This window comes from Eurosta solidaginis, chromosome 1, assembly GCF_040869045.1.
Source record: "Eurosta solidaginis isolate ZX-2024a chromosome 1, ASM4086904v1, whole genome shotgun sequence".
Classification (NCBI taxonomy): Eukaryota; Metazoa; Arthropoda; class Insecta; order Diptera; family Tephritidae; genus Eurosta; species Eurosta solidaginis.
This window is the reverse complement of record NC_090319.1, coordinates 72,212,459-72,284,547: the sequence shown is the minus strand read 5'-3', so window position 1 is coordinate 72,284,547 and position 72,089 is coordinate 72,212,459. Positions and strand designations below refer to the sequence as shown.

The following is a 72,089-nucleotide window of genomic DNA, read 5'->3' as shown; positions in this document are numbered from 1 at the left end:
GTAATGTACATTATTGTTTGTAAAGTATATATATATATATATATATATTCACTAACTCATGTAGCACCGATGCTTAGCATGCAAATAAATTATTTGCAATATAAGTTGTCAACAATGAAAATAAAATATAAAATTAAACCAAATAAATATTTATTGCACGTTTGCTTTTAAGGCAATGTACGTACAAGGACTGCTTGATATATCAATCGTGATGTCAATGGGGGAAGTGCTCCCTCCATAACTTAAGAACACGCTGTATATTAGTTATAAGGTCACCTTTATCATTCCTGAACGAATCTGAAAACGTTCCTTGTGTTTGTAGTTGTACTACCGCCTCCACCACCTAGTTCCATAGTTTGATTGAAACTTTGCACACGTATCAAGACTCGATGACAATGCATTAATGTGATGGTGTGGTGACATAAGATCAACGGCCATAATGTTAATTGGCCTTATTACCACTTTGAATGGCCATAAGTTTGATTGAAACTTTGCACACGTATCAAGGCTCGATGACAAGGCAATAATGTGATGGTGGGGAGACATAAGGTTAACGGGCATAAGGTCAATTGAACTTATGAACACCCCAAATGGCCATAGATTTGAATCCTTGCACATAATGCGAAAAACGCATTCCTTTATTAATGATAGCAGTGGATGCATGGCACATCTACGAAAGAGCATACTGGAGCTCTTTTTAACACGCCTTTACTACCTTGGCCTGTATCCATCTATGTATCTATGTATCCATGTATGTATGTAACGGAATCTGGAGTGGAGCCGAGAGCCCCGGTAATGCAGAGCTCCGAACTCCGTTGCACCTTTTGAAGCATTTTAAGATAGGTACTTTTAGCTAGTGCAGGCCACCAGACCAAGGCACCATAAAGAAGAATCGGTGCACAATGGCTGTGTGCATCCAGTAGGTTACCTTAGGGGAGAATCCCCAAGAGGTGCCAATTGCCCTCTTGCAGGTGAACAGCTCTGCTGCTGCCTTCTTGGATCGCTCCACTATATGATCACTTCATAATAGCTTCCTATCCAGAATGACTCCCAAATACTTGAATTGATCGCTAAGCGCTAAGAACGTACCCCCAATTCTTGGCGGTGTAAGATTTGATACTTTGTACCTCCTCGTGAAGAGGACAAGCTCGGTTTTATCCGGGTTGACTTCCAAACCTGTGGCTGTGGCCCAGTGCGAAATTTTGGATAGTGCCTCTTCCATTAGGTTGCAAAGAGTTTGCGGAAATTTCCCCCGCATGGTGACGCAGATGTCATCTGCATACGCGATCACTTCTGCCTTCATGAGGCGTAGTAGTTGGTTGACGGTAACCACCCAAAGTAGCAGAGAGAAAACGCCGCCCTGCGGAGTGCCTCTTCCGACCGGTCTGCGGATCACGCATCCACCTAGCTAAGTTTTAATCTGCCTACGCGTAACCAGATTGTATATAAACTCCACCAGGCACGCGTCAACCCCCAGATCGGCCAGCGCCGAGGTGATGGCCTCAGGGAGAACGTTGTTGAAGGCAATCGCTATATCTAGAAATGCCATCAGTGTGTATTCCTTGAGGTCAAGTGATCTTTCGATAACGGATACCAGTGAGTGCAAGGCCGTGTCATTTGACCTACCCTTAGTATAGGCATGTTGAGCTTGCGAAAGAAGCGATGGCTCAATCCTCCTCCTGATGTAGTCCTCTAGGAGTCTTTCGAGTGCTTTTAGCAGAAAAGAAGATAAGCTTATAGGCCTATAATCATTTGGTTTAAAGTGGGAGGTTTTCCGGCCCCGGCGATTTGAAGGTCTGTAAAGCCCAATCAATCCTTTTATCATCTGTGATTTCGCTTATTAGCTGATCATTAGGTGACCCTCCGCTAACAATATTTGAAGACACGCCCGCGCTTGCTGGCCTGGACTAGTACGATGTCTCCCGTACCTGATGACAGGTGCAGTACTAGTTCAGCTGATGCTGCTTTACAATGATGCAGGTTAATTTGGAGGACTCTGATCATAAAATGTTTGCGCTCTCCTCCGTGAGCGTCGCATCCGAGTCGCCATCCCCAGAAGCTGACCCTCAGAGTACAACCTCCTGAGAGCCAAGCTTCCAGCCGAGCAACAGGACTATCTACATCGTGGCCCGTTAAGATTCCTCCACGTTGACCACCTACCAGTTCTTGGTCGGGAGACCCGGGTTGAACTCCTGGAGCAGATCCAGGATGTCAGCTGGGTCCGTTGGCGCCACTGGAACCCAGGCTCTAGCCCTTGGTCGTGAGCGGATATCACGCGCCTCCACTACCTTGATGCGCGCGCCCGGATATACCACCCCTATCAGCGTGGCGGCGGCCCTATAGAGGTTTACCGACCTGGCGTCGTCACAGGCAATTAGCTTGACATTGCCCTGGAACTACCCTGCATCGGTTTAAAATGGCGGTGAACCAGGGTTGTCTTTCTTAACCTTAACGGCCACCGTAGCGAGTGCCGCCTCGATCCGCTTCCACTATTGTTTCGGGATCCTGCCATCTTCGCTGCTCTCGTCTATAATGTCAATGATCTGCCGACCCTTGGAAATTTCGACGAAAGGCCGCGTCCAGCCTCCCTGCGTCTTGGCCCTTTTCGGTGCCGCGGGGTTGGATTCATCTATGGACCGCTGGCGTTTCGAGGTTTCATCACTCTAGACTAAAACTTTTAAAATTACTTGAACTAAAAAATTATAAATAAATAATAGTTCAAAGAAACTAAAAAAACACGCTTTTATAGCTAACCGAACTAAAAAGTAGAAAATAGTTTTCAATTAAAAAGAGTTTATATAACACTAGTAGAAGGCCAAACAATCATTTATAGTTAATCACCTCAAAATAAAATTATAATAAAATTTAAGTTATTAACAGAATAATTTAATTCAGAGTAAAAAGCGTTTTGAGGTGATTAACTATAAATGATTGTTTGGCCTTCTACTAGTGTTACATAAACTCTTTTTAATTGAAAACTATTTTCTACTTTTTAGTTCGGTTAGCTATAAAAGCGTGTTTTTTTTTTAGTTTTTTTAAACTATTATTTATTATGCTCAAACCTGGTACAACAGAGGACCATATTTCGTGCCGCGGAGAAGTTAGTCAGCCTCAACTCATTGGAGATTTTACATAGTACTAGAAAAATGTTCCGACTGTACGTTCAAAGATCCCTTCCTTTCCCAGTCTGAGGTCATTTTAATATCATAGTAAGGGCTGTCATTGTATGTAGTGTATGTACCTAGTTTCTCATAAAAGGAGTTATTATCCCTGTCGTATGCATATGGCGACGGGACACTCATTCACAGTCGTGAACGACATAACTTGGGACAAGGTCTATTTTCCAACACACAACTAATACCTCGGCTCCGAATTGCGTGTTTGTTTATAAGGTCACTGTATTAGATGTTGCCCTATTGGCGGTAATACCGGACTTTGCCTTGACAAGGACATCAACGAATCTACCCAGACGGGCATTGGACAGTAAGTGTCTCTCTCACATTAACAAGCATCCGCTACAGCGTGCTGCTTTTTGATTAATGCACCTTCCACCGAATTGAGTACCTGGGATTTTGGGCGTCTTTTACGACATCCTGCCGAGGGTATATTTCAAACCCCTTAACCCACAACGAATACTATGATTTTGACATTTAACCCAAGCATGGCATTGTCGATATGCGTACACCTTGTATTGTTTCAACATGATTCCAACGAAGGTGTAAGGTACAAATTTCTTACATGATATACATACATGAGATGGCCAAATACATATATCACACTACCCTCGTACTAGTGGCTTGTTGGGAAAAAATATCCGAACAGAAAAAAAATCTACAAAAATGAAGATAACATATTTCGTTATGGATATTGCTGTTAGTTGATCATATTTTATTGATCATTTTTGCCCTGTGAGCGCCAATAAAATCCATCACGAAGGCGCTACAACTAACGGTATGATGCGTATATTTTCAGGTACGAAGAATATATAAATAAACGCGAATTTATACGAATAGAAAAGTTTGTAGGAAACGCCCCACCAAAAAATGTGTAAGAATTAACAGACGGGCTCATTTTGCTTGCTCTTTTCTGCTATTACGGGTTTGCCTAAGATCAGGTTGTATGTTCCAGCGGAAAAGTGTTTTATAATAAGCTTTAAGTGCGTCTTACTTAATATCATCTATCATGAGTGTAATGCACATAAGCTTGTTTCCAAGGATAGAAATAAACCTATACAGGAGTAGTTTGAGGAATTTCGCATGGCGGAGTCATACAAGGTGGCGGCAGTTCGGCATACATAGATGCAAACAATCACATAAATTCCATGTAGTTTGCTCTTGTAATTCGATGGCTTAATTCAAAATTCTACTACGCCAAGAGTTGAAATGTCAAAGCGGAAAAAATCAGCTGGTTTCCGGCCAACTGTATGGTTTCGCCATGGAATTTCGCTTTTCCTCTCTTCTAGCCCCAGGATGTTAGTATTTCTTTAGAACAAATATGCCTTATATAAGATTTTAATTTTTTTGGCGGGAGATCGTCGAATAGACTTATGCATCTGTACCTGCTTGTGTTGTACAACAAGGCATGAGCTTCATTTATTTAAAAGCAATTGGCCAAAAAAAAGCAAAGTACAAAATGGTCAAAATGAATTTCAAATCAGAATTTGCGATACGACCGGTCACAGAGAGCAGAGCAGGGAATTGAGCTTCTTTGAACTGAACTTAGTTACAGGTACTGTAAGCTGATAGGATCATCAATTGTAGATGTGTGGCTGTATAGCAGCCACTTGCACCTTCTTCGAAAACTCCACTGCAAATCAGTAACGCTCCTCAAAAACTTGACAAGCGCGAATACCGGCTTGTAAAAAAAGCGCTTCAATATAGAAAAAAAGGAAAATTTAATGCAATAAAACAAAAACGAAAGCAGAAACCTGTTGCAGCCAGCACTGGTATTGTTGGCTGCTAACTTCGTATTTGCAGGCAATTATTGCTGGTTTTAGCTAACAGTGGGAAACTTCTTTTAAGGCCAATTATGTCTGCCTTTGTGTGGTGATGTGCTAGATATATACTAACACATACATATTAACAGAATATCTTTTACGCATGAGTATGGATGAATGCATGTAAATTTATTAGGGTGGAGCATTGTTTTACTTATAACATTCAAAAAGTAAAAGGACTCAAAAAATTACTTGGTAAGAAAAGAAAAAGAATTAAATGAAAGAAAAGGAAATGAGAGGAAATGAAATGAAAGGAAAGAAACGGAAATGAAAAGAAAGAAAACAAGAAAGTGAGGGCAGAGAGAAATGGAAAAGGATTAGGAAAACAAAGTCGATGCCTGAACCGTATTCGAACGGCGTATGACCAATTTTTTATCGAAGTATTAACGTTTTGTTATCGATCAGCTATCGGTTTGTAATAGGTGTGTTATCGACGTAGTAGATATAGAAGAGTTTTCGATTTGTTATTCAATTGCGAACCGACAAATTTTCTATCGCTAACAAAAGTTATCGGTGTGCTATATCAATTTATTATCGAAACATTTTAGACTATTTATCGAAAAGTTATCGACAAGTTACCAAAAATTTATCGATTAGTTATCCAAAAAGTTATCGATACATTACTGTAAACTTAAGAATATACCATCGCAAAGTTAATGTTGATTTATCGAAAAATTTGCAAAATGGTATCGACTTGTATCGGTTTGTTATCAAAAGCTTATCAATTTGATATCGGAAAGTTATCGATTTTTAATCTCGCAGATTTCATTCTCGATTTATTATTAAACAATTTTCGATTATTAACCGACAAAATAATAAAACAATCAAAAAAAATTGTCGACTTGTTTTAGAAAAATTATCGATTTCTGATGAAAAAATTTTCCATTTGATATCGAAAGTAACCGATTTTTATTCCGAGGTTATTCAATTTGTGTAATTAAAAAGTTGTATATTTATTATCGAAAAATATCGATTTTTTAGCGAAAAACGATCGATAATTTCTCGAAGATCTATAGATTTTTTATGGAAAAACTATCGGGTTCTTATCAAAAAGCCATCGATATCTTATCGAAAAATTATCGATTTTTGTTCCGAATGTTACTCCTTTGTTATCGGCGTGCTATCGATCTGTTATTGACGCCTCGTCGGTTTGTTGTGAAATGAATACCGATTAAACTTCACTATAAAATCGGTGACATATTTGTAACGCGTCTATAAGAGAGCGATAAAAGACCAATTAGAAGCCGATGGCTCGACGATATTAAGCCGATAGCAAACCGAAAACTCGTCGTTAGCAATTCGCCGTCGATAAAAAGCCGATAATAAAACAAGCACTTCTCGGCACCGGTTATACAAAATAGAAGCCTACGAAGCTCTTCTAAGAAAGGACGATATTTCTGGTGAATTTGTATATGTTGAGGTTTAACTTCAACTGCTGGGCATTCCCCAATTAGCTTAAAAAAACTAGTTTTCTAGACAACTGTAGGTTTACAAATCGAATCTAAGAACTTCGTTTAGAGTCCAAATCTTCAATAAGCGATGTTGAAAAAATTATATCATACAATTTGATCCACCCTTATGTCTATGTAATTTCATGCACGTGAATATCAGTTAACAATCAGTTTTCAAATCATTACTGCCTTCATTTGTTGTAGGTGAATTACCTAATGTCTCTTCAGCGCATCCAAGGTATCATTTTTCAATGCAAATTTATTGAATATTTATTTGTTTTTTCTAAGTTTGATTTTTAGGCACTTTAATTTATTAGCAGAGATTTCTTTGGGAAAAATGTAGATAAAGGAATTTTTATTTCAAACTATGGAAGATGCGCAAGGACAGAGTTGCCATATCTACATACGCATATATTAATCGTTCGTCAGGAAGTTGTTTAGGTTAGTTTGAAAAGGCGTGCATAGGCACATTCGCCATATTACATACTTTCTAGGTAATCCTTAACAAACTACTTGCTTTCGTTTAAGGGCCTAAGTGGGAGCGAAAGATCCACTTCCCCTACCCCCGCCATACTTTCATAAAACCCGCTTTCAAAAATGGATTTTCAGTACTCCACCGCAGATTTGTTTAGTTTAATGATGATGGTTGTTCCATTCTTATCCAAACATATCCATAAATACTTGAAACCACACAATAGATCCTCTTGATCCACAAGTACGTTATGTTCATAGTGTAGTAGATAAACATGTGTTGGTCAGACGTACATGCCCGCTTTGTGTGTATCCATTCCGGAACTTTATGTATCCATCTCATCAGCAAATGCATTCCCATTGATAATGATATGACCCTAATCCCAGCAGAGAGCCTAGAACCCCTAATGTTCCTCTCTCGAAGAATTCGTTATGTTCTGTACCTTTAAGTCAACGATTGCCTTAGTACCTTTCATGGTATGGCACGTATTTTGAAACCCATTTAATTGTCCTCGGCCATTTCATCTAGTATCGTAAAGTGTTCATGGTCGGCTGATTTCGACATATCGGATTCTCCACGACTAAATACTACAAATTCAGAGATATTCCCAAGCAATCAAGCCTTTGCACATTCCCAAATTTCTCTTGATTACTCCATTTATCCATCCCCTCCTATAAGGCTTAATATCGACTTTATCATAACACATTTAAGGAAATTTAATTCTTCCATATGTTGTGAGGCTTGTTTCCTTCGAAAAGAAGCTACAAACCTGCGGGCTGCCACTTTTTCCTGGTAAATAAAATAGCATCTAATATAATAATTTAAAATAAAATAAAATAATATAAAATAAAATAAAATTAAATATAATAAAATAAAGCAAAATAAAATAAAATAAAACAAAATAAGATAACATAAAATAAAATATAACTAAATTAAATAAAACAAAAGAAGGTAAATTGAATAAAATAAATTAAAATAAAATAGAACAAAATAAAGTACAACAAAACTTAATTGAAGAAAAAAGGTTAAATTAAATTAGAAAAATTGTATATAATAAAATATAACAAAATAAAATTAAGTTAAAAAATTAAATCAAATTAAAAAATTATATAATATATAACATATAAAAGTAAATTAAAACGTTTAATCAAATTTAAAAAAAGAACAATAATAAAGCACAATAAGACAAAATAAAATGATATTAAACACAAAAACAAAAAATTTAATATAATAAAATAAAGTAAAGTAAAATAAAATAAAATAAAATGAAATAAAACAAAATAAGATACAATAAAATAAAATCAAACAAGTAAGAACCTCTAAGTTCGGGTGTAACCCAACATTACATACTCAGCTGAGAGCTTTGGAGACAAAATAAGGGAAAATCCCCATATAGGAAAATGAAAGGGAGTGGGCCATAGTGGGGATATCGTCGTTAGTTCTATAGGTGGACGCCTTTTCCAGATACCGCCATAAAGGTGGACCAGGGGTGACTCTAGAATGTGTTTGTACGATATGGGTATCAAATGTAAGGTGCTAATGAGTGTTTTAAAAGGGAGTGGGTCTTAGTTCTATAGGTGGACGCCATTTAAAGATATCGCCATAAAGGTGGAACAGGGGTGATTCTAGAATGTGCTTGTACAATATGGGTATAAAATGAAAGGTGTTAATGAGTATTTTAAAAGGGAGTGGGTCTTAGTTCTATAGGTGGACGCCTTTTCGAGATAACACCATAAAGGTGGACCAGGGGTGACTCTATAAGGTGTTTGTACGATATGGGTATCAAAATAAAGGTATTAATCAGGGTTTTAAAGGGAGTGGCCCTTAATTTTATATGTGAATGCGCTTTCGAGATATTGACCAAAATGTGGACCAGGATGACCCAGAACATCATCAGTCGAGTACCACTAATTTATTTATATGTAATACCACGAACAGTATTCCTGCCAAGATTCCAAGGACTTTTGATTTCGCTCTGCATAACTTTTTCATTTTCTTCCACTTAATATCACAATTAACAAAGTTTTTTCTAAATTTATTTTCATCCCTTTTTTTCGTCTTTGGTATAGAATTATGGCATTTTTTCATTTTTCGTAATTTTCGATATCGAAAAAGTGGGCGTGGCCTTTGCGGATTTCGACCATTTTTTATACCAAGATAAAGTGAGCTCAGATAAGTACACGAAATAAGTTTAGTAAAGATTTATCGAGTGGAAGGACAGACGGCCGACTGTGTATAAAAACTGGGCGTGGCTTCAACCGATTTCGCCAAAAACAGTTATCGCCATAGAATATATGCTCCTACCAAATTTCACAAGGATTGGTAAATTTTTGGTCGACTTATGGCATTAAAAGTATTCTAGACAAATGAAATGAAAAAGGGAGGAGCCACGCCCATTTTTAAATTTTCCTTTATTTTTGAATTTTGTTTCACCATATCATTACTGGAGTTGAATGTTGACATAATTTACTTATATACTGTAAATATATTAAATTTTTTGTTAAAATTTTACTTAAAAAAATTTTTTTTTTTATGTGGGCGTGTTCTTCATCCAATTTTGCAAATTTTTATTTAGCACATATATAGTAATAGTGGTAACGTTCCTGCCAAATTTCATCATGATATCTTCAGCGACTGCCAAATTACAGCTTGCAACACTTTTAAATTACCTTCTTTTAAAAGTGGGCGGTTCCACGCCCATTGTCCAAAATTTTACTAATTTTCTATTCTGCGTCATAAGGTCTACCCACCTACCAAGCTCCATCGCTTTATCCGTATTGGGTAATGAATTATCGCATTTTTTCTGTTTTTCGAAATTTTCGATATCGAAAAAGTGGGCGTGGTTCATTTTAAATAGCGACCTGAGATGAGTGCCCAGGAAACCTCATACCAAATTTCATCAAGATACCTCAAAATTTACTCAAGTTATCGTGTTAACGGACAGACGGACGGACATGCCTCAATCAAATTTTTTTTCGATACTGATGATTTTGACATATGGGGAAATCCGCCAAACTTTGGTTTTTTTGGAGAAAATTTTTTTTGAAACATGGTATCACGCAAATATCTTTTTGTTAAGAAGATTGAAGGGTAAATTGGAGCTATAGTGCATCGCCGTTACTCGTCTTACATAATGCCTCACAAAGATATAGTCTAAAGATCAAGCAAAATATATATAAATTGAGGTCGCAATGTTAAATACACATTTATTTCAACACTTCTGTACCGATTATATAGAAATTATAACAAAATATGGAGATATATGCTGCCGTTAGCTATTTAAAATTTTTTTGATACACGAGACCCGGTTTTGTAGATATCGGTAAAAATATAAAACCGAATAACCGCCAAATATTTTTTACTGCAATGTTTGCAACACATTTATTTTAACACCTTGCTACCGATTCTTTTGAAACTTTAAAAACATATAGATATGTGAACGAAGTATGTTTAGGTAAAAGTTTTAATACCGGAAATCCGGTTTGGGAGATATTGATAAAAATATAAACCCGGAAAACCTTAAATTTTTTTACTTATTTAAACACTTCTTAACCGATTGTGTTAAAGTTTTATCAAGATGTACATGCCTTTATGGGGTATATTTAGGTAAAATTTTGTTGATACCCGAAACCCGCTTTTAGAGATATCGGCAAAAATATGAAACCGGGAAACCGTCAAATATTTCATACCCCTTTGTTAATTTTTTCTTTTTTAATTTAGTATACCGACAAATGCCTCATCTTGGAATATTCGCTAAAGGAAAGTTTAGACAAAAATTTTATTTTTTTTTTTTAATTTTTGTACCAAATTTGTGTTTATTTTCATTTACCTTTAAATAAAAACTGGTTTAAAAAAATAGAAAAAAAAAATTGTCTGCACTTTTTGACGATTGCCATTTTTTGTCGGAAATTTCGTATATTTGCCCCATGTACAAATATCAATAACTTTCCTTGCGTGAATATTCCAAGATGAGGCAATTGATGGTATACTTCTGTTGTGTAGAGAAAAAATTAACAAACGGGTATGAGGTGATAAAAGTAAAATTGTAGCTGTGCCCACAAAAAACATGCTCCTGAAAAAAATTTACGCAACCAAGTGCTTCCACTTTTCTGCCTCTACCTTTAAAACTGAAATAGGCACATCGAATTTGAGGCCCCACATATTTTTAGTCGCTGATAGGCTACTATCCCGCATAATCCAAATTTCAATACTCAGTTGCCTCAAAAAGCTATAAGCAAAAAACTGTCAATATTGAAAATGGCAAAAAAAAGTATCATTACTTTGATTGATGCTAGTTTTGAGTATTGGAGGGGCACATTAATTTTGCCCATACTATTAGAATCTTCGTCTCAAAAACAACATTCAGTTTGAATTCCATAGCGTTTCAGCGATGCCTCAAAATTTTATCGAAAAAATTCAAAAAAAAAATGAAGGGTATCGCTTTAAAAAGTGTAAAAATCGACGTTTTTTAAGTTTCGAAGTTCTGCAAAATCTTACTATCAACTTCCTTGATTTTTAAAATCATCAGATCGGATAGTCAAAAGGTCAAACTTAATGCACTTGTACTTTTTTCTAGCTTTAAGTTTTTTGCCCGAGTGTAAAACCCGAGTATCCAAAAAAGTAAAAGTTTTTGGGATTCGCCCATATGTAAGTCTATATCTATACCTGTACAACCAACTGTTATCCAATTAAAGTTATTATACTCTGTGTGCAAAGCACGCTGAGTATAATAAATACAAATAAAATAGAATAAAATAAAATATAACAAAATTTAATTGAGCAAAAACGATTAAATTAAATTTAAAAAAATTTAGTAATATAACAAAGTAAAATTAAGTTAAAAAAATTAAATTAAATTAAAAAATCAATTAAATCAAGTTAAAAAAACTATATTAAATATAACAAATAAAACTAAATAATAATTTTAATCAGATTAAAAAAATAATAATAATTAGATAAAATAAAATAAAATTAATAAAATAAAATGAGATTAAACACACAAAGAATTTAAATTAAATAAAACAAAAAGAGTTAAAATAAAATAAAATAAAAAATAAAATAAAATAATGTAAAACAGAATTAAATAAATAAAGTAAAACAAAAAAATAAAAAAAAAAAAACAAAAAAATAAAATAAAATAAAAATTTAAATAAAATAAAACAAAATAAAAATAAAATCAAATAAAATAAAACTAAATTAAATAAAACAAAATAAGACAAAATTAAATTGAAAAAAATAAATTAAAATAAAATAGAACAATATAAAATATAACAAAACTTAGTTGAACAAAAACGATTAAATTAAACTAGAAAAATTTGATATAATAAAATATAACAATATAAAATTAAGTTAAAAAAATTTAATAAAGTTAAAAAAATCGTATCCAATCAAATTAAATTTTTTTATTAAATATAACAAATAAAACTAAATTAAAAAGTTTAATCAAATTAAAAAAAACAATAATAAAGCAAAATAAGATAAAATAAAATGATACTAACACAAAAAAAATATAAACAAAATAAACTAAAGTAAAAAAAGTTAAGGTAAAATGAAATAAAGTAAAGTAAAATAAAAAAATAAAATAAAAAGAAAATAAATAAAATGAAATGTAATAAAATAAAACAAAATAAAATAAAATAAAATGAAATAAAAAAATTATATAAAACAAAAAAAGATACAATAAAATATAATAAAATAAATACAAATAAAATAGAATAAATTGAAATATAACAAAACTTAATTGAACAAAAAAGATTAGATTAATTAAATAATATAAAATATAAGAAAATAAGATTAAGTTAAAAAATTAAATTAAATTAAAAAAATCAATTAAATCAATTTAAAAAAACTATATTAAATACAATAAATAAAACTAAATAATAATTTTAATCAAATTAAAAAAAATTTTTGTTGTTATATCGGCCTACTGATTTTAAGATCGCGGGTTCGAATCGAGCTCAAGGCCTAACAATAATTTTTTATCATTATTATTGTTATGATAAATTTTTTCTTAATTGAAAAAATTTTTAAATTAGAATAGAAGAAAGAAAAAATTTTAGACAACTGCCAAAGCTCGTTGTATAGATCCATTTCGGGAACTGCTAAATTCCTTCATCGGCAACGTTTAGGCGCCGCTGCTATAACCATTCAGCCATCACAGCGGTTTTTTGTTTGTCTTCATTAATCCTACTTCTATTCTGTTTCGTGCCAATTGATATTCACAACACTGCGACATCTGTTGCAGAATGGCTGTGAAAATTGGACTTGTTAATAAATTAAAATCCCAGAGCACGGGGAAAAAGTGTCAATAAAAATATGACACTATGGCAGCATTGCCAACAAACAAGTCCAATTTTCACAGCCATTCTGCAACAGATGTCGCAGTGTTGTGAATATCAATTGGCACGAAACAGAATAGAAGTAGGATTAATGAAGACAAACAAAAAACCGCTGTGATGGCTGAATGGTTATAGCAGCGGCGCCTAAACGTTGCCGATGAAGGAATTTAGCAGTTCCCGAAATGGATCTATACAACGAGTTTTGGCAGTTGTCTAAAATTTTTTCTTTCTTCTATTCTAATTTAAAAATTTTTTCAATTAAGAAAAAATTTATCATAACAATAATAATGATAAAAAATTATTGTTAGGCCTTGAGCTCGATTCGAACCCGCGATCTTAAAATCAGTAGGCCGATATAACAACAAAAATTGTTAATACATCCCAGAGCACGGGGAAAAAGTGTCAATAAAAATATTACACTATGGCAGCATTGTCAACAAACAAGTCCAATTTTCACAGCCATTCTGCAACAGATGTCGCAGTGTTGTGAATATCAATTGGCACGAAACAGAATAGAAGTAGGATTAATGAAGACAAACAAAAAACCGCTGTGATGGCTGAATGGTTATAGCAGCGGCGCCTAAACGTTGCCGATGAAGGAATTTAGCAGTTCCCGAAATGGATCTATACAACGAGTTTTGGCAGTTGTCTAAAATTTTTTCTTTCTTCTATTCTAATTTAAAAATTTTTTCAATTAAGAAAAAATTTATCATAACAATAATAATGATAAAAAATTATTGTTAGGCCTTGAGCTCGATTCGAACCCGCGATATTAAAAAAAATTATAATAATAAAGCAAAATAAGATAAAATAAAATGAGTTTAAACACACAAAAAATTTAAATATAATAAAATAAAACAAAAAGAGTTAAAAGTAAAATAAAATAAAATAAAACAAAAATAGTTAAAGAATAAAAAAATCATAAAATAAAGTAAAACAAAATTAAATAAATAAAGTAAAATAAAATAACATAAAATAAAATAAAATAAAATAAAATAAAATAAAATAAAATAAAACAAAACAAAATAAGATAAAATAAAATAAAATATAATAACACGAAATTTAATTAAAAAAATTAAATACAACAAAAAAAATTGAATAAAAAAATTAAATTAAATTAAATTGAAATTATATATAAAAAAAGATCTAAAATATCTCCATACGAACTTTAGACCCATATATTTAGATTTTAGGAGTTATTTGTATATCGCATGGCAGCACTACCTCATGTAGTAGGTGTGTTTCTACATTCACAAACATATGAGGCAACATCATTTTCGCGTACAACCAGAAGTTGCAACGCGTAAAAGATGAAGTCCGAAAATAATCACCGCAAGCTAAATATGCATGTTGTGATCTCATGCTGTTTTAGCTAGCCCCCAGTGGATGAGTGGCCATCTTAACGACAAATATAGGCAAATAGATTATGTGGTATGCAACATGAATGTGGCATGAAAATGAACTAACACATGTCTGTGTAGCAATCTTAAATTAATGCAACCAAACACGTACATATATATCCACTTAAAATATAAAGTTTCTTTGAATGCAACATTTTTGGTATGTGATATCTAACTCCTAAGGGAGCTGCGGTAGATGTCATATCTGGTGGATATGTGAAACAATTTTTATGACGCAAGTAAAATCAACTAATCAGGTTTGTTGTTCTAGAATAAATTTGCTTAGTGATTTAATCAAACAGAAATTTTTGATCTCAAGCTAAAATTACTCTGTAACAAGTAAGAACGGGACTGTCTTCGGCTGTGCCGAAGACTTCATACCTTTCATGAATGGGGCTGAACAATAATCTTATCCCGTTCGTAATCTCCGAATAATCGGATGTATAAGATAAGAAATATATAGTGAACAGATCTACATACCTAAACGATTTTTAAGATAAATATAAAATAAAAAACAGGTAGGTACTTTGTGTGAGGATGCAAAGTTTCAGGCTTTTTGTGGTCTGCGTGTAAAAACTATGACTACGAATCACGTATTTCAAAAATATATGACGTAGACGTAACTATTTGATGAATTTTGAAGCTTCTAGCCGTAAAAAAGGGGCAAAAATGACAGTTTATATGAAGTATATAATATATATACCACCGATCTCTATGATTTTTTCAGACATCAATATATGCTATACTCGTAAGCACTGGTGAAATTTGAAGCTTCTAGCTGTTAAAATGGGGCCGAAATCAAAAAATATATATATACTATATATATATACTAAATATACCATCATATATATATTATATATATCACCGATCTCTATGATTTTTTGACGCAACAATATATACTATATACGTAAGCAATCGGTGAAATTTGAAGCTTCTAGCTGATAAAATGGGGCTAAAATTGCGAAAAGATATATATATATATATACTATATATACCACCATATATATACTATATATACCACCGATCTTTATGATTTTTTCAGACAACAATATATGCTATATACGTAAGCATTCGTTGAAACTTGAAGCCTCTAGCTCTTAAAATAGGGCAGTAATTACGAAAAGTTTCTTATCTGAACATTCGGTTGTGGGGGATATATACTATGTATAAGACCGATCTCATAAATTTTTGCAGGCAACAATATGTGCAATATACGAAAGTATATGGTGAAGTTTGAAGCTGCACTCTGTTAAATTGACTAAGATATGACAAAAATCCTCTTTTTCTGAAAAATCGGTTGTATGGAGGATATATGCTATAGTGGTCCGATCCGGTCGGTTCCGACAAATGTCTAATCGGACACCCAAATACACCCGCTCACCAAGTTTTATTAAGATATCGTAAAAATTGAGGGACTAGTTTGCATACAAACAGACAGACGGACATGGCTAAATCAACTCAGCTCTTCATCCTGATTATTTCGGTATACTTAATGGGGGGTCTATCTATTTTCCTTTAAGGACTTACAATTTGGGTTTCGTGACGAAATTAATGTACCATTTCATTTTCATGAAAGGTATAAAAATGGCAGATTTTCAATCAATCTGATTTTTCTTTTAACATAACTGATTTCATTGGTCATTGCAACAGCGAAGAACTGCCGATATTATACAAATACAACAGCTAATTTAAAAGAGAAACTCTTAAGCTTACGACGCTCTTACTTTGTTCTCATATATTTATATATATAAATATGGCATGAAGCTCACTAAATTCTTTTCTGCAGACCTAATCGGACTATAGGAAGTGCAAAAGGCTTCTTGTCGAGTTGATTTTGAACTTTTTTCCAAACAATTGAAAATGTTGTATTATTGTAAAATAATAAACATTGCATATCATATCCCTCACTGTCTCAACATCTATACAAAATTTTCCAAAATACCCCATCATCAATGTTTATGCAATCAACGCTTATATTAATAAGTTTCACTAACACTTATCATTAGTTTAACACTTAAATCTAGTTAAAAAATTAATATTCGTGCTCAAAAATAGCCAGCCGTGTTATTACGTATATTTTGAGATCCCGTATTGGTGGCCAAAACATCAACCGACTGCGTGCGTTTCTCTGAAAAACTGAAACTGTACCAACGGTCATTTTTTCCAAAGTTTTCACCATCCTCCAGGGATGTTGGTAATGTTCTAAAAATGAGAAAAACACAATTCAGTTTTAGCGATACTTTTTGTAAGGTTTTTTTTCGTAACATTAACGTTTACAAAAAACAAGTAAGGAAGGTTAAGTTCGGGTGTAACCGAACATTACATACTCAGTTGAGAGCTATGGTGACAACATAAGGGAAAATAACCATGTAGGAAAATGAACTGAGGTAAACCCGGGAATGGGTTTGTATGACATGTGTATCAAATGAAAGGCATTAAAGAGTATTTTATGAAGGATTGGGCCATAGTTCTATAGGTGGACGCCATTTAGTGATATCGCCATAAAGGTGGATCAGGGTTGACCCTAGAATTTGTTTGTACAATATGGGTATCAAAAGAAAGGTGTTAATGAGTATATTAAAAGGGAGTGATGCTTAGTTCCACAGGTGGACGCCGTTTCGAGATATCGCCATAAAGGTGGACCAGGTGTGACCCTAGAATGCGTTTGTACAATATGGGTATCAAACGAAAGATGTTAATGAGAGTTTTAAAAGGGAGTGGTGTGAAGGCGTTTTCCAGATATCGACCAAAATGTGGGCCAGGGTGACCCAGAACATCATCTGTTGGATACCGCTACTTTATTTATATTTGTAATACCTGCCAAGATTTTAAGGGTTTTTTATTTCGCCCTGCAGAACTTTTTCATTTTCTTCTACTTAATATGGTAGGTTTCACAACCATTTTAAAAAGTTTTTTCTAAAGTTATATTTCGCGTCAATAAACCAATGCAATTACCATGTTTCATCCCTTTTTTCGTATTTGGTATAGAATTATGGCATTTTTTTCATTTTACGTAATTTTCGATATCGAAAAAGTGGGCGTGGTCATTGTCGGATTTCGTTCATTTTTCATACCAAGATAAAGTGAGTTCAAGTAAGTACGTGAACTAAGTTCATTAAAGATACGTCGATTTTTGCTTAAGTAATCGTGTTAACGGCCATGCGGAAGGACAGACGAACGACTGTGTATAAAAACTGGGCGTGGCATCAACCTATTTCGCCCCTTTTCACAGAAAACAGTAAACATCATAAAATCTATGCCCCTGCCAAATTTCAAAAGGATTGGTTAATTGTTGTTCTACTTATGGCATTAAAAGTATCCTAAACAAATTAAATGAAAAAGGGCGGAGCCACGCCCATTTTGAAATTTTCTTTTATTTTTGTATTTTGTTGCACCATATCATTACTGGAGTTGAATGTTGACATAATTTACTTATATACTGTAAAGATATTAATTTTTTTGTTAAAATTTTACTTTAAAAAAAATTTTTTTTAAAAGTAGGCGTGGTCCTTCTCCGATTTTGCTAATTTTTATTAGACATACATACAGTAATAGGAGAAACGTCCCTGCCAAACTTCATCATGATATCTTATCGACTGACAAATTACAGCTTGCAAAAGATTTAAATTGCCTTCTTTTAAAAGTGGGCGGTGCCACGCCCATTGTCCAAAATTTTACTAATTTTCTATTCTGCGTCATAAATTCAACTCATCTGCCGAGTTTCGTCGCTTTATCTGTCTTTCGTAATGAATTATCGCACTTTTTCGGTTTTTCGAAATTTTTGATATCGAAAAAGTGGGCGTGGTTATAGTCCGATATCGTTCATTTTAAATAGCGATCTGAGATGAGTACTCAGGAACCTACATACTAAATTTCATCAAGATACCTCAAAATTTACTCAAGTTATCGTGTTAAGGGACGGACGGACGGACGGACATGGCTTAATCGAATTTTTTTTCGATCCTGATTATTATACTCAGTTGAGCAGAGCTCACAGAGTATATTAAGTTTGATTGGATAACGGTTGGTTGTACATATATAAAGGAATCGAGATAGATATAGACTTCCATATATCAAAATAATCAGGATCGAAAAAAAATTTGATTGAGCCATGGTATGTAGATTCCTGGGCACTCATCTCAGATCGCTATTTAAAATGAACGATATCGGACTATAACCACGCCCACTTTTTCGATATCGAAAATTTCGAAAAACCGAAAAAATGCGATAATTCATTGCCAAAGGCGGTTACAGCGATGAAACTTGGCAGATGGGTTGACGTTATGACACAGAATAGAAAATTAGTAAGATTTTGGACAATGGGCGTGGCACCGCCCACTTTTACAAGAAGGCAATTTAAAAGTTTTGCTGTAATTTGGCAGTCGTTGAAGATATCATGATGAAATTTGGCAGGAACGCTACTACTATTACTATATATGTGCTAAATAAAAATTAGCAAAATTGGATGAAGAACACGCCCACTTTTTAAAAAAATTTTTTTTTTAATTCAAATTTTAGCAAAAAATTTAATATCTTTACTGCATATAAGTAAATTAAGTCAAAATTCAACTCCTGTAATAATATGATGCAACAAAATACAAAAATAAAAGAAAATTTCAAAATGGGCGTGGCTCCGCCCAGTTTCATTTAGTTTGTCTAGAATACTTTTAATGCCATAAGTCGAACAAAAATTTACCAATCCTTTTCAAATTTGGTAGGGACATAGATTCTATGACGGTAACTGTTCTCTGTGAAAATGGGCGAAATCGGTGGAAGCCACGCCCAGTTTTTATACACAGTCCACCGTCTGTCCTTCCGCTCGGCCGTTAACACAATAACTTGAGCAAACAACGATATATCTTTACTAAACTTAGCCCACCTACTTATCTGAACTCACTTTATCTTGGTATAAAAAATAGCCGAAATCCGACCATAACCACGCCCACTTTATCGATATCGAAAATTACGAAAAATGAAAAAAATGCCATAATTCTATACCAAATACGAAAAAAGGGATGAAACATGGTAACTGGATTGGTTTATTGACGCAAAATATAACTTTGGAAAAAACTTTGTAAAATGGGTGTGACACCTACCATATTAAGTAGAAGAAAATGAAAAAGTTCTACAAGGCGAAATCAACAGCCCTTGGAATCTTGGCAGGAATACTGTTAGTGGTATTGCATATATAAATAAATTAGCAGTACCCGACAGATGATTTTCTGGATCACCTGGTCCACATTTGGTCGATATCGCGAGAACACCTTCACATATACATCTAAGGGCCACTCGCTTTTAAAACCCTCATTAATACCTTTAATTTGATATCCATATCGTACAAACACATTCTAGAGTCACCCCTGGCCCACCCTAATGGCGATATCTCGAAAAGGCGTCCACCTATAGACCTAATGCCCACTCCCTCTTAAAATGCTCAGTAACACCTTTCGTTTGATACCCATATCGTACAAACATTCTAGAGTCACCTCTGGCCCACCCTAATGGCGATATCTCGAAAAGGCGTCCACCTATAGACCTAATGTCCACTCCCTCTTAAAATGCTCAGTAACACCTTTCGTTTGATACCCATATCGTACAAACAATCTAGAGTCACCCCTGGCCCACCCTATTGGCGATGTCTCGAAAAGGCCTCCACCTATAGACCTAATGCCCACTCCCTCTTAAAATGCTCAGTAACACATTTCGTTTGATACCCATATCGTACAAACATTTTAGAGTCACCCCTGGCCCACCCTAATGGCGATATCTCGAAAAGGCGTCCACCTATAGACCTAATGCCCACTCCCTCTTAAAATGCTCAGTAACACCTTTCGTTTGATACCCATATCGTACAAACATTCTAGAGTCACCCTTGGTCCACCTTTATGGCGATATCTCGAAAAGGCGTCCACCTATAGAACTAAGGATTACTCCCTTTTAAAATACTCATTACCACCTTTCATTTAATACCCATATCGTACAAACACATTCTAGAGTTACCCTGGCCCACCCTAATGGCGATATCTCTAAAAGGCGTCCACCTATAGACCTAATGCCCACTCCCTCTTAAAATGCTCAGTAACACCTTTCGTTTGATACCCATATCGTACAAACATTCTAGAGTCACCCTTGGTCCACCTTTATGGCGATATCTCGAAAAGGCGTCCACATATAGAACTAAGGATTACTCCCTTTTAAAATACTCATTACCACCTTTAATTTGATACCCATATCGTACAAACACATTCTAGAGTCACCCCTGGCCCACCCTAATGGCGATATCTCGAAAAGGCGTCCACCTATAGACCTAATGCCCACTCACTCTTAAAATGCTCAGTAACACCTTTCGTTTGATACCCATATCGTACAAACATTATAGAGTCACCCCTGGCCCACACTAATGGCGATATCTCGAAAAGACGTCTACCAATAGACCTAATGCCCACTCCCTCTTAAAATGCTCAGTAACACCTTTCGTTTGATACCCATATCGTACAAACATTCTAGAGTCACCCTTGGTCCACCTTTATGGCGATATCTCAAAAAGGCGTCCACCTATAGAACTAAGGATTACTCCCTTTTAAAATACTCATTACCATCTTTCATTTGATACCCATATCATACAAACACATTCTAGAGTCACCCCTGGCCCACCCTAATGGCGACATTTCGAAAAGGCGTCCACCTATAGACCTATTGCCCACTCCCTCTTAAAATGCTCAGTAACACTTTTCGTTTGATACCCATATCGTACAAACAAATTCTAGAGTCAGCCCTGGTCCACCTTTATGGCGATATCCCTAAATGGCGTCCATCCATAGAACTATGGCCTACTCTCTCTTAAAATACTCTTTAATACCTTCCATTTGATACACATGTCATACAACCACATTCCAGGGTTCCCTAGGTTCATTTTCCTACATGGTGATTTTCCTTATTTTGTCTCCATAGCTCTCAACTGAGTATGTAATGTTCGGTTGCACCCGAACTTAGCCTTCCCTACTTGTTTTAATATATGGAAGTCTATATCTATCTCGATTCCTTTATATATGTACAACCAACCGTTATCCAATCAAACTTAATATACTCTGTGAGCTCTGCTCAACTGAGTATAAATAGAAACTGTCTGCATAAAAAAAGCGACAAATAGTTCCCTCGCCTTATTCTTAGAGGATACCAAATATAGTTCTGGAAGTTACAAGTGGAACGTTCATAGATAAACATTTTCTTTTCTTATTGGATGAAATTGAGGACCAGAAGTAGGGACACGACTATCGGCAACTTTTTGCACTCTATACCGTTATTTTATACTCGATTGTGTCGTAACGATACTAGAAAACCCTGCTTGTTTTGAGCAAACTTATCTGTGTGGCTTTTAAAAACTTTATATCTCTGTTCTACTCCGTTCTTTTCTCCCCTTTCTTTTCTCTCTTTGTATTCATCTCTCTCTAGCTCCCTCTCCTTCATCCTCTCCCGCTCCTAATTTTCACCTAGCTCTATCTTTTTCTCAGTCTTTCAGTTCTACAGGTCTGCAAAAGGAGGTTATTTTTATTCCGTACGACATGAGATTATAAAAAGTAGCACAACGAGGGGAGATAATTATAACCAGTGCCGTCCCTTAATGTGCTAGTTGGGGGCTACCTCGAAACTGGTGCAGTATGCTACAGAGAACATGGTCGGACTTTTTCCCACCAACTGGTCCCGCGACGACCCTTAGATGTTATCTAGCACGCCATTCCCTGTGGCTGCACTTCACATAACTCCGAAAAATTAAATTCAAAAATATTTCATAAACTTAAGAGTCCACTAAACTCCGTACTCACGGATAGCGCCTCTTCCAGCTCTCTCGAAGTCGGCAACAGAAATCAGATGTAACCATATTACTTATTCACCCTATCTAAATTTATTCGGCTTCAAGAAGTGAAAGCGATTTTGAACTACTTTAATAGAGCGCACCCATCGTCCCTTCTTCAAACTAAGTGCTTCATAAAACTGACACCTGTAGGAAACGCCAATGTAGCCCAAAGGATTTGCTTTTGGTCTTCCTAACGGGAGGCTGTATTATACATATATAATACTGCCTAACAAGCGCGGACGCAATGCTTTATCCTGCATGGCCGATAAGTCCATTTAAGGGTTCTCATCGGAGCAGTATTCTGTAGTTCTCGGAGGGCTATATTGCGATATATTTACTCTTATAGAGAAGCTCACTTTAACGGCAGGAAGGAGCGGGTTAGGGGGTTTAAAATATACTCACGGCAGTTATGTTAGAAGCGACTAAAATACCCAAATGATTCAGGGGGTTGTGTAGAGCAACTTTCAAGAGGCTGCCAGCGCAATTTATAGCCTCTCCACTAGGGAGTGAAGGCAGAATAGCCTAGAAGGTTCAATGTGGTCGTATTAAATGGTTTCCAAGATGGTTGGGCTTGTACATTATTAGTGATTGTTACCGGAAAGTAGCGGACCTATATCCGGCAAAGGACCGTCAACATCGATAGCCCTCCCCAAAACCTTCGGGGAGTGTCTTTATCGGCACAACAAGCGAAGTGAAAACAGGCAAGCTAATGTTACGTAAGCTATTGCTACTTAAACATTCACCGTAGCATCCCGATATCCAAGTGCGCCTAGACCGAAGTGCTTTCGCCTTATAATGGCAAAAGTTGGACAGTCAAACATCAAGTTCCACCTCGTTATCCGGCATCCAACAGCAGCAGGATAGGTTTCCAGTATACTAGGACATACACACTAAAATTGGATATTAGTATTGGACAAATCTTCGTGAACCCAATAACTTCGCTTGGAAGCTTTCGCTACCTCGTAAAGGGTGATGTTTATGCAGTATTTCATTGTCTGAATCGAGGCCCATGTGCGCAGGAGCAGACTACAAGTGAGCAGTGGCACTCCAAATTCCCAATAAGCTTAGAGATCCGCACGATATTGGAACGCGATACAGTACGCCAGTGAAAATCATGGCTTCTTGGAATGTGGTACTCAACATCACTAATTGGCGCCTAACCGTCTAAGTGATCTTGACGGTTGAGTAAAAGTCAAACCAGCTATTATTCCTATTTTGCTAAAACTGCCGCCAACAAGGGGCACCATGGGAGTTAAAGCCTTTCTGCTCCTGTACCTCCCAACCCAATGGAGGCCACAATGGAGGCTGAGCTGGAGCGTCTTTTTATGTCACTATCTCCCGTTTAGAATTGTATTTCCTAGGGGATACATTTTACGACTTTCTGACTAAAGTTTTCTTTCTTGCTTATCTTAACCTTAAGGTCAAAGGGCATTATTTGAATTTCAGCGGCACCCGAACGCTTTCTCTAAGAATTGATGAAGAATTTACTGATATTACTGATATGAGCAACCCTTTGGCATATAAGAGTACTGTACTAGGAAAAAGTCGTCTCATTATGAATCCAATAGATCTAGTATGAGCGCCATTCCTGTCTCCTAAAAATTTTAAGCACTTACCTATTTAGCGTCTCGGGCAACAGCAAACACAATCCGGCACCTAAAAGCGAAAGTATACCCAGAATAAGCTCTGGCATTGGTTGAAAAAATGAGCGCGTATATAATATGTAGGAACTAAAGAAGGTAAAAGCATAACCCATGACATGCACCACTGCTACACCTTGACCGCGTACGCATGTGGGTATTAGCTCTGTGGCATACTGTGCACCCGAATTGTAAGCAACCGTTACACCAAAACGTCCAATAATCGACAAAACCACAACCAATATAACGTCTGAAAAGAAAAAAAAGTTTTATTTTTGCATAAAATTCGTTTTTACCTGTCTACTTACCCGTCTCTGCACCGCTACGCTCCGTACAAAAGAGTATCGCTCCAGTGACCGATATAAAAACGCCACTTAACAACAATGACATGGATGCCATCGCTTTACGTCCGATACGATCTTGCAAGACGATCAATAAAATGCAGGCTGGCAATATGGCCGTTGCGCTCAATGTGAACATGACAAATGGCGATATACCGAGACCTTGAACATTACGAGACACTGCATCATAGCATAAAGTGATGACCATGCTGCAATAGAAAAAACACAAAAACACAGACACATAAATTGTATTGAATGTAGATTAATTAAATTATCTTCAAATAAGACATATTTAAATGTTATTAAATATATACATTAGGGTGGCCCTTATAAATCAAATAATCGATTTTTTCCAGTCTCGCCCCATGAGATAGTAATACTTTGGTCAAAAATTACACATATAATTTTTTGTTCCATTTCGAGACGTTAAGGGGTGGCACACAAGGGTCCAAAATTAAGATTTTAATGTATTTAGTCTTCGTAAGGGCCACTGGGCTTGGATCCCTGTACAATAGGCTTCAGCCGTTCCCTTATTTTGTTATACTGATTTATGATATGGGGTATTGAAAATCATGCAATTAATTTTTTGAGATTCCATAGAGCAGCCTTAACTTTGGTTACTGTCTGACACCCTTAGTCCACTTACACCAAACCAAAATTAATATTTGAACTAGCTTTTGCCGTCTGAAAGGGTGAGACTAGAGAAAATCGATTCTTTGATTTGTAAGGACCACCCTTATGTATGTACATAGGTAAAATCAAACTTACGATTTAAAAAACAAGATGAGCGTATTGCGACGTAAACGTGGTGTTGCAAATAGTCCAAAAAGATTTGGTCCCGATTTTGTATGCAATTGGCTACGTTTGCATTCATCGATGAACTCCGTATAGGCAGATTCTTCAACTACACGTCGATTGATCAGCGCTACACGTTTTAGACATTTAACAGCTTTGTCGTATTTTTGCTTTGATATCAGCCATTGTACGCTTTCGGGTACAATGAAGTAGAATAACGGTACAACAGCAAATGGTATTGCGGTGGCAAGTAGGAAGCCTCTCCATGTTTGTAACAGTACAGCAATCCATGGTGCAGCCATTGAGCCAAGACAGTAGAAAAAGCCAATGCAGATGCTTAGACCAACGGTGCGAAGTGAAGGACGTAGATACTCCATAACTGTGAATTGAAATTTATAAAATTAATAAATTGAAGTTTAGTCATAACCGTGGAAGGTCTTCATCTTCAAGTGATAAGACGTGTAAACGTTAGTTTTTCTTGAAAAGTAAAACAACTTGGAACGATTGCAAAAGTTGGGAAAATAACAAACTTTGGTAGGACCCGTTTGACTGTCAGAGATAGCATAACCTATTTTTCCTTCATCTCGTGTACGCATTTCAAACCAGTCGATTTCATCATTATCATTAATTGGCTCTTACCTACCTAGGCGATTTTGCCCGTTTCGAAACAAGTCATGCTAGATATTCCTGTTTCGCCATAAATGGCGCCAGTTGGGAACAATAAGGGAGATTAAGTCTTCCTACACCTGCTTCTCCCAACTCAGTGGAGGTTCTCGCTTTTTCTGATTCCAAAATGCGTTTTCGATTGAAATACGTAGCGTCTTCGTCCATTCGCATAACACGACCTAGCTATCGAAGCTTGTGACTTGTATTCACTGCACTATCTCACATCTGCATAAAGTTCATACAGCTTATAATTATACCTCCTTCGATGCTCGCCGTCAGCATCATGGACAGGACTATAAATATTTCGGAGAATTTTTCTCTCGAAGACGCCAAGGGACATCTCATATTCTCTCGGGAGCGTCAATGATTCTGAGCTATACATCAGAATGGATATGATGAGCGACTTGTTGAGTGTGATTTTTGTTCCTCGAGAGACAGCTATCACGAGCTCTTGAAAAGCAGAATTACTTGCTGAATCAGCGATCCAGTAACCTGTATTTCGACAAAAAGCAAACTACGACTGGATATCTATCACTGCCGGTGGGAATATACCCAGGTAGTATATACGGTGGTCTGGCCTCGAAGATATGGTGGCGGTGAACGCACCAATGTGGTGAGTAGTGGAAGGTAGGATGTAGGTTAATTCACCTCCAATCCCCGGACACATCAAAATGTAGTAGGAGACCGAGGTCAACTATCGTACTACTAATAAAAAGTGGAAGGACTGTGCAAGATAATTCCATCTCCCAACACACATTTAGGTTAGAGAACGATTAGAAAACGATTCGAATTCTAATGACTTTCTCTAGGGTAGGAGGTTAGAGAACGATTTGAGAAACTGTCGAGAACTATAGCATTCTCGACAAAAAGGGGACTTAGTTCTCGATATCGAGATAAAGGTTAGATTTCTAATCGAATTCTAATGTATTTCTCTAATATTATTCAAATATGCTCGAATTTACGTTAGTTCTTTAACTGATTTCGAGTCGATTTCTAGTGTAGTTTTCTAACATTTTTCTCTATTAGATAATTACACTAGTTTCTAATGTGCAAAACGAAAAATTCTCTAACGTTAGATTCTGTGTTTGCTGGGCTGTTTACATAAAATGTTTGTGGAAAAGACTTCTTTTACCATAGGCCGCGCTTTCGATACCCGATCACATTCAATTTGAAAAGTTTGCGGACTAGCGGTAAGGCAGTATCACTTGCATATGCCTGCGCCTCTCATTCGCTTTCTGACCGCTGCTACCTACGCACCCACGCAGTGGTAAGTCTACGAATATTGCGATGCTACTGAAGCGGCCTTGAATGCGACATTAAAGAGATCATCATCATTGATAATACTCCCCAGGACCTATAGGGAATCTTTGGGAAGAAATGTAGCATAGACTGCTTAGTACATTAATAACTCCATGATGGGAGCCCATATAAAATAGAGTTTGCGTAATGCCTTCGAAGAAGTATACGAATCATTTCGCTGGGCACAGGCGGGGGAGATAAAAGTCAGCATTTGTTTAGTCATTCGATTGTGAATTGCGCATAAAGCTCGTACAGCTCATCCTTAGGTTAGGTTCGGTGGTAGCTGCCCTGATAAGGGAAGCCAAGTGAGGCGCGACCAAGTGAGATCCAAGTGAGTCGCGACCGAAGTACTTTAGCCAGCTCAACCTTAAACTTCCTTCCACACTGTTGGCATCACTATAACCACTATTTATCTTCCAAGCTAAATTTCCTCTCGAAACGGCCCAAAATTCCGAATCATACAAATAAGAACCCATTGAAGTAGAACGTAGAGTGACCGATAATAAAGATTTGTCAAATCAGTCTTAATAATGCCTGTCACAATCTCACTTACCCAAAATATACATCATAACAAAGTTACTATCAGTTGCCATGCCGGAAAGAAAGCGAAACAGCGAAAAGAGCGATAGCGTTGTGCCAAATATTGTTAGGGTATTACCAATCATTGCCACAACATTTGCAACAATCAAAATTGGAAGACGGCCTAGAAGAAAAATGTATATTTTAAATAGAATAGTACATGCTACATAAATTAGGAAATCGCACTCTGTCTTACCCAAGCTATCTGCTAGAAACCCGAATAGCAAACTACCCACAACGGAACCAACAAAAAACATCGACTGTCCCAATGTCGCTTGCCAAGCGCGATCACAGATCCAATTTAGCTCACTTGTAAAACTTTGATAACCCATATACAATTCGTAGTCGTATTGCTGGCAGGTTTCCGTATTCGAGACATTCTGCATAGCTACATTATCAGCGACAGAAAACCGATGCGGTTGACAAGAAGAGCCAACTTGCTGGCTAGCCACCTCATAAGCATCCGTAGGATTCGCAAAACCATCGACACACCTACAAGGTTGGATAAAGGGGATTAATATAAAAACCAAATTATTAATGCACTTTTAGGTTTGTTGTGTGTCCGTGCAACTTACCAATACTTGGGGACAAAACTAATGATAGTTTGTGAGTAATAGTGCAATGCCGATAGCATATTAATAATGCAAAACAACAACAACATGATCGCCTGCAAACGATGACAATCGCCGCATTTTTCTAAAATTTTATCGAGTTCCAACATTCTTAACCGAGGCTGAGAATTAAGCTGCAGATTAGGCTGCTATTATTATCACTTGTTAGTGGTGGCCGGGGTGAGAGAGGAGGCTGTAGGTATGCATAAATCAAGAATCAATCAATTTTAAGTATCACAATTTATTGCAAGCTTTCACACTCCAAGTACTGTCTCTGTGATAATAGCCTCTTGTAGGTGTTTTTCTTGTAATCGTTGATATGATGGATCTGTTCACTTATCAATTGGCGAATTAAAAGAAATCTCGAGAACTGATTATTTTCAATAGCTTTCCATGAATGGTGACAATAAAATTTTTGTTTTGAGTTTTTTTTTTTTTTTTTTTGGTTATGAGGTTTTGTATCACGAGTTCAAGGAACTCTTAATCTCACATGACGTTGTTACTGAATTCATGTCCGCCTTAAAAATTAGCTAAAATTTAAAAATAGTAAATAATAATAAGCTCTGTGCAAAAATTAATATACCGTTGAAACATTTTTATTAGATTTATATAAGATTGATATTTAGACAAAGTTTACATACGAGACAATGCTCAGGAGCCGCCCCTAGCAATTATCAGCGAAATCACCACTGAAGTAACTTAATTCCCACTATCACAAGCGGAGAAGCTCAGATACCAACGCTAGAAGGTAAGTTAATTTTTTGCTAGGGGAGGAGTTTTTGGCCTTTATTTTGTATCTAGAGATCTGGTCTCCCGGGTAACGGGTTACAATATGCTCTCTGAGCAGAGAGTTCTCTCTTGATGACCCACGTCCAAAGAAAAACTCATCTAGAAGTCCAAAACGTGTTGACATGGATCAGTATAGTTGTAAGCTGAATGAACTTCTGGCTGGAGTACCTACCGCGTAAATTGGTAAATGAAACTGCCGAAGCTGCCGTAGTGGATAAGTTAACTCTGACTTTTAATAAAGCTTTTTTTACTCCTAACCTTTGAAAACTCATGTGGGTAGGGGTAAACCTCCGTGATGGACGGAGACGTTTAGTAACCTCAAAGCTTTCCATAAGCGACTGGGAGCCCTACAAGGTGTGGTTGGGTATTTTTCAACATGAGATTAGGAGAGCCGAACAGGACTCTGATGAATACGTAAACGCAAGTTTCCTAATAAACTCGAACAACTTAGACCAAGGGACAAAGTGAAAGGGATCGGGTCTCCTGCTTTCTGTGTTGATCCAGAAATAAATTCTACAGACTGTCAGATTACTGCAGTGTCTCTACGGTGGAAGTTCCCTGCAGTCAAACCACATAGTCTTATGCTGAAGTTCTTAAACGTATGTCACTGTTTACAAAATACTACCCGCTTTTCTATATTTATTTTAAATTCAGCTTTGCATATGCCAATTAACTCAAATCTTTTATTTATTTTATATTTTTAGCCTTTTAATTATTTATACTAATATAAACATATGTTTCATAAAGGAAGCAGACCTAATTAATTTTAAACATTTATATACTCATCGTAATTTGCACACAGAGTATATTAACTTTGATTGAATAACGGTTTGTTGTACAGGTATAAAGGAATCGAGATAGATATAGACTTCCATATATCAAAGTCATCAGTATCGAAAAACAACTTGATCCGTTCGTCTGTCCGTCCGTCCGTCTGCCCGTTAACACGATAACTTGAGTAAATATTGAGATATTGGCACCAAATTTGGTACACGAGGTTATATGGACCCAGAATAGATTGGTATTGAAAATGAGTGAAATCGGCTGATAACCACGCCCAATTTTTATATATATAACATTTTGGAAAACACAAAAAGCCTGATTATTTAGTAAATAATACACCTAGAATATTAAAATATGACATGTGACTGATATTGAGACTCTTGATAAAAATTTAGAAAAATTTTTTAAAATGGGCGTGGCACCGCCCACTTGTGATAACATCAATTTTGCAAATATTATTAATCATAAATCAAAAATCGTTAAACCTATCGTAACAAAATTCGCCAGAGGGGTTGCCTTTACTATTAGGAATGCTATAAAGAAAAATTAACGAGATTGGTTAAGGACCACGCCCACTTTTATATAAACGATTTTTAAAAGGGACGAATAAAATAAGCTATATCTTTGCAAAAAATAGCTTTATATCAATGGTATTTTATTACCCAAGTGGATTTATAACAATAAATAGGAAAAACTTCAAATTTTAAAAAAGGGGCGTGGCACCGCCCCTTTTATGACTAACCAATTTTCTATGTTTCGGGAGTCATAACTCGAAGAAAAATTAACGGATAGTAATAAAATTGGGTACACTAAGTTTCCTCATAGCAGGAAATATTTCTAGAAAAAATAGACGAGATCGGTTAAAGACCACGCCCACTTTTATATCAAAGATTTTTAAAAGGGTCGTAGGCGAAAGTAATAAGCTATATCTTAGCGAAAAAGATCTTTGTATCAGGGCTGTGAACTGCATCCGGATTTTTCAACTATCCGGATAAACCGGATATTCGAATAAGCGGATAGCTAAGCATAAAATCCGAATATCCAGACTCAAAAATGGGAAATCCGGATATCCGCTATTCGGCTTGTCCGGATACTGGAATATAAAAGTTGAATATCTGCATATCAGAATTGAACGAAGCAAACATCGAAAAATTTTTCACAAAATATGTTTGTAGATTATTAAATTAACGTCAAAAATTAAAAAGCTACAATTTTACAAACAAGTAAAAATAAGAACAGTGCCATTTATTTATACGAATTTATTGTTATTAATGTTAAATAAACATATATGGTACATCAATTCTTTCCTTTCACTGGATATGCAAAAATGCGGTTATTAACCGGATCTTCATAAATCCGGATAACCGGATAGTTTCACAAACGAATATTGACCGGATATCCGCGCCGTCCGGATTTTATCCGTGTCAACGGAAATCAGTATGGATATCCGGATAATCGAATATGCGGATAGTCCCAGCCCTACTTTGTATCAATAGAATTTTACTTTCTAAATTGAATTATAACATTAAATTTGAAAACACTAAAATTTTTGAAAATGGGCTTGGCACCGACCGCCGCTTTTATGACTAAGCAATTTTCTCGAAGAAAAATTAATATATCGTAATGAAATTGTATACACATGTTTTCCCTATAGCAGAAAATATTTCTAGCAAAAATGGACGGGATCGATTAAAGACCACTGCAACTTAGATATAAAACAAATTTAAAAGGGTCGTAGACTAGAATAATAAGCTATAACTTAGCAAAAAAATGTTTTGAATAAATGATATTTCACTCATCAAGTTTTAATGTAAGAGGAAATGGGGAGACATTTTTTTTAAACGGGCGGTGCCACGTGTTATGTAGGAAATTAATTTATCTGAAATGAAATGTACAATTGAAGCTCACGCTGAGTATATAATGTTCGGTTACACCCTAACTTAGACACCTTTACTTGTCAGACTCAGTTGAGCAGAGCTCACAGAGTATATTAACTTTGATTGCATAACGGTTGGTTGTTCAGGTACAAAGGAATCGAGATAGATATAGACTTCCATATATCAGAATCATCAGTATCGAAAAAAAATTCGATTGAGCCATGTCCGTCCGTCCGTCCGTCTGTCCGTTAACACGATAACTTGAGTAAATTTTGAGGTATCTTGATGAAATTTGGTATGTAGGTTCCTGCGCACACATCTTAGATCGCTATTTAAAATGAACGATATCGGACAATAACCACGCCCACTTTTTCGATATCGAAAATTTCGAAAAATCGAAAAAGTGCGATAATTCATTACCAAATACGCATTAAGCGATGAAACTTGGTAGGTGAGTTGAGCTTATGACGGAGAATTGAAAACTAGTAAAATTTTGGACAATGGGCGTGGCACCGCCCACTTTTAAATGAAGGTAATTTAGAAGTTTTGCAAGCTGTAATTTGGCAGTCGTTGAAGATATCATGATGAAATTTGACAGGAACGTTACTCTTATTACTTTATGTCTGTTTAATAAAAATTTGCAAAATCGGAGAACGACCACGCCCACTTTTTAAAAAATTTTTTTTTTAAATTCAAATTTAAAAAAAAAGTTAATAACTTTACAGCATATAAGTATATTATGCCAACATTCAACTCCAGTAAGGATATTATGCAACAAAATACAAAAATAAAGGAAAATTTCAAAATGGGCGTGGCTCCGTTTTTTCATTTAATTTGTCTAGGATGCTTTTAAAGCCATAAGTCGAACAAAAATTAACCAATCCTTGTGAAATTTGGTAGAGGCTTAGCTCCTAGGACGGTAACTGTTTTCTGTGAAAAAGGGCGAAATCGGTTAAAGTCACGCCCAGTTTTTATACACAGGCGACCGTCTGTCCTTCCGCTCGGCCGTTAACACGATAACTTGCGCAAACATCTATATATCTTTACTAAACTCAGTTCACGTACTTATCTGAACTCACTTTGTATTGATGTAAAAAATGGCCGAAATCCGACTATGACCACGCCCACTTTTTCGATATCGAACATTACGAAAAATGAAAAAAATGCCATAATTATATACCAAATACGAAAAAAGGAATGAAACATGGTAATTGTATTGGTCTATTGACGCAAAATATAATTTTAGAAAAAAACTTGCTAAAATGGGTGTGACACCTACCATATTAAGTAGAAGAAAATGAAAAAGCTTTGCAGGGCGAAATCAAAAGCCCTTGGAATCTTGGAAGGAATACTGTACGTGGTATTACATATATAAATAAATTAGCGGTACCCGACAGATGATGTTCTGGATCACCCTGGTCCACATTTTGGTAGATATCTCGAAAATGCCTTCACATATACAACTAAGGGCCACTGCCTTTTAAAACCCTCATTAATACCTTTAATTTGATACCGATATCGTACAAACACATTCTAGAGCCACCCCTGGTCCACGTTTATGGCGATATCTCGAAAAGGCTTCCACATATAGAACTAAGGCCCACTCCTTTTTAAAATACTCATTAACACCTTTCATTTGATACCCATACCGTACAAACAAATTCTAGAGTCACCCCTGGTCCACCTTCATGTCGATATCTCGAAAAGGCGTCCACCTATAGAACTAAGGCCCACGCCTTTTTAAAATACTCATTAACACCTTTCATTTGATACCCATATCGTACAAAAAAATTCTAGAGTCACCCCTGGCCCACCCTTATGGCGATATCTCGAAAAGGCATCCACCTATAGAACTAAGGCCCACGCCCTTTTAAAATACTCATTAACACCTTTCATTTGATACCCATACCGTACAAACAAATTCTAGAGTCACCCCTGGTCCACCTTTATGGCGATATCTCGAAAAGGCGTCCACCTATAGAACTAAGGCCCCCACCCTTTTAAAATACTCATTAACACCTTTCATTTGATACCCATATCGTACACATAAATTCTAGAGTCACCCCTGGCCCACCTTTATGGCGATATCTCGAAAGGGCATCCACCTATAGAACTAAGGCCCACTCCCTTTTAAAATACTCATTAACACCTTTCATTTGATACCCATATCGTACAAATAAGTTCTAGAGTCACCCCTGGTCTACCTTTATGGAGATATCTCGAAAAGGCGTCCACCTATAGAACTAAGGCCCACGCCCTTTTAAAATACTCATTAACACCTTTCATTTGATACCCATATCGTACAAACAAATTCTAGAGTCACCCCTGGTCCACCTTTATGGCGATATCTCAAAAAGGCGTCCACCTATAGAACTAAGGCCCACACCCTTTTAAAATCCTCATTAGCACCTTTCATTTGATACCCATATTGTACAAACGCATTCTAAAGTCAACCCAGGTCCACTTTTATAACGAAATGCGTCCACCTATAGAACTTAGGCCCACTCCCTTTTTAAATACTCATTAACACCTTTCATTTGATACCCATACATTACAAACAAATTCTAGAGTCACCCCTGGTCCACGTTTATGGCGATATCTCCAAAAGGCGTCCACATATAGAACTAAGGCCCACGCCCTCTTAAAATACTCATTAACACCTTTCATTTGATACTCATATCGTACAAACAAATTCTAGAGTCACCCCTGGTCCATCTTTATGGCGATATCTCGAAAACGCGTACATCTATAGAACTTAGGCCCACACTCTTTTAAAATACTCATTAATACCTTTTATTTGATACCCTTATCGTACAAAATAAATTCTAGAGTCACCCCTGGTCCACCTTTATGGCGATATCTCGAAAAGACGTGCACCTATAGAACTTAGGCCCACTCCCTTTTAAAATTATCATTAACACATTTCATTTGATACTCATATCGTACAAACAAAGTCTCGTGTCAGGCCTGGTCCACCTTTATGGCGATGTCCCTAAATGGCGTCCATCTATAGATCTATGGCCCACTTCCTCTTAAAATACTCTTTAATACCTTCCATTTGATACACATGTCATACAAACACATTCCAGGGTTACCCTAGGTTCCTTTTACAACATGGTGATTTCCCTTACTTTGTCTCCACAGCTCTCAAATGAGTATGTAATGTTCGGTTACACCCGAACTTAGCCTTCCTTACTTGTTTTTTATTTCATTTTTACACATAATTAACATTTCGAAGGTCATGCGTACTTTGTTATTCGTATATTTTTGTTCATTCATATTATTTATATTTAATATGATTTAATAAAACTTGAACACGTTTTCCTGACACGCGTTACTGTTACAATACTGTGACAACAAAGAAAAAAAAAATATATATATACAAAGAAATATCACGCAAACCCTTTGATGAAAATTCATATAATATTCGATATAAAAGCGAAGAGCTTTTGTTTAAAAATAGAGAAAAAATAGAACACATAAGTAGATAACCTGATAAGCATGCCTACGCGAATAGTTAGCCTAAATATTTGGAAGTTCAGTTAATATTTTACTTCTTAGGCCCGGTTTTTCAGTACATGTTCAACTCAGTTTGTCAGTTAAACTACGCTTAATCCTATGCTGCAGTTTTTCAGTCTACTTTAACTGAAGCTGAGCTTAAGCGGCCGATCTTGGAGGGTTAAACTCTAGTTAACTTATCAGTTGTTTGCGTTCATTCGAAATGGCGTCGAATATACCCAGCAAGCATTTGGGCTTTAGTACCATTAGAGCTTACGTTGATAACTAGACATACTTCTAAAATCTTAAGAGTTGTTTCGGAGCAGTGGCTCAACTCGAGAATAATGGTGTACTCAGCAAAATAGGGATTTTTGTTATAAAACAAAAAATGCTATTACTTAAGTTGAAAAAATTAAATTCCCAACTTGTGGTTCTCTAACTGGACTCGAATGTAAAATGCCATACCACAGTATTTTCACGAAAATAAAATATATATAAATTATTTTTGATCAATTACGCTTCATTACTGCTATGAACCAGGTGGGTATTTCTCTCAATAAACAGCTGTTGGTTTTTTAGTTACCACTTTGGAGATTTTGTTTCAATTCCAATGTGTTGAATATTCATTTAAGAATTGCACATATCTCAAAATCTCTCAAAGATTGGAAAATAGTTTAAGAATGACGTCTTAAGGAAGGTTTCGACGTTGGAGATTCGAGAACTATACATTTTACAAAATTTCTCAAAGGTTGGATAGTGATTGGAGAATGAAGTTGAATATCAACTAGAGAACTATCTGGTTTAAGAATAATTAAGTAATGCTGTTGGATATCACCTCCGTAACTAGAGATATTTCGGTGGAGACATTTTTTTTTCCATGTTTGTTGGGTAAACAAAATCCAGTTGTTGCCATATCTACAAATGATATAGATAATAAATAACCAATGTTGCCGCAAAAAAGGCCGACTTCAAAGGCGGCCTTACACTGTGACTGTAAAACTGCTCAGTAGTTTAACTGGAGTTTCAATTTGACTAGAGTTTAAGCAAACTTAGTTTAAGCTTGGCTTAACCAACTACTGCAAACCGGGCCTTAGGGTCGTTTTCACTATCTTCAGTTAGTCACTTATCTATAATTATTGAAAATTCCGTTTTTTCCATGCTAACGGAAGCTCCGCTTCTTAGTTAATGGCCGTTTTCACCATCTCAAATTAAGTTAGATTATAGCTGGAGGATAGCAATCTATCAGATAGCTTTATTTGACATTTTAGTTTTCATCAGCTCAGGGTGACCAGCTCTGTTAAATCGATAATTGTGAATATTTTTTTTGAATTGCAAGATTTGTATCAGCATCATCATTAAGTAGTTGGTCAAAAGTCGCCTGCACAAACCGCACCCATTGACAAATTACACGGTTGATGTCCTATAGCGTTATCTTGTTATTATTTCCCTTGTTCTCTTGGCATCTTGACCAAATTTTAAATAGTGATGAGTGAAAGCGTAATGTACAATTTTAAATTTTTTTAACAAAATAAAGAGTTTTATTGCTACACAATAAGAACTAATGAATATTTATTTACTAAATGACTTTATTAAGGGCTATTTCAGTGATTTTCTGATTCATAGTTTTTTCGGAACCTAAAATAGGCGGTGATGTATTGTTATTCATATTTAATATTTAGGTACAGGAGGCAGAGGTAGAGATCGAATATTGAAATAAGCCGACCAAGAGGGGCTAGCGAGAATGGGTTTGGCCCTTTCAAAAAGTGTCTGACCCATCGCGCGTTGGTCAAAATACTTTCTCGCTTACGGTGGTAAAATTGAAAGGAGCGGAAGTCAAAGGCGAGCAAGTTGTGATCCAGCTACAACAAGAGCAAGTCAGGGAAACTATGACAACAAGGCTCAAGCTGGCACTCCAACATTACGTGACCTTATTAAAAAGTGCGCGGCAAGCCTTCAAAGTTCGCACAGCTCAGGAGGGAATATAGTATCAACAAATTAGAGTGCGGAGATCGATCGATGATTTGGTTGAATTCTTTAAATGACGTAATATTATTCAGGGCGAAGTTAAGCGCTCGGCCTCTACAATCATGGTATCATATATCGAATCGCCCTTGAAGGTGAGGGAATTAAAGAAGACAATAATTGCCAATGAAAGGGCTGAGAATGGAAGCCCTCAACCCCCCGGGAAAGGAACCGCTGAAAGACTTAAAAATTAAGGAAAAGAAAGTAGTTAAACCCACTGCCCTTTGCTGTTCTTGTTGTAGCGATAAATAAATACCCAGAAGGTTTTGGGAGCCCGAAAAATAGAAAAAGCAGCAGATTGTGTTAATTAGTAAATGCAAAGAGTAATCCAATTCACCATCAGCATACCGTACGTTATGCATGCTCGACACAGTCGGAAAAAGTTTTTAAAAGCTCCTATAATGACGTATCGCAGGCGCTGTAGAACAAGCTGGAGGGCTTTCGCCCCGTTCAAACAACTTCAGGCCCGAAAAATGCACTTTAGGTGCAACTAAAGACGTCCTTACAAGCTTAGAAATATCACAGCGAAGTAAGCTAAATCCAATCAAGCTGTCACCCTTGCAGCCTATGATGTACGGAACGGTTCCAACAGCGCGAGATTGGCAGAAATGGTAAAAGCTTTAGAGCAGCGATACCAAAGTACCTCAGTGATCGCTACCTTAGATATCAACCCTCAGAGGCTCCGCGTACCATGATAACCGCATACAAAGGAGTGCAGGGATCAATTTTTGGCCTTGACCTATGGAACGATGAAAGTTTGAGTCTTGAAATACTTGACAATTCACGACTTTGCTGCAGTTATTACTGCCGAAGCATAGAGGTAGCACGCATATATATCCGCCTAGTAATTATCCGCGCTAAGTAGTGGCTAGACTAGCATGAACTCCAGTTGGCAGCAGAAAAAAGAGAGTTGTTACTCCTAACAAAAAATCACATACTGTTAAGAGTAAGTTTTGACACTTTCTGCGGAAATTTAACGACAAAGAAGGTGGTCAGGCATTTGGGAGTAAGATTAGTCTCCCGAATAACATATTGGGAGCAAAAAAAAATGCCACTGAGAAGACACCTAACAGGCATCCTTGCTAAGCAGGCTGATGCCAAATAGAAAGGAAGAGGAAACCACGCTACTGCACGGCTCGGAGCTGTGAGCAAATACAATCCGTAAGAATAATGCTTTTAACAGTTATACAGCGAACGGAAGCTACTTTATCACACTGCGTCAGGCTCAGCCGTACTAGTGATTAGCACAGCAATCCCCATCGTCCTATAAGCGCTGGAAAGAAGAAGGCTATGGGAAACATAAAAAAGCATGGAAGTCGTTAGCAAAGATAAGAGGGAAGAAAAGTTTAAATTTTTGCAAGAACGATGAGAAAATGAACAACGAGACAGATGGACAGCGCTTAATTGATTGACATATGTTGGAGTATGGTGCGCCAGAAGCTTTGGGGAGGTAAATTGCTACGTTACTCAAATTCTCTCCGGGCATGAGTTCTTCAAAAAAATTAATATAAATAAAATAATTAAAAACAATTTTTTTAAGTTAAACGGTTTTATTTAAAACCATACTTACATGAAATAATAATAATACTAAAAGCTAGAAAATAATTAGGTAGGTCCTAGGTACTAGTCATCACACTCCTCATCAATCTAGGGCGTTGATCAGACAATTAAATAAAAGCGTTGGACGCGTGAAATTTCTAAAAATGTGAGGCGTAGCATAACCTGAATAAGGTTTAGTTGGTCTTATATATGACTATCAATAGAAATTTTTAAAGTATTGTTTTCAATAAAACCGTTTAACTTAAAAAAAAATTTTTTAATTATTTTATTTTCAGGTTTTTAGTCTTTATTTAATTGCCTATTATTTTTCATTCTATTTAGTTCATTTAGTGACTCATTATTACAAGGACTATTTCCTAACAATTTTTTATAATCTAAGTCCTCAATACATAATTCTTCTAAGGACTTTACTCAACTCTGCGCCACGTATGCTTGTCCCTCCTCCAACTCCACAATATTTTTATGTCACTTCTACCGGACTGTATGTAATATATGTTCCAAATATGGACCAAATCGGACCACAAATATGATTTTTTGATATTTGCGCCACCTAGCGGCGATTTTTTTATAGGTCGCTTTCTATTCTTGTATGTATTAGGTGTTCGAAATATGAGCCAAATCGGACCACAAATACGATTTTTGTGAATATCTCAATCCTTGCGCCACCGAGTGACAATTTTTTTCGTATTGTTGCATTGTCATCGGGTTCTGAACTATATTCCAAGTTTCAAGCTTGTAGCTTATCGGGAAGTTACTTAAATTTTATTTACAAAATTCGTTCACAACGGCCGGCCGTGCAGCCGTGCAGCCTGTCAAGTCAACCTAAATAAAACCGATTAAAAATAGTCGAGGATGCTAAACTCATATTATTCAAATATTTACGATGGAGCCAGAAGCAACAATTACTTAATGCAAAATGACGTTGAGCAACACCATCAGCTCAGTCAGAATTAGTAAGCATCGCTCCCAGCCGTTCGAAACTAAAAGCGGTTTCAGACAGGGTGACCCCCTATCGTGCGATTTCTATAATGTATAATGTGATGCTGGAGAAAACTATACTAGCTGCAGAACTTAACCGCACTGGAACAATATACTATAAAAGCGTGCAATTACTGGCATATGCTGATGACATTGATATCATCGGCCTAAACACCCGCGCTGTTAGTTCTGCTTACTCCAAACTGGAAAAAGAAGCGGTAGAGATGGGTTGGGTGGTGAATGAGGACAAAACGAAGTACCTGCTGTCATCGAGCAAAGAGTCAGCGCATACGCGCCTTGGCAACCACGCTACTGTTGGCAGCCATAATTTCGAAATAGTAAAAGACTTCGTTTATTTGGGAACCAGCATCAACACTAGCAACAACATCAGCACTGAAATCCAGCGAAGAATCAATCTTGCCAATAAATGCTACTTTGGACTAGGTAGGCAATTGAAAAGTAAAGTCCTCTCTCGGCGAACGAAAATCATACTCTACAAGTCAGTTATCGTACCCATCCTGATATATGGGGCAGAAGCATGGACCATGACAACAGCAGATGAAGCGGCTTTGGGAGTGTTCGAGAGAAAAGTTCTTCGAAAGATTTATGGACCTCTACGCGTTGGCGATGGCGAGTACCGAAGAAGATTTAATGATGAGCTGTACGAGCTATACGCAGACATCAACATAGTCCAGCGAATTAAAACGCTGCGGCTGCGCTGGCTAGGCCATGTTATGCGAATGAAAGATGATGCTCCGGCCAAGAAAGTGTTTATATCGGAACCCGCCTATGGAAGCAGAGGTAGAGGGCAGCGCCCACTCCGTTGGAAGGACCAGGTGGAAAGCGATTTAAACTCCCTTGGTGTGACCAATTGGCGCCGGTTGGCGGACCGAAGGAGCGACTGGCGCGCCTTGTTGGACGGCCATAACCGTTTAGACGGTTAAGCGCCAATTAAGTAAGTGAGTAAGTAAGTCTTCGTAGTTTTTATCCATTTTATTGTGACAATTTTAAAACCCACTATTCCAGTAATGCTCCCATACGTCGTGCACTGCATGAGTTTAACTCTATCAGTACTGTTGTAACTCTAAACTTTTCTGCTCCTAAAGCGAAACTGTTAAAAACGTTTATCTCTGCTTTCTAAGTATCCTGTATTATTTTTTAAGTATGTATTTCTCAACTTTAGTTTGTATCATAGTTTGTAAGGATTGAAGTCCATTGACTCATTGCAATAAATAAATAAATAAATATAAAAAATGTTGATCCCCAAACCAGTGTTGCACCCACCCAGGGTAATTTTTTCAATACAGAAAGGTGGGTTGCCTTGATATTCTATGTAATCCATTCCCAACTTCGGAACGGTCCGGGGTCATATTGGGGTTTTTATACGTTTTTTTATATCTACCTTTAGACTATTGCGACCAACAAGGTCACAACTTATTTCTCGACACCTCTCCCTACTTTTTATTTGCAGTCGACCCCTTTTAAAAAGTTTTACTTACGTGCATATGTCTCAGGCAGGAAAGCAACTGTAAAACTGTCGGTCCTATACAAGAACCTTTTTCTTATAAATTGATCTCCTTTGAATAATAATATACTGGAACGCCGAACAAAAAGGAAGCGGCAGATGACGGACCGTCAAAGCAAGCTTGTTTGTAATGCAAATTTCACAAGAAATGATGGTAAAGTTTTTCGAAATAATTCACTTTTTTAATTCTTAATATCTTTAATATTTTTTATTTTTATTTGTTCTTGTTTATTATCACTTGAACTTATTTTTCACAATTCTCAAATTACTTGTGGTGTTATGTATACTCTATGTCACTATTTTATAACAAATGCTAGCGATTATTTAACACCAGCTCCCAATTTGCTGCTTATCAGTTATTTCCACATAAATAATTTTTTCATCACATCATCATCATAATAAATATTTCAGCGTTTTTGTGCAAAAATATTTAATTCTTCTCACTTAATGGAGCAATTAAACTATTTTTCATTTTAATTACACTAATTAATATGAATTACGAAAATGAGATTTTACTATCACTGCTCACAGTGATATATTTATTATTATTAGTTTTGTTCTTTAATTTTAAACTTTTTTTAGTTTTGCATACCAAAATCTCACTCTTACACCATGTAAAATGAATGAGCGTGATGTCAAACCGTAGCTCAGCGTGGGCAGCGACAAACTGCGCTTTCGCTGGCTTCAGATCCCGTGGGGTTGCATGTTGCGCCATGCTCCCAAATACCCCTACACCCACAATACGCACAATACCAGTGGCGTAACTATACCATCCGGTGCCAGTGGCAAATTCTTTTGATGGGCCCCTATCAATAAAAATTGTCACGTTTTACTCACTTTAATTTTAATAAATTTCAAGATTTTCAGCGTACTCAATTACACGTTGTATATGTCCCACTAATGGCCATAGACCTCCTCTAGGAAAGAGAGAATTTTCGATATTCCTGTTCCGCAAAAGTGTCGATAATATAATCAAAGTTTAAAGATCGGGCTATAAAATTTTCAATAGACAGAATAGCCAAGTTGCATAACCTGTCTTGTCCCATAGAGTTTCTTAAGTTGGTTTTTATCAATTTTAATTACGAAAATGATCGTCCAGCACTAGCTGTAGTCCCGGGAATTGTAAGAAATGCAGTGCATACTCCAAGAAAGCTGCAAGACATAAAATTATTTTTTATTATTAATAAATCAGCAAGGTCTGTAATACACGATGATTTTTCCATTTCGTCTCTGAAAGTGGTTCGAATACTGAGAATTTCCGTGGCAAATGATTCAGATATGTCTTTTTTTATATATCTCAACAAATTCTACAGCTTTTTTTAATAGATCAGTGTCATTTAAAATTATTAAATTGAAAGGTAGCAAAATACTGATAACAGTTTCATTCATTGGAGTGAACGCGCTTTCGATAAAATATGTTCACTTTGAACATACTTTCTTCAGGATCTTGAAGACGCACATCTTCGCAAAGCTCATCAAAATACCGCTTTACCATCCTTTGGCAAGTTTTAGAAAATTCAGGGGTGATGAACCATTTTTCTGCTACACTAAAAATAGAACTTTAAATGTTTAAATTTTCAATTTCATGTCGATACCTTTCCAGTTCTTCTAGACATTTTCAGAAGGCATTTGAGAAAATGGCGGCTTTAAACCGAAGTGCTTTAGAGGCTACATCGATAGTAAGTAGGATCTTGCAATGGAAAACCAGTAACATAACAAAATTGTAATTCTTTTTGAATTAGTTTTAGCGACGCATTTTCAATTCGTCATAATGTTTTAGTTAGCGCTCTTTGGACTTCAACAAACCGAAATTTTAAAGCAAAAACGACATCATAACGTCCTGTCCATCTAGTAGGGTTTAATGTTATTGAAGTTGAAGACTAATTTTCTTTATTAGATATAGAACTTAATAAAATATTCGATCTTTCGACGCTACGCCCAAAAAAATTATAAATTTGCTGAATTGTTTCAAATAACTTTTGCATATCAATAACCTCTCTCTTTTTATTTTGTTTGGTTAAAATGCTTAACGATTAACTTGAAATTGTATTATGGTCTTTAGTTGTCTCACTTTGGATTTTTAGCAGAACTTATAAAAATATACTTTTCAAATAAAATAAAATACTCATGTATAATGTAAAAAAATATTTTTGAGCCCGCGGCCTCTTGGCCCGAGGACCTCTTGGGTGGGGGCCGTGTCATTTTGCCAGCCCTGCCACCCTATTTTTACGCCACTGCACAAAACACATTCAAATGAAAGCTACGCTTAGATGTTAAGCGAAAATGGAAGAAGAAGAACTAGCACAAGCAATGAATTACAACTTAAAACCATATGTTTACGCGTTTAACTAACAGCAGAACTTAAATTGTGCCGATACGAGGGGGTGAGGGGGTGGTAAAATGCCGCACTGGTCAGTACCGCTTGCGCGTAAAAAAAACATCTGCGGCGTGGAATTTTCGTTATCAATGAACAAGTGTACCTGAAAAAAAGAAAATTACAACTAAGATGAGTAATGCCTTTGGCTGTACTGAAAGCCGAACTTCAAGAGACCGATACCAATGGGATGCTACCCCACCATATTTCAGGGAGAAACCCATGTAATAGAAGTCTGTAGTAGAAAATATCTGCGGAGAGGCTCAACCTCGAAGAGCATCTACATTATTTCGGACAGCCAGGCGTCCCTGCATGCCTTGCAATACTACACAGTTACATCTAAGCTAGTGGATGACTTCACTGAATTGCTTAATGATCTGGGAGCCAAAAACAAGGTTTTGTTAGTACGGATTCTCGGACATCAGGGACATGTAGGTAAAGGACATGCATATGGCAATATTCTATGGCCCAAAGCCCTTTTGTGTACTTGCTAAAGCATATACCAGGGATAGTATAAGTAACTTGGAAACTAAACAATTCAGACGTCACTGGACAGGCCAAACTGTTTATACTTCCGGCAAAGAAAGTATCAGCTAAACTCAATAATCTAAGCAGGGAGGACCTAAGAACTCTCACTGTGTACTATACTATGTGATATGGAGTAAAAAGACTGAAGAGGTACTTAGACACATCAAAAGCCTCCACTTACAAAACTAGACTGAAAGGCCATGCACAATAGATCTGCACAAAGGCCGCAGGCCTAGTAATAATAATACTGTAACGGATATTATCAGCTCTGAGGGATTCTATCATCTCTAAGCCAATTCTAAGCAGTGATTCAAGTCACATCAATAATTCAATTATTATGACTACACATATGTACACGCAGAAGAGAAGCAACGCACAAATACATGCAGATATCTTATCTGAGATATGCAATTATAATTGTGGAAGTGTCGCTCACAAACACACGCGCATATGAGAGCTGTACACGTACACCTGTAGTTATAATTATAGCAGAAACTAACTAGTAGATTCTAGAACAGAAGCGCCTAGAAGATGCAACGAGGGAATCAAAGAGTATAAAAGGCATGAACAGTAGAGGCGCTGCAATAAGTTTCTATTAAGCACGCTATCTGTCGGGCAATAGTAGAGTTATTTATTGTGAAGTACTTGAATAAAGACCATTTTGCATTATTAAATATTGGAGTTATTTATTCAACAGTTTAGTGATTTGAACTTAGCAGAAGGTTGCAAATAAGAGGATTTGCAGTAAATTCGTTACAATACTATTATGGTCTGATTGGATTTTTAAAAAAGAAATAGCTTAAAAACTTTTAAAAGTCATGTGTTTGGACTCATACGCCGTATAACATAGACATTTTATAAGAAAATGTTTTTTTTTTTGATTTAGGATGTATTTGGAAGACTATATATGGAACACTTCTCTGTGCTCCTAAATAGAGAGAACGATTAAACACTCAGGGAAGATGAGCTCGAGCCCGCAATAGATGATGATGGAATAAATGCTCTCGCTCCCTACTATGACGAAGTTAGAATAGTAATTACCTGATTTAAAGAAAAAAAACAAGGCCGCGTGCGCTAATGGATTGCCTGCGGAGCCATTCAAATACAGCGGCGAGAAGTTGATAAGGCGCATGCATCAACTTCTATGCAAAATATGGTCAGACGAGTGCATGCCCAATGGAATCTGAGTGTTCTTTTCTCAGTCCACAAGAAAAAGGATCCTGCAAACTGCGTAAACTATAGCGGAATTAGCCTTCTCAGTATAGCATATAAGGTTTTGTCAAGCGTATTGTGCGAAACATTGAAGTCCACCATGAATCGGCTGGTTGGATCAGTGCGTTTTCCGTCCTAGTAAATCTATCATCGACCAGATTTTCACTATACGCCAAGTCTTGGGAAAAAACCACGAAAAAAGAATTGATACATATCACCTATTCGTTGATTTAAAGGCCGCCTTCGACAGCACGAAAAGGAGCTGCCTATATGCCGCTATGTCTGAATTTGGTTTTCTCGCAAAACTTATACGGCTGTGCAAAATGACGCTGAGGAACATCATCAGCTCAGTCGAGGTTCCAGACAGGGTGACAGGGATAAAATTATACTAACTGCAGATCTTAACCGCTCCGAAAAAATATTTTTTAAAGGCATGCAATTACTGACATATGCTGATGACATTGACATCATTAGCCTGAACTCCCTCACCGCAAGTTCTGTTTATTCCAAATTGGAAAAAGAAGCGGAAGAGGGTTTGATGGTGGATGAGGGCAAAACGAAGTACATGCTGCCAGCTAGCAAAGAGTCAGCGCATTTGCGCCTTGGCAACCACGCTACAGTTGGCAGCCAAAATTTGGAAATAGTAAAAGCCTTCGTTTATTTCCGAACCCTCATAAAAACTAAGAGAAACATCAGCTTTCTAATTCGGCCAACAACGGCTTTGGACTTGGTACGCAATTGAAAAGTAAAGTCCTCTCTCGGCAAACGAAAATCAAGTTCTGCAAGTCAACTATTGTACGCGCCCTACTATATGGTACAGATGCATGAACCATGACAACATCAGATTAGGCGGCATTGAAAGTATTCGATATTTTAAATATCGGAATTCACTTTCCCGATCTCAAAGTCTGATAAACACCATTTCCCGCTTTCTCTTTCCCTGCAATTCCTTGATTTTATTTCTGGTGCAAGTGATAGCTCCAATGTGAGTTTTAATTTTCGCGAAGCTGACTTTGACTCCCTAAACTCGCAATTTTCCAAGTTGGATTGGGAGTCAATGTTTAGCTCAAAAAGTGTTGTGGGGTGCTATGATGCCTTTCTGTATAGCACGCATGACATATTTTCTCATAACCTTTCTTTACTTCCAGCGCGTATACATAAACTCCCATGGTATACAAAAAATTTAAAAAGGCTAAAAAATCTTAGGAATAAACATTTTAAATTGTATAAGGCGTCCAAAGATAGTTTTCATAAAGGTAAATATACTTATTATATGACAAACTTCAATACGCTAGATAAAGTTTTATATAAGCAGTATATTACTCGATATGAAGATGAGTTGAAAGTAAACCCAAAAGCTTTTTGGACTTATATACGCTCCAAAAAAGGTTGCTCAAATATTCCTACTTGTATGTCGTTTCTTGATAAAGCCTCGGGTTGCTTATTGGATTCTCTTAACCTTTTCGCTGATTACTTCAAATCAAATTTTTTAACTGACTAGCTCCATGTGTAGCTATAATTACGCTGATATTGCCCAAACGGTCGACTTTGGATCTTTGCTCATTACTGAATTAGATGTAATTAAAGGCATCACCGCTCTACAATCTTCTTCAAAAAGTGACATTGATGGTCTGTCATCATTTATTTTAAAGAAATGCAGTTCGTCTTTCTGTATTCCATTAAACTAAATTTTCAATATTTCCCTATCAAATGGTGAGTTTATTGACAAATGGAAAATAGCTTCGATTTCCCCAATATTTAAGTCAGGCAACAAAAATGATGTGACAAACTATAGACCCATCTCTAAACTGTCTACTTGCTCGAAACTCTTTGAGAAAGTCATTAAAGAAAAACTTGCCTTTGCAATAAAGGGCACCATTGATGAATACCAACATGGTTTTCTCAGTGGGCGCTCCACTGTTACGAACCTTGCCCCATTCTCTCAATTTTGCGTCAGTGCATTTAAGATTGGTAATCAAGTAGACGTTGTTTACACCGATTTCGCAAAAGTGTTTGACACTGTTTCTCATAATATATTATTGCGTAAGCTAGAATTGATGGGTTTCCATTCAAAATTTTTGTGCTGGATTAGATCATATCTCTCTAATAGAATTTCTATTGTAGAAATTGAGAATGTCAAGTCTTATTCCTTTGAACTCACTTCTGGCGTTCCACAAGGAAATATTCTTGGACCGATTCTCTTTCTTTTTTTTATTAATGATATAGGTACCTGTTTCAGGAACTCACAGTATCTGCTTTACGCAGATGATTTGAAAGTTTTCAAAACCATTGCGAGTGTGTCTGATGTAATTCTTTTACAAAATGATCTCAATAATCTAACTAGTTGGAGCATTAAAAACAACCTACGACTGAATATAAAGAAGTGCTTTCATATGACACTTTCGAAAAACCTTTATACAATTGAGTCTACGTACACCCTTTTTGGTGATAGCCTTTCTACCGTAAGCGAATTTGTTGATCTTGGTGTAATGTTTGATTCGGGCTTTACTTTTGCTAATCACATCAGCTACATCTTGCCCAAGGCATATTCGAATTGGCCTTCATACGGCGCTATGGCAAAGATTTTACAGATCCATACGCAAGAAAAACATTATATAATTCATTGGTGGGTTAAAAACTGGAATATGTCTCTATTATTTGGAATCCAATTTATTCTGTTCATTCACTAAGACTGGAAGGAGTACAGAAGAGATTCGTTCGATTTGCTCTTCAACCCCTTAATTTTTCAGATCCTATGCCTTCGTATAGTACTCGATGCGCCCTCATAAGCATGAAGTCACTTGTGTCTAGACGGTCTAGCCAATCCCTCATGTTTATTTATGATTTAGTTTGTGGTTTGATTGACTGCCCGGAACTTCTGGGGAAAATTACCTTCAATGTTCCGTGCAGAACGCTTTGTACGCAATATCCATTTTACGTCAAAGTAATCAGAGCCAACTATTTTAATTATGACCCTATTTCAAGGGCTCTCGCGGAGTTTAACACGATTTTCTCTACTCTTGATCTAGACTTCGCACTCCCGAGATCATGTTTTGGAATATATGTGGAATATATTTCTTTGTAAACAATAATTTAGAATTGGTAGTCTGTAAGATTTATATAATCATAGACTTAATAAGGTGAATTGAATTGAATTGAAAAGTACCTCTAAATATTGACGGACCTCTAAGCATTGGCGACGGAGAGTACTGAAGAAGATTTATTGATTAGCTGTACAAGACTTACGCAGACAAGTAAAAATGATAAACAGTGGGAATTAAAACGTAGCGGCTACACTGGCTGGGCCATGTTATGGATGTGAAAGACGATGCTCCGGCTCAGAATGTATATTTGTCGGAGTCCGCCTATTGACTCAATTGAAGAGGGCTAGCCCTACTTCACTAGAACGACCAGGTGGGAAACGATTTAAAGTCCTTTGGTGTTACTAAATTGGCGACACTTAGCTGAACGAAGAAGCGATTGGCAATACTTCTTGGACGGCCATAGCCGTTTAAATGGTTAAGCGCCCATTAAACAAATAAAACATCATGAAAAGCATACAAATTATAACGCCATCATAACATACAATAATCACAGCGATGTGAGGTGTCGGCGAGCTGACTGGATTGTCACATGAACTAATCAAAGAGCACACGTGTTACTTATTCTTACAATTTGTATAACGAACAACATTTTTTTCCGAAAAATTAAGCCGCCATTCTAATATCCACAAAGGACGCTACAGTATGTAAATTCCGTTACTTCGCACTAGAAATTTTGTCTTAGTTACCTGTCCGAAAATTGGTCTGTACATGTCACATGAGTAATTGGGAAAGTGCCACAGCTTACGTAAACGAGCTTTCCTTAACAGGTCCTCCACTGGGCATGAGAGTTCTTATACCACCCAGCAGGTTAGGGTAGTTATGCTTATGAACCTCACCTACTTATGGTGAATCCTATTTATTTATCAGCCGAAGCTTTGGCGACCACAAGATCTCATGGAACTAGGGGGTAAGGGGGCGGGATGGCCTAGAAGGTTCAATTTGGTCACATTAAGTCCCTCCCATTAATCTTACTTGTTACCGGAACGTACCGAATCTATAACCGCAAAGGGCCATCAACATCTATAACTTTTCCTAAAACCTTCGTGAAGTGTCTTTATCGCTATAGCAACAACAACGACAGATTTCTAATACCCGTTAGGCGTGAGCTACAGCTGCCTTTTAACATTAGCATTTTAGTGGAGGTGCTGCCACACGTAGTAATCCAAAGTTCTTGATAAATATCACACCTTTTCATGGCAAGAGCTTCGCGCCACACACTGCACACCTTAAGGTACATTTTTACTCATCATACGCATTGCCTTGACAAATGTCCACCGAAAAGGCTTGATAATGGGCATGGCTATACTTAGGGTCATGAGGAAGAGCTTGCTTAGCCGGACAGCTTGCTAATGCAAGAGAAATAGGGTATACATATATATTTATGTATACAGATGGATGTGCTAATCGGAAAAAATTTCATCTTCTTCCCTTACAACCCTCGTATAGCTAACTAGTGTGCAATTTTCTGTTATTTCACCCCTTGCCACCGAAAAAGTCTTTAGTATGAACCGGCATGCACGCCATCTATAATTTTTCTTTTCTTGAATAATTTCCTCTACTTTATTTACAAAACCTATTTATATTTATATTATGCACATATGCATGAATATTGGTGCAGCTTATCGAAATGCTCTTTTGTTTATCAAAATGTGAGTTGTCGTTATTGTTGTTGTAGCACTAGGGTGGCCACAAGAAATCAATTTTAGAACTTCCGCTGGGGCAAACCCATAAAATATGCCAATAGAATAGAAAATGATACATACAAAGCTTCAGGCCGATCCGATAATGTTAACACGTGCCTCATTGAGGTCAAAGTTAGGAAAAATAGCAATTTTTCAGAAAAAAATGTTTGTATTTCGTCAGTAAAAGTGAAACCATTTATGCCAGGAACTTAACTCGTACACCATTTGATAGGTAATTTGTTTTGTATTGATTTTGATCTTAATAGTATTTTTATAAAACGGTTATTTTTAGCAGTATTTAGCATTTATCAGATCAGGTCATAGTGGATATCCCTAATTTTGAACTTCCATGCAAACGTCTATGGACATTACAATATTCAATGGTATACGAGTCAAGTTCCTGGCATAAACGGTTTCACTTTTACTGACGAAACACTAAAATTGTTTCTGAAAAATCGCTGTTTTTCCTAACTTTGACCTCAAAGAGGCACGTGTTAACATTATCGGATTGGCCTGAAACTTTGCAATAATCATTTTTAATCTATTGGCATATTTTAGGAGGGTGCCCCGAAAGATAGAACAAAAATTAAAATTCACCATATACCTTGTAACCACCCTAATGTAGCACACGTTATAAGTTTTCCTATAGGTTTTACCCTTAACCTCATATAAGAATTTATATTGTAGAAGATTGCTCTAAAGTCCCGTTTTGCAGAAATGTGTATGTCATATAACAAAACACTACGAAATTTATATTTAACTACTCAAATTCATAAAAAGCGAGCATTTGCTCAGACTCGATGGCTCTATACTGAGAAGGTCTTAGTAAGAACAACAATCTCACTATCCTGAGAGCTTACCAACGGGCGAAGGTGCTATTAGAACTTAGCGTACCTGCCCATGCAGGTAACGAAAGGAGGGTGCAACACTCACTGAGTCGACGATAGACGTCCCAATCCGTTTGGGAGAAATCAAAAGGTGACAGGAGTTGCATATGATCTATCAAGCAGGAAAGGCGTGGATAAAAGCACAGGGCTGCAAAATGTCTAAGATCATGTGCAAAGCCTACGATATTAGAGTAACAAAGTGGCTCATATCTCTGAAGATAGAAGACTTAAGGCTCACGATGGGCATATTGATTGGACACTGCCTTCTGGCGTCACATGCTTATAAGTTAGGCCTCGTCAGTAACAAAAAGTATATGAAGTGTGAGCTGCAGGAAGAAACAACAAATCTTGAGGTAGCAATTAAGCTGCGTCCTAGAAAACTTCTAGCATTTGCCAAGAGGACGGAGTTATTTTATAACATATATCCTGGCATCTGATTGGGATTCTTCCGTTTGGTTGTCAAACACATTCTGGTAACACTATGGACACATTCAGTCTATGTGAGGTCTTTATTGACCGGCCAGTTCAACCTAACCTACCCCATGGCGGCTTTAAATCCATAAAGCTTCTTTCTATATACATGCGCATATTGCACTGAGACTCGGGTGATTAGGGTACTAGGATAATATTCAGAGAAGCCAATCAGTATACTTACTTCCCACAATTCCCATATTCCAAAAATATTTATTATCCCCGCAAGGGAAGGGAAGCGTTAACACAATCCTTTCAAGTAAAAAAATTTAAAAGGGGTGCAGACTCCAAGATGGGCTTAGGTATAGGCTTTGGAATATACTCCCAAGATTTCAATGCCATTCAAACTGATGTCAAATTGTTAAATGCTTCTATCAGAAGTTCTCGCTATTTGGCACGCCTGTAGATCACTAGAGGTACGGAATATAATTGAAAAAGTAGCTAAGTTCTGACAGCCAAGCAGCAACAAAGCATACAAAAGATCAAAGCTAGTAGCCGCACGTAAGTAAATTTTGGCGGTATTAACCGGCACTATATAAATATTTTGGGTCCCGTGTTATAGGGGAGAGGTACACGGTGGCTAACGAAGTGGTACGTAGGGGCCTAGCGGAAGTAAATGAAGGTATAACCAGCGTCGAAGTAGGCATACCTTTAGGCGTATCCAAGGGGCCATTTTGACTTTTGCAAAGATCAACAAAAGTGTAACAGGATTACAGGTAGGGCAGTATCAAAAGCTACATGTCCAGAATACATTGAAAAAGTACAAGGAGTCTACAAACCAGATCTTGGGCCAACACTCACAACACAAATTAAATGACGTGACTTCCAAAGAGACTGTTGAACACTTTTAATGAAAATGCCCGTTTCTAATATTTTTCCGAAGCGATATTTTGGAAAATCTTGATAGATGATCGGAAATTCGGATTAAAATATATTCTTGATTATAAAACCAACTCGGCGTGATTATAATATTGTATATATCCTATGTAGCATTCAGTAGGTTCAGATGAGATTATGAGCACCATGGCTCGCGCAGACAATGTAACTCCATATCTACTAACCGGAGCCCCAGCCTAATGTAAGTGGTTATGGGATATTCCAATGTGACGGGTGATTCAAATTTTAAGGATTTTCTCTTTTACTACTACTTTAAGACGTTTTGTAATTGTAGCGCATAGAGGAATGTGTGTATTTGTTTGTTACGAAGCGAATGAAATATAAAGCTGAGGTCATTTAATTCCACTTTTTAAGTTGTCTGTGCTCAGTTTACAAAATGGGGCATATGGCACAGGTTCATTTTTTTTACTTACATATGTATATACGGTTCCATCAAGCGCATTGTGCAAAATATTGAAGCCCGCTGTGAAACCCTCGGTACGAGGTTTTTGCAGACACCAACATATTCCAGCGAATTCCTAAACACAGCGGATACGATGGCTAGGTTATGTAATGCGAATCCAATTCGGCCAAAGAAGTATTTTTCATCGAAACCCGCCTAAGGAAGCAAATAAAAGCCTATTTTTAGAACCTTTTTCGAACTTTGATGAAAAAAAGGACAAAAAAGATCTCCATGAAATTTACAGTAGGTATTTGCTAAATATTCAGTTACCTGAATTCATAAGGTCTACCTGCGTCACTTTTTACATGAAAAAAATACGCGCCTGAGCAAGTATAGGTAAGAAGAGGGCAAATTTAGTACGGTCACTTTTGTTGTTGGAATTTGTTAATAAAACCAAATTTTTCGGCTACAAGCTGCATAATATACCTGGAACTCATTTCCATAATCTATACATATTATAAAAAGTAAACACTTTTTTTCCTGTCGCCGCTTGACGCTCAAATGCGAGGACGGATTTTAACCAAACTTACACACAGGTCAGGTACATTGCCCCGCATGGTTCTTATGTACTCGTTTTTTTGAAATCGGAAAAGGGGTGTGGCACCTCCCATACAAATGGGATCTATCATACTCAATATCTTTGGAAGTATTAATGCTAGACTACTGAAATCTGGTAAGGCGTTAAGTAAGGTAAGTCCCTATCCCTATACCTATCCCTTTTTGAAATCGGAAAAGGGGGCGTGGCACCTCCCATACAAATGAGATCTTTCATACTCAATATCTATGCAACTATTAATCCTAGACTACTGAAATTTGGTAAGGCGTTATATAACGTAAGTCCCTACCCCATCCCTATCAATTTCCCTATTAAACAAACATATTTTTTGCCTTTTCTGCACTTTTTTTATTCCGTATACTTAATTTACAATAAGAAATTTCCTACGCATCACTTATGTATATGTACATAAAATTTCAAAATTGTTTCCAAACAATTTTGTTGTATGAATATTTTCGGTTCTATCTGTTCAGCAGGTAGCCGCCTGCGATTTCAAATTAAGAAAACTAATTCAAAGACATGGGCACAATAGACCAATGGTCGCAGTGCGATCCTCAATTAATTATCTATCTAATTCAAAGACATACATATATATATATATATATAGAAATATTTAAAATTACAAATTTTCAATTGCGCTTTACTTTTTGCAATAGTAAATAAAATTTATTTCACGAAGTCACTCTAAAATTTTCCTGCTTCTACAAACGTGTATATTTTAGTGAAAAGTGGTGTGATAACAAAAAGCATTTATTCGACCAATCTTTTTTTAAAGTTTTGGGCTGTTAGTTTTCGTGAAAAGTTGAGTGAATTACAAAATGCCTTCCAGGGCAAGTAGCACTATGGGACGTCGGTCGCGGAGAACACAAAATAGATCCAACGAAAGAGAATGTCGATCAGACGAACAACGGGTACATCACAATGCCATTGACAGGGAATGATATGCCAGGACACGTCCAGGACGACGCAACATTAATATTCTTTTGATTGGTGCCGTATTTCAATATAACAACGATATCAATTATAGTTTGCATAAATTTGTGGTAATTGGCATTATGAACAATGTATGTCCATTTTGCTGTGCACTAAAATTTAAAAGCGAAACGCCTGAAATGTGTTGCGCCTCAGGAAAAGTTCGGCTAAAGGAATTGCAATTCCCACCAGAAACATTAGCAACACTAATTTCTGGTTCAACAGCGGAATCAAGACATTTTCTAGCCAATATACAAATGTACAATTCAAGTTTCCGTATGACTTCGTTTGGAGCTACCAATATAATACGAGACAACTATATGTCAACGTTCAAGATAATTTCAGTGTACATAAAATATTTAAGATGAAACTTTTCACAGGATATTGGAAACGTTTCTTTCCACTTATTTGCATTGCCTTTACCTTTGACAAAGACAAAACTTTCACACTAAAACTGTTCCCATAAGTGCTAAGTGGAGACATGAGAAAATAACCTCTAACTTTACTCAGCGTAAGAAGTTTGTTACATATACATTGCATAAAGTATTTCAAATTAATAAAATTTGTCAAATTAGGAAAACCTAAAAATATAGTTTTTTCATGAAATATTTTTCAATATTATCTTTTTGTCAAACAAAACCTGCTAATATTAAATCTTTCCTTGAGTTTTTACGCAAATAAACGTCAATAACTACTTAAAGAGCTTTTCTCATATAAAAGGTTGATGAATTTATAAAGAGCTCATTACTGATACTTAGCATAGACTTGACTTGACTTGAGAACTGTTACTGACAGTTATGTTTAATGAACATTGCATGTTACTAATTACTCAAAACTTAGCAACTCTTAACTTGACTTAGAAGTCTTTTAAATTTTGATTTTCTATGTAAGTTCTAAGTGACGTTTACATTTTGAAATGCCACTTGTTTGTTTCCATTTCATTTTGTCATACAAATTGACATTTATTGATTATGTTGCCAGATCGTATGCGCTAAGTGAAGTATAATCGTGGCTAAGTTGCCAAGTTTACGCCAAGTCAAGTCAAGTATATGCTAAGTATCAGTAATATACTGTTTTCACACAGAAACTTAATGATCTCATTTCACCTGCTAATGAAATCGTAAATTTTGTGCTTTCACACAGAAGTAACTGCTCGATTAGTATGAAAGATGAGACAGACAATCATGGCGGAACGATACAAGGTGGGAGCATATTGACATACCTACAAACAAAAAAAATTCCATGTACTTGTTAATTCGATGGACAAATATCAAAATCGTACTGCGCCGGTAGTTGATGTATCAAATCAAATAAAAAAGGTTATAATCAGCTGTTCGATGCGCCCACCTTGTATCGTTCCGCCATGCAGACAATGACATTTGCTTTGAAAACTAAGAAACGGAAACGGAAGCGGAACGCTGCCAACAGAGTTGCATTGTGCTTTTGACTTCATTAGGCATTCGATTAGCTACTAATGAAATAATAATAGATTCGAATTTTGTAGGGAAGATTGAGCTCAATAAGCGTCTTAATGTAGAAAATTGCCTTTATTATTCAATAAGCCGTCTGTGTGAAATTAGTAATAGGCCCTTTACGCTGAATTAACACGTTGGCTGCCAAAGCCACTTTAGAATTTTGATCGTTCAGTGGCAATATCATTTAACCATTTTGGTCACCTGAGGTCAACAACTTGTTTTTGTTCTTTTTTTGTTTCTTAGTGCCTAAAAATAAGTTTTGACTACTCGCGACTTTATTTTTGTCCCTAATTTTTCAGTTATAACGGTTTTTTTGTGTCGCACATTTTCGTGCGACATGGGCCTGAGAGAACATAAAACATGTTGTGGGGCCACGTCGCACGTAAATGTGCGACACAGAAAAACCGTTATAACTGCAAAATTAAGCCGTGGTTACTCACGAACGTACGTAGAAAAAACGTGTCAGCTGACACGACCTATCTTATGAGTGTGCAATGTAAACGAAACTCACCGACGTGCAACGCCCGTACGTACGCAGCCCGGAACGTAGAAATCAAAACAATTTTGATTTTGTCCGTAAGAACGTGTCAGCTGATCGCTCTCTCACTAGACAGAGTTGCCTAGTAAACTTTTGTGCGCTAATTTTTGACCGTTTGCAATTTTATGCAAAAACACCTAATTAAAGTTTGAAAAATTGTGAAAGTAATTCGAAATAATTATGTAAAAGTGCTGATTATAAATATGTAATCTATTTATACTTATTTAATATTTATTCCGGCCTTTTACAATATCAAAAATTAAATTGGAAAAAGGTGATGGTTCCATAAGCATACATGCAAACTGGTCAATGGCAACAGTGCTTTGCTCTAAACAATACACACACAAATATGTTATGTACATGTACACAGACGCACACATTGATTCCTACGGGCTTGAGAGTTCGGTCAAACGTGCTTCGTACGACAAACGTCCGTACGTACGGCGCACGTCGGTGGGTAACTGCCGCATTAGGGACCAAAATAAAGTCGCGAGTAGTCAAAACTTATTTTTAGGCACTAAGAAACAAAAAAGAACAAAAATAATAAAGATAAATAAAAATAGACACCCTTTTGGGCCAACAAAAAGAATTGTCCGGCTGAAGTTATGAAAGCTAATATGAAAAGAGGCGAGATGGTAGCCCGTGAGGAGGAAAATGGAGTGGTTGTGCTAAATTGGAAGGACACCAGAGATGTTAGGATTCTTTCGACAAAACACCCTCCTGTAAAGGTAGCCACGCCGAGCCATCCAAATGTAGACAGTAATGAACCATCCAAACCAACAATCCACCATCCACCAGGAAGCGAAGGCAACGATCTATTGAAAAACCCCGTGCTGTTATTAATTACAATAAAGCCAAATTAGGTGTTGATATATACGATCAAATTACCTCCTACGCCACCACTCTCAGAAGAGGTGTTAAGTGGTACCGCAAAGTGGCTTTTGAACTGTTACTTGGAATGTCTGTCGTAAATGCCTTTATAATATATAAAAAGGCTACAAACAAAAAAAATTTCAATAACCAAGTTTCGGCAGGAGATTTCAAATGCTTTTTTGGTCTCCAGAACCCATAACAGAAGGAAAAAAATATTTTAATTTCCAACTTTTTTATTACCCAAAAAAATACCATTAAAAATACACAGCGGCCATGGGAAATACACCCAACTGTTCATCACAGGCTAGAGAATCCAAATTCCATGTAAAATTCCATATTAAAATGTACGAAGATGTGCGACGTGGCCTCAGGGTAAAACTTAGGTGTCGCACGAAAATGTGCGACGTGGCGTCAGGGTAACATTTGGGTGTCGCACGAAAACGTGCGACGTGGCAGCCAACGTGTTAAGCTAAGTAAGAAAACTAACCTAAACTTAACTTGCCGTAAAAAATTTTCTAAAATCATCGTAAATATCGACTGCGTAGAAAACTTTTAATTTCGAAAGTTATTTTTCCTTTGAATTTTGTTTTAAGTTTTCTGTCCTGCCTGCTTGGTTAAAATTTGATATAATATTATACTTCAAGTATTTCAAAGGGCAAAATTTTTTCTGTCAGTTTATTTTTTATGTTCTCTGTTCTAACTGTTTGGCAGATAGCCGCCTGCGATTTCAAAATAAGAAAAATTCTCTCAAAAATGTAATTGGCCCAATGCTTTTCAATTTTTGCAACAATACTTTTCAATAATATTATTTAGTTTAGTCACAGCGCTCTCAATTTAAGTAAAACAAAGACCTGAGAATATGTAATATATAGGTTGCTAAGTTTTTCACATAACTGTTTTTAATAATTGCTTACACATTTTTCATATACCACGATCATAGAAGAAGTATGTTAAGTTATGAACCTACTAAGTACGGTTAACTTTCTAATACTTTATTGGAAAAGCTTTAGTACTATCTTTAATACTTTTTTACTACCTTTTTGGTACTTTTTTTACCTGTGTAACTACTTTTTTGGAAATTGTTTAGTACTGATTTTCAAACTTTATGCGATCTTTTTTTACTACTTTTTGATCATATTTTACTACTTATTTAAAGTTTTTTTTAGCCATTTTGATACCTTTTCAATGCACTTGCTGGTGCTTTTTTACCACTGTTTTACTTCTTTTGGTAACCCTTTATAACAGAAAATATTTCTAGTAAAAATGGACGGGATCGGTTAAAGACCACGCCCACTTTTATATAAAAGATTTTTAAAAGGGTCGTAGAGGAGAATGATAAGCTATAACTTAGTTTTGGATCAATGATATTTCACTTATCAAGTTTTATTGTAAGATGAAATGGGGAGACATTTTATTTTTAAACGGGCGGTGCCACGTGTTATATAGAGAAGTAATTTATCTGAAATGAAATGTACAATTGAAGCTCACGCTGAGTATATAGATACTGTTCGGTTACACCCCAACTTAGACACCTTTATTTGTTAATATACATATTTTCTATTTCCATTATTTAATATTGATCTTAATCGTTTGTATTGGCACGCTGTGTGGAGGAGTAGATAATGTAAGCGTAGGTGTAGTCACTACTCTATAGCATAATGTAGGAACAAAGCAAGGCAAAGCAACAAAAAGAAGGGTTTGTTAGAAGTGAGTTATTGAGTAGGTGTTAACAAGGTATCGAACTGTTAGACTTTTGTTATTAATAACAAAGTTTATCGATCAGTTATCGATTTTTTATCGAAAAAGTATCAATTATTTATCAAAAGATTTTCGATGTTATCAAAAGTAATCAAAAAATTATCAATATGTAATCAAAAAGTTATCGATTTATTATGAAAATATTATCGACTTATGTATGTATGTATGTATGTATTTATTTGAAAATTTGTTCCTAGCACAACAATTTTGACAAATTATTTAACAGTGCTAGTCATGAATAGCATGAGCTATAAAAATTGAACATTTATAATAATAAATTAGATTAATCAAATTAAATTAAATATAGCGGACAATAGTGAAATATTTATGTATGTAAATGTAAATCTTAAAACTAAAGAAAAGTAGTTAATAAATATTAAAAGACAGCAGTAGTGATGATAACCTTTGGCTGGTTATAGATTGAATAGTATTTAACAAATAAAGAAAGACACAGAGAAAGGAAAAGGACTTAGAAATGAACATTTTAACAACAACAATTTGAGATCCAGTTTAAGAGTCGTTAAAAAATGATGTTAGCTCTTTTCTGAAGTGCAGAGCATTACTTAAGAGTCGAAGACTAGTAGGTAGCGAGTTCCAAAGACGTATTGCAGTAACAAACAAAGAATTGGCGCTCAGAGGTTAGCGAGCGGTATCTGATGTGCTTAAGAAGAAGCACCGATCTTGATGATTGCAGAAAAATAAGCTTACGATATAGATAGTCAGGTTCCTTCGTGTGTATCAATTTATGGAGGAAGGACAGTGTTTTGACTTTTAAAAGATTTTCGAAAGAAATGTTTAGCAACCTTTCAGCATGTTGAGATACGTGGTCAAATCTTTTCAACCCATAAACATATCTAGCAATGTTGTTGTAAACAACATTTAGTTTGTTCTTGCACAGATAGTCACAGTTTGAGTAAATCACACAACCATGGAGTAGCGTAGGTATTAAGTACGCTTTAGCCAGAAGTAGTCTTATGTGCAAAGGCGTGAAATACTGTGTTAACCATAGTGTACGAAGCATTCCATACACTTTCCCAACCTTTCTAAAAATATGGTCTTTCCATGTCAATGTTTTGTTAAAAATTACACCTAAGTTTTTCGCCGTATCTACGTATTCTATAACGGAATTGTCGAACACTACATTCTCTAAATCATTAGTGGGAAAAGACCTTCTATGAATAACAATACATTTTGACTTATTCGGTTTTATACATAAGCCATTCATAGCAGCCCATGAAAATATTTGATTCAAATCGTGGTTTAAGTTACTTATGCACAAGCTAGTTTGATCACGAGGACAACACGTAAATAACTGCACATCATCAGCGTAGATATGAACATTACAATACTTAAGGACATCGGGTAAGTCATTGATGTACAGAACAAATAACAGAGGACCCAGGATAGAGCCTTGAGGGACGCCTCTTAAGACATGAAGGAAGTCAGACTTTTCACCATCTATACATACTGCTTGAGTCCTATCGCCAAGATATGATCTTATAAGGGCAACTGCATGACCAGAGAAGTTAAATAGGTTTTCCAGCTTCCTACAGAGCAGAGTGTGGTCTACAGAATCGAAAGCTTTGGAGTGGTCAAGAAGTGTTAAGAAGGCAATGTAACTTTCATCCACTCGCTCACGAATTTCTTCTGTCACAGATAATAGTGCCGTTGTACAGCTCCGCTTTGACCTGAAACCGGACTGACTATCTGACAGGAGCTTGTATTCATGTACATATGATACGATTTGCCCATGTAGAATACGTTCAACGACCTTAGAGAGGAAAGGGAGTATGGCTATTGGTCGATACTCATTATTTTGTTTACGGATTGGAATAACTTTTGCAGCTTTCCAGTATATTGGGAAGACACCGGTCGTCAAAATTGAGTTGACCAAGTAAGTAATGTGGGGAAGGATTTTGGGAAGAATGACTTTTAAAAACTTTGAAAAAATACCGACCATTTATCGAAAAGTCAGGGATGCGTTATCAAAAATGTATCGATTTTTTATCGAAAAGCTATCGATTTGTTATAGATGTACTACTTACTTGTTATCGGCATGTTATCGATTTTTAATCGAATTGTTATCATTTCACTATCAGCGTATCGATTTGTAATCAAAAAGTTTTGCATGTACGTGAAGGACCTGTGACTTGTTTTATTGGTGTTTGCTGGAGAAACAATCCGATGAGTGATGTATATAAGAACATTTTTGCATCACCTCCTCTCAAAACCGGTTTGTTTCCAAACAAAATTTGACTGGAGGTGATGGAAAAATGAAATGAAATGAAATGAAATGATAACAAACCTATGTCTAACTCGACGTTCATAATTCGCTATCGACAACAGCCAACAAGAATGACTTATAGGTATCGGTTATTACCTAAATTATTTGTTTCTGGAAAAACTGCTTCCGTTTCAACCCCTGGACGAGCTCTAGTAAATTTAAAAACATTAGTTTTCTATCTTTATGATTCTTTTTTTTCATTACCTACATCCATTTACTACCATATCCCTTAATTACCCCCCACCTTTTTCCATGTCTGCCCTTCCCATATTCTAATATCCATCTACCACTCTATCACTGCCTACCTCTTTAACCTTACCATTCTCTTCCTCTGCCTGCAGCCTAAGGACCACCCTCGAATTTTGCTCTTTGACCTAAATCACTCCTTCTTAGCGAGGTATTCGATTTCGTTAGAAAAAAAATAAAGTTTCCACAATGTGGGCTGTTCTTCAAAGGTTGCCTGAGAAAGAGCGTTTCCAAACCATAAGCCGACATGACCTGATCCGCCAAAAGGCAAGTGTGCACACGCCTATCGCAAATTGTTTTAAATCTTATAGCTTGCGTGTTTCTTTGTGAGTGTTTTTATGATTGAAATAAAAAAATCTTCACATATGAGTGCACATAGTTTGTCAAGATAATGGAATTCTACTATAATCATCATTTACGGTGGACTCTAAAAAATGTAATAAATACTAGAGATGTTGCGAAGAAACTATCTGTACTTTCAAGAAGTAAATCTGAATGAATAAGGCGCACTGAAAGCAAGGCATGGAGTGTGGAAACTAGACTTCCAGGCTGACATATTGGTGATACAGTTCAAAAAAGCCGATCGTCTCTAGCAAATTTGTTGGTGGTGCTTTTTATGGCAGAACTACACTCGAAGGTCTTACCGAACTACTGACAAGGTAATATTTTAACAAATTTTTCAAGCAAATGTTTGATGTTACCTGCCTCGGAGGTACGTCCCTTCCGGCGAAAGCGAAATATACGGATATTCGAAGCAGCTCTTTCACAATTTATCTAGTACTTACATGCACTTGTATACAATTCACAATACATTAGGGTAGCTCAAAATTTTTTTTTCACAATTGAAAGTATTTTAAGGAATTTATTGAAGTCACTAAACTGTAGAGAAATGTAGAAATAATGAATGAATGGTGGAGGACGTGTTTTCAATTTATTTTCGAAGTGTTATAAACCTGCTATCGTGTCAACAGTGTGTTATCGATTTTTTATCGAAATGTTGCAAACCTGCATATCGATATCAATGGTTATCGACAAGCTATTGAAATTCAATCAATGAATTATCGGTCTTCTGTCGAAAAGTTGTTGCGCTATTAGTTACCGAAAGATAATTGTAATGTTATCAAAAAGTTATGGAAGAACTATACATTTTTTATCGAAGTGCCATCAGTGGTATTGGTTTGTTGTCGAAAATTTATCGTTTTTCGTCAAGAAATTATCGTGTTCTTATCGAAAACTTATCGGTTTGTTATAAAAAAGTTAGCGATCGAAAATCTGTCGATTTGTTATCGAAGTGTTATGAGTTTGTTTTCCGCGTGGTATCGATTTGTTATCGAAAAGTTGTTGATTTGTTATCGTAGTGTTACCAATTTGTTATTGGCGTTTTATCGATAAGTTAAAGAAAATCTATCATTTTAAAATCGCAGTCCTACCTATTTGTTATCAACGTGGTAGAAATTTTTTATAGAAAGTTTATCATTTCGTTATCGAAAATTTATTTTATTTTATAGAAAAGTCATCGACTATCTATCGAAAAGTTACTAGTATGCTATCAAAAAGTAAAACGTTGATTATTTAACAAAATTTATCGACTTGTTTTCAAAAAGTTATCGGTTTCATATGGAAAAGTTCGTTTTATTATCCAGAAGTTATCGATATGTATTAAAAAAGTTATCGATTTATTGCCGAAAAGTTACTGATTTTTTATTTTTATTATTTTATATTTATTTTATTATTATTATTTATTGGTTTTTTATCATAAAGTTATCGATTTGTTTAGAAAAAGTATCTATATATTATGACAAAATTATCGAGTGTGACCAAATTATTATCGATGCTTTGTCTTTGTGTTATCGACAAATTATAAATTTGTTATCGGATTGCTGCCAATTTTTTATCAACGTGGTATGGATTATTTATCAAACGGTTATTGACATGCAATCAAAAAGTTATCACTTGTTTACCAAAAAACCGATTTCTTATTATAAAGTTGTATTTTTGTTACTGATAAGTTATCACTTTATTATCGTAGTGCTAAAATATATTATCGAAGTTGTAACGATAAATAATAACCGACGAAGTCCATCGCAAATAGGCCAAATGAAAAAAACTGATATATATTGTTATTCCACCCTACCTCACTTCACTTTAGATATTAGATAAATTTATACAGACATGCATACATAAGTGCTTTTAATAGGCCGGTCTACACTTAAATTCTAAGCACTGCGCCCAACAATTTCCGTACATGCTTATGCACATACATATGCACATCATCGCTCAAACGTATGTACTTATATATGTAATTAATTTAAACAATATGTATTTTTTCACGCTATTTAAATTAATTAAGTATAACTTACATTAGTTATTATTAATAAGGCAGTGAGTTTATTTGATTAAATTATCTACAGCCCTGACCACAATAATAGGAACCGCCCGCTTTGGAGGAGATAATTTTTCTTATTTTCGTAGGCTTATAAAAATAGAAAAAGCAGCAAAAATTTAACGATATGCAAAAACGTACTAAAATTATTTTTGTTCATTTGATACAATAGTGAACAGCGGAGGTGCTGCTTATAAAAGCTTTGCTACAAATCCAATGTTACTAAGCTCTTGATAGCGTGCCTATAAGTATTCCTTACAATAAGGATTATAAAAACATATAGAACAAGTATGTACCTAATGGTCTATAAAGAAATAGCAACAAAAAAGCAACACTAGGAATGTTGGAGATTTCGAGTTCAGTACTCAGCTTTCGAGAAGCCAGCTCATGAAGAAACATGTCCTAGGAACCACCGCCGTTTGTAAAGTTTGTAATTTTTCTCTAATATCAATGGCTCGTCCAAAACTTAATTGAATTAAAGTTCATTCGCAAATAAAATAAATGAGGAAATCCAAATTTAAAAGTAATTTTCTTTGACAGGATTTATCGAAAACTTAACTTGATAAACATGAAGTTTATAGGTCTTAAAATTTCAAGGCTTGCTTACGATGTTAATGAGAATATCGATTGTCTTAGAATAAAGTTGAAATAATTGTTTAAGTCATCATATCGAACTCTTAGATCAAAATAGCGGTCAACACAAAATTGTATAAATCACTAAGATGTACTAAGTATATCTCATCAGGAATAGGCATGACATTTCCCCTATTTCATATAAACCATCAACCTTTCTTTGAATGTCATAAGTATACAAGGTATAAATAAAAGAAAGGTACACAACTTAAACGCAGAGATAATGTTAATGGATTTTGATTTAGAAACTTTTACCCTGCATAATCTAACGCTCTAAGCTATATATAAGGTTTAAGACCTTAGGGTTATCGGGAAGATTTTAGTTTTCACTTAGTTTTCTGAGGTACTTTCTTATTTTTAAGAATCTAGCTCCACTGGAAGTTACTCAAATAGGACTTTCTAATTAACTTTTAGTATCTCGATCCCTGTCTCAACTAGAATTTGCTTTCATCCTAAATATTACAACCGATTAGAGCACCAAGATTTATTTAAAGCTTCAGGTCTCAGTGTTATCAGGAATTTCAAAAAAAAAAGTCTAAAGATTTTTTGGTATTTTGGCGATCCCCGGAACACTTAGGGAACATTTTTGCCCCTCATTTTGCATTATCATGGGGTTATGACGTGTATTCTTAGTTACAAGAATCTAACTCTAGGGGAATTTGCTCAAAACTCAGTCGCAGAATCCCACATGTTGTAAATGGACTTTCTAAAGATCTCGCACCCGGTCCCATTTAGAAAACTCTTTTAATCTAAATATTACTAACTTTTAAAGTTCGAAGCTTCGCTCAAAGTTTAAGGTATCTGGGTTATCGGAAAGTTCCCTAAAACTCAAAAACAAAAATTCTAAGTTCGTACGATTTTCTCGAATTTTTATGATTCCTGGACCACTTAGCAATTTTGTTCCCCTTATTTGTAGTTGTCATCCGGGTCTGACGAATGTTTCAAATTTCAAGACTCTAGCTATCCGGTAAGTTACTCAAAAATCGATTGCGAAATTCCTTAAATTTGTACTGAAATTTGTGGAAAAACATGAAACGAAACTAATATAAAGCAAGTAATAACAAGTAAGGAAGGTTAAATTCGGGTGTAACCGAACATTACATACTCAGTTGAGAGCTATGGTGACAACATAAGGGAAAATAACCATGTAGGAAAATGAAACGAGAGAAACCCTGGAATGTGTATCAAATGAAAGGCATTAAAGAGTATTTTATGAGGGAGTGGGCCATAGTTCTATAGGTGGACGCCATTTAGGGATATAGCCATAAAGGTGGATCAGGGTTGACTCTAGAATGCGTTTCTACGATATGGGTATCAAATGAAAGGTGTTAATGGGTATTTTAAAAGGGAGTAATCCTTAGTTCCATAGGTGGACGCCGTTTTGAGATATCGCCACAAAGGTGGACCAGGGGTGACCCTAGAATTTGTTTGTACAAACGAATGGTGTTAATGAGTATTTTAAAAGGGAGTGGGCCTTAGTTCTATAGGTGGATGCCGTTTCGAAATATCGCCATAAAGGTGGACCAGGGGTGACTCTAGAATGTGTTTGTACGATATGGGTATCATATTAAAGGTATTAATGAGGGTTTTAAAATGGAGTGGTGGTTGTTGTATAGGTGGTCGCCTTTTCGAGATATCGCCATAAAGGTGGACCAGGGGTGACTCTAGAATGCGTTTGTACGATATGGGTATCAAATGAAAGGTGTTAATGGGTATTTAAAAGAGAGTATTCCTTAGTTCCATAGGTGGACGCCGTTTCGAGATATCGCTATAAAGGTGGACCAGGGGTGGGCCTAGAATTTGTTTGTACAATATGGGTATCAAACGAAAGGTGTTAATGAGTATATTAAAAGGGAGTGGGCCTTAGTTCTATAGGTGGACGCCGTTTCGAGATATCGCCATAAAGGTGGGCCAGGGGTGACTCTAGAATTCGTTCGTGCAATATGGGTATCAAACAAAAGGAGTTAATGAGTATCTTAAAAGGGAGTGGCCCTCATGGACGCCTTTTCCAGGTATCGCAATAAAGGTGGACCAGGGGTGACTCTAGACTTTGTTTGTACGATATGGGTTTCAAATTAAAAGTATTAATGAGGGTTTTAAAAGGGAGTGGTGGTTGTTGTATAGGTGGTCGCATTTTCGAGATATCGCCATAAAGGTGGACCAGGGGTGACCCTAGAATTTGTTTGTACAATATGGGTATCAAAAGAAACGTGTTAATGAGTATTTTAAAAGGGAGTAATCCTTAGTTCCATAGGTGGACGCCGTTTCGAGATATCGCCATAAAGGTGGAGCAGGGGTGACCCTAGAATTTGTTTGTACAATATGGGTACCAAAAGAAACGTGTTAATGAGTATTTTAAAAGGGAGTAATCCTTAGTTCCATAGGTGGACGCCGTTTCGAGATATCGCCATAAAGGTGGGTATGTAATATGGGTATCAAACAAAAGGAGTTAATGAGTATTTTAAAAGTGAGTGGACCTTAGTTCTATAGGTGGACGCCTTTTCGAGGTATCGTAATAAAGGTGGACCAGGGGTGACTCTAGACTTTGTTTGTACGATATGGGTTTCAAATTAAAAGTATTAATGAGGGTTTTAAAAGGGAGTGGTGGTTGTTGTATAGGTGTTCGCATTTTCGAGATATCGCCATAAAGGTGGACCAGGGGTGACCCTAGAATTTGTTTGTACAATATGGTTATTAAAAGAAACGTGTTAATGAGTATTTTAAAAGGGAGTAATCCTTAGTTCCATAGGTGGACGCTGTTTCGAGATATCGCCACAGAGGTGGAGCTGGGGTGACCCTAGAATTTGTTTGTACAATATGGGTATCAAAAGAAACGTGTTAATGAGTATTTTAAAAGGGAGTAATCCTTAGTTCCATAGGTGGACCCCGTTTCGAGATATCGCCATAAAGGTGGGTATGTAATATGGGTATCAAACAAAAGGAGTTAATGAGTATCTTAAAAGGGAGTGGCTCTTAGTTCTATAGGTGGACGCCTTTTCGAGGTATCGTAATAAAGGTGGACCAGGGGTGACTCTAGACATTGTTTGTAAGATATGGATATCAAATGAAAGGTGTTAATGAGTATTTTTAAAAGGATGTGGGCCTTCGTTCTATAGGTGTTCGCATTTTCGAGATATCGCCATAAAGGTGGACCAGTGGTGACTCTAGAATGAGTTTGTACGATATGGGTATCAAATTAAAGGTATTAATGAGAGTTTTAAAAGGGAGTGGTGTGAAGGCGTTTTCCAGATATCGACCAAAATGTGGGCCAGGGTGACCCAGAACATCATCTGTTGGATACCGCTACTTTATTTATATATGTAATACCTGCCAAGATTTTAAGGGTTTTTTATTTCGCCCTGCAGAACTTTTTCATTTTCTTCTACTTAATATGGTAGGTGTCACACCCATTTTACAAAGTTTTTTCTAAAGTTATATTTTTCGTCAAAAAACCAATCCAATCACCATGTTTCATCCTTTTTTTCGTATTTGGTATAGAATTATGGCATATTTTCATTTTTCGTAATTTTCGATATCGAAAAAGTGGGCGTGGTCATAGTCGGATTTCGTTCATTTTTCATACCAAGATAAAGTGAGTTCAAGTAAGCATGTGAACTAAGTTCAGTAAAAATATGTCGATTTTTGCTCAAGTTATCGTGTTAAAGGCCATGTGGAAGGACAGACGGACGACTGTGTATAAAAACTGGGCGTGGCATTAACCGATTTCACCCATTTTCACAGAAAACAGTTAACGTCATAAAATCTATGCCTCTACCAAATTTCAAAACGATTGGTTAATTTTTGTTCGACTTATGGCGTTAAAAGTATCCTAGACAAATTAAATGAAAAAGGGCGGAGCCACGCCCATTTTGAAAATTTCTGTTATTTTTGTATTTTGTTGCACCATATCATTACTGAGTTGAATGTTGACATAATTTACTTATATACTGTAAAGATATTAAATTTTTTGTTAAAATTTTACTTTAAAAAAAAATTTTTTTTTAAAGTGGGCGTGGTCCTTCTCCGATTTTGCTAATTTTTATTAAGCGTACATATAGTAATAGGAGTGACGTTTCTGCCAAATTTCATCATGATATCTTCAACGATGGCCAAATTACAGCTTGCAAAATTTTAAATTACCTCCTTTTAAAAGTGGGCGGTGCCACGCCCATTGTCCAAAATTTTACTAATTTTCTATTCTGCGTCATAAGTTCAACTCACCTACCAAGTTTCGTCGCTTTAGCTGTCTTTTGTAATGAATTATCGCACTTTTTCGGTTTTTCGAAATTTTCGATATCGAAAAAGTGGGCGTGGTTATAGTCCGATATCGTTCATTTTAAATAGCGATCTGAGATGAGTGCTCAGGAACCTACATACCAAATTTCATCAAGATACCTCAAAATCTACTCAAGTTATCGTGTTAACGGACGGACGGACGGACATGGCTCAATCAAATTTTTTTTCGATCCTGATTATTTTGATATATGGAAGTCTATATCTATCTCGATTCCTTTATATATGTACAACCAACCGTTATCCAATCAAACTTAATATACTCTGTGAGCTCTGCTCAACTGAGTATAAAAATGCTTCCTTTTTTAAGGGACCAGCATTAACACAAACAACAATAAGAGCTTTAAAATCGTGCGAAAAACCTCTCTTGGCGATAAATGCTACTTTGGACTGAGTAAACAATTGAAAAGTAAAGTCCTCTTTCGGCAAACGAACGTCATGCTGCTCTACAATTCACTTATTGTACCCGTCCTGTTATATAGTGCAGAAGCATGGGCCATGACAACATCAGATGAGGCGGATCTAGGAGAGTACGAGAGAAGTTATGCGAAAGATTAAATGAAATATTTTGTTTTCTTATACTGGCACCGGTTAAGGATTAACGCAAAGTGCTTAAAATTCATATTTCAAAACATTAAGTCTTCATAACGTTATCTGAACTTGAACACCTGTGCACTTCGCCTCAACCATTTCGAATCAGGACCGGAATTTATAAATGGGATCGCCTAATATAATATTATCGATTTTGCGTATTAGAAAACAAAAAAATGTTTTGAAATTTTTGGAGACTTCATGGAATCCGGCTCTAGTCGGGAGCAATTTTTTTTATTCTTGACCTTGGTAGTATCGTTTGAAAGTGTGAGACCGCAAAAAATCAGTTATTTGGTTAATTAGGAACACCCTAATAAACATTAACTAAAAAGCATTGCATTTTTTGATGATAAATTACAAAATCGAATCGACTTCATAGCCTGGTTATGCCTAAATTTTGCTACTTGACCACATCGGATGCTCTTCGGCAATGCAGTGAAACTATGGACCTCAATTCTTGAATCTATTAAGGAAATGGGACTAAATAAAAATACTAAAACAAACAATAAATCAGGGATGCACCTTAATGTTAAGCTAATCGTTTATCAAAAAATTTCCACCGTTTACGTTGAAACACTTCGAAATATTATCGATAAAGAAATTATCAAGATAAATTGTATCTCGTTTTTAACCGAAACGAAAAGCTTTCGTTAACGTTAAAAACGTTAACAAAAACGTGATACTTTATGTTTGAATTGTGATGGCAATGCTATAGCCATGGTGAAGCCCTAAGGTGGTAACAGCGAGCGGACATACACACAAACTCCATGTAATTAGTTTGTGTAATTCGTTGGTGGTAATGTCAAAAATACTCTGAGAAAGGGTCGTACTGTCAGAATTCATGAGAAAAGTTGCAATCAGCTTGGCTAATGCTTTCACCTTTAATGACTCCGCCATCAATCAGCTTTGCCAGCATAGTTTGAAATTAATAATCAACATAACCGATTTGATTTCGTTTTGATATGGCAGAAAACGAAACAAAATCATTTCGCTAATTTGACGTTCTTAACGTTAATAAGCGAAACGAAATGACTTTGTACCGTTTATTAACGTTAATTAACGTAACGAAATGATATCGGTTCGTTGGTTAAGCATGCCTGCAATAAATGAAAACTAAAAGTCTCCAATATGAATTTTGTTGCAGCATAATTTGTATACCTTTCCTGTATTCAATCGGTGCTCTATATCATCACAATGACAATATTGATGCAAGTAAGTAAATAGCTTATCTTGCGTGGGATTATAGCAATAAAAATAAAACTGCATTCGTTAAAAAAAACTACTGCAGTTTATTGACAACCAGAATTAGCAAGAGATATTATAAATACTTGGAATAAAAATACACTTAAATAAAACATCAGTAGAATAAAAATTGTAGACCCTACAACTTGAAAGCCGGCATTAGTCAAGAAAACTCGAATGATAGATAGTGTGCTTTTTTCAGGAAATGTTATTTAAAAAAATTAACTAAATTAGTTTGCCACTTTAAATAGAGAATAAAGAAAATGGATTTCGATTCAGTGCTGGAGAAATGTGGGAATTTCGGACGTTATCAATTTGTTTTGTTGTTATTTTATGGCTTAACAAATATTTTGGCTTCGATGCATTACTTTGCACAAACCATAATTAGCTTTACACCGGAACATTGGTGAGTTGAATTTAAAAAAAAATATAGTTTTCATCATTATCTTAATTGATTGAGATTGGAAACGCTGCCTTTAATAAACCTACTTTTTCAGAATGTCGCTGCTTTGCATTTAGCCGTCCCCGTGTTCCAATGGACAGTTGCCCAGATCTCAATAAAAATTTAGCATGCAATGCAACAAAAAATTGGCCTATGGATCACATTGTTGTTGCATTTGCATGTTAAATTTCTATCGGTATCTGGATCACTGTCCATTGGAACGCGAGGCGTATGTGTTAAATGTAGCACAACGGCGCCATCTGCATATCACAACTCATGTATACAAAAATACTACGACCTCTGCTTCTCAAGTATCAAAATGATCCGGAGCATTCCGGTAAGAATTGAGCGTGATACGGAGCTGGAAAAGAAAATAATAAGCATGCGTTTTTACGGAACAATAAATATTCACCAGATTTTATGGTTACAGTAAGTCAGGTGAAGTTTCTGCGGAACTAATAATATTTCAAATAAACCAAAACTCACGTTAAGTAGTACTGTGCCATTTTTTTATACTCAGGGTGCTTTGCACGAAAAAAAATTGGTAAAACCATGTCCGTACATCTGTCCGTTCGTTAACATAGTAACTTCAGCAAATATTGAGATACATTCACCAAATTCGGTATACGGGCTTATGTGGAACCAGAATAGAGCGAAAACGGACGATAAACACGCCCACTTTTTCGTTAGAGAAAATTTAGAAAAATGGAAAAAATTAGATAATTCAAAAA

The 72,089-nt window shown here is 36.1% G+C and overlaps 2 protein-coding genes across 5 annotated transcripts in view; one reads left to right on the top strand and one right to left on the bottom strand.

The window, feature by feature from the left end:
- Positions 1-15,937: 15,937 nt before the first annotated feature.
- Positions 15,938-53,228, bottom strand: LOC137244325 (organic cation transporter-like protein). 4 transcript variants are annotated; one of them, XM_067773439.1, is made up of 9 exons: positions 41,450-42,141; positions 28,704-28,961; positions 28,408-28,636; positions 28,029-28,324; positions 27,807-27,956; positions 25,262-25,667; positions 24,461-24,702; positions 24,129-24,402; positions 15,938-16,859 (listed from the first exon to the last, which is right to left on the bottom strand). In XM_067773439.1, exons 3-9 carry the CDS (start codon positions 28,551-28,553, stop codon positions 16,703-16,705), a joined length of 1,671 nt encoding a protein of 556 aa, XP_067629540.1. In that variant the 5' UTR covers positions 28,554-28,636; positions 28,704-28,961; positions 41,450-42,141; the 3' UTR covers positions 15,938-16,702. The 4 variants fall into 4 exon arrangements, with proteins under 4 accessions (XP_067629540.1, XP_067629483.1, XP_067629411.1 ...); XM_067773382.1 differs by lacking the exon at positions 41,450-42,141 and adding an exon at positions 53,044-53,228 and having other exon boundaries at positions 28,408-28,973; XM_067773310.1 differs by having other exon boundaries at positions 28,408-28,973.
- A 17,758-nt stretch (positions 53,229-70,986) lies between these two features.
- Positions 70,987-72,089, top strand: part of LOC137244255 (organic cation transporter protein-like) — a 17,689-nt gene continuing 16,586 nt past the window's right edge. The window contains exon 1 of the mRNA XM_067773107.1: positions 70,987-71,322. Within this exon, the coding sequence (XP_067629208.1) occupies positions 71,180-71,322 (143 nt within the window). The 5' untranslated portion in view covers positions 70,987-71,179. The remainder of the gene's footprint in view (positions 71,323-72,089) is intronic.

Coding starts and splice junctions, on each gene's coding strand:
- LOC137244325 (XM_067773382.1), bottom strand. CDS start 28,553: ATGTTGGAACTCGATAAAATTTTAGAAAAATGCGGCGATTGTCATCGT. Junction 28,325..28,407: donor AGTTTTGTCCCCAAGTATTG/GTAAGTTGCACG, acceptor CCAACCTTGTAG/GTGTGTCGATGGTTTTGCGA. Junction 27,957..28,028: donor GTTTCTAGCAGATAGCTTGG/GTAAGACAGAGT, acceptor TTTTTCTTCTAG/GCCGTCTTCCAATTTTGATT.